This window comes from Numida meleagris, chromosome 23, assembly GCF_002078875.1.
Source record: "Numida meleagris isolate 19003 breed g44 Domestic line chromosome 23, NumMel1.0, whole genome shotgun sequence".
Taxonomy (NCBI): domain Eukaryota; kingdom Metazoa; phylum Chordata; class Aves; order Galliformes; family Numididae; genus Numida; species Numida meleagris.
This window is the reverse complement of record NC_034431.1, coordinates 2,800,802-2,872,370: the sequence shown is the minus strand read 5'-3', so window position 1 is coordinate 2,872,370 and position 71,569 is coordinate 2,800,802. Positions and strand designations below refer to the sequence as shown.

The 71,569-nt window shown below is 44.2% G+C and overlaps 2 protein-coding genes and 3 long non-coding RNA genes across 6 annotated transcripts in view; 4 read left to right on the top strand and 1 right to left on the bottom strand.

Moving 5' to 3' along the window:
- LOC110387792 overlaps positions 1–315 on the top strand; it is a 3,522-nt gene extending 3,207 nt beyond the window's left edge. Inside the window, exon 2 of the mRNA XM_021376371.1 lies at positions 1–315. This exon is cut by the window's left edge and continues 1,904 nt beyond it. The gene's annotated coding sequence lies outside the window, so the exon portion shown is untranslated.
- On the top strand, positions 2,984–5,448 carry LOC110387774 (ubiquitin carboxyl-terminal hydrolase 42-like). The gene is made up of 2 exons (XM_021376334.1): positions 2,984–3,016; positions 3,734–5,448. Exon 2 carries the CDS (start codon positions 3,861–3,863, stop codon positions 4,935–4,937), a length of 1,077 nt encoding a protein of 358 aa, XP_021232009.1. The 5' UTR covers positions 2,984–3,016; positions 3,734–3,860; the 3' UTR covers positions 4,938–5,448.
- LOC110387754 lies at positions 16,436–22,299 on the top strand. Of its 2 annotated transcripts, none has more exons than XR_002432708.1 (4): positions 16,436–16,580; positions 16,779–16,862; positions 17,248–17,332; positions 18,968–22,299. It is a non-coding gene; the product is annotated as an uncharacterized LOC110387754 (long non-coding RNA). The 2 variants fall into 2 exon arrangements; XR_002432707.1 differs by having other exon boundaries at positions 17,512–22,299.
- LOC110387789 lies at positions 25,282–42,573 on the bottom strand. The gene is made up of 3 exons (XR_002432729.1): positions 42,246–42,573; positions 33,529–33,650; positions 25,282–25,521 (listed from the first exon to the last, which is right to left on the bottom strand). It is a non-coding gene; the product is annotated as an uncharacterized LOC110387789 (long non-coding RNA).
- Positions 42,566–49,466, top strand: LOC110387790. The gene is made up of 3 exons (XR_002432730.1): positions 42,566–42,617; positions 42,952–42,993; positions 47,804–49,466. It is a non-coding gene; the product is annotated as an uncharacterized LOC110387790 (long non-coding RNA).

Here is a 71,569-nt window from a genome sequence, read left to right as displayed (position 1 = left end):
CTTTGTATTCCTTGTAATAGTTGAAGTGCTCATGTGATCTGTACTCTGTGCACAACTTGGAAGAAAAAAATGTAGTCTTGATCAGAATACATAAGTCAGTGTATTGCAGTTTAAATCTACTGACTTTTAATGTTCATAACTTTATGATACCAATAAAATCTTTTAAGATCATGGCAAAAACATGCTGAATGTGTTTTAATTGTTGAGCCTTTATTAAAGAAAAACCTCTTCTTAAGTCTTCTCTATGCTCTTCAAGGGTTAAATGGCGACGGTGTTCTTAGACAGTCCTTCTACAAAACCTGGTGACCATCTGAACTAAAGTGCCCAGATACTTCCATGGGAGGGTATAAAATCTGCTCTTGTAGCTTTTTATAACGTGCCTGAGGATCAGGACTTTAAGTGATGCTGAAAGAAAATACATCACACTGATGACTTCTCTTATTATGCTGGCATGTAGCTGAAAGCTGTGAGGTTGGGAGCTAAATATGCTAAATGAGTTGACAGATGATGGATATTACCCAATACTTTGAAGCAAGTACTCTGGGAATAGGGTAGGCTTTCTTAAACACCTGGACTTCCCTCCTTCCAACTGCACTTCAGCTGACAAAGCACCCTATAAGTCAGACTTTCCAAGCACATCCTTCCTTACTTAAGATTCCATGTGCTGCTAAGAAAGAGGCACCTGTAGTGTTTTTCTATTACTTAAAAGGCTGATAAACCATAGTTTTTGCTTAGGTAGGCAATCTCTGTAGCAATGATGAACATGAGGCTTCTCAGACCTAAAAGCAGGAAGCCATTAAAGAAGCACTCTGCAAAGCCTGCTGCAAGCTCAAACTTTTCAAATTCTCAAACTTGCTTGTCTTACTTGATTTGTTCTGCCAAAAGTCGTGCAGTCCTTACTGCTAAAGCTTGTTTCTAAGGGCTGCTCAGTAGGGAGCCGGGTGAGATAACTGCTACTTTTCCCCCCCAGATATGCCCTAGTAACATAAAACTTCACTTCAGGCAGGAGAGAGGCTTGGATAAGTAATCCCAAAAGAAATTAAACTCGACCATGTTTGTGCCTGCCAATGGGCTGATAAGTTAATTCTGTTAAGCAGGGGTGTAAGTTACTGCACTCTATGAGAAGTTTCCTCGCTGTTTGAGGGTTTAAACGTGTGGTTTCTCAGCCTGGAAACAAGGGGAAAGCAGAAATGTTACAAACTTTGGGAACTGATGGGAAAAGCTCGGCAGGAAAGCTCGGCATCGGCATCCAAGCGGCGCCGCAGAGCTCGCTCGCTGAGTGCCCTTCTTGGAAGAGAAAATTTTTCAAACGTAGCTTGTCATTCCCTTGTAATGTCAGCATGAATGATGAATGAGAGATGCCCCTGGGCAGATCATCCAGTGTATCTAGATGCCACAGTTAATGTGCTGAGAGGCCCTGCCGTGTGCATAGCAAGGAAGAGACAGTTCTAGTAGGAAGGAACAGCTTGAACTGCGTGCAATCAGAAAGCCCAACACAAAGATCAGTGTTCTGCAGTGACGGCAGCACGCTCCTTACAAGTGGTGGTGCCATCTGAATGGCTTCGGAACTGTTCTACGGCGTTCAGTCACTCAACCCAATCCTGAGCTGACATCTGAGCCAAGCTCTTCTTCAGGTCTGTGGCTATTGATATTTGTCAGAGAATCAGCTGTGTTTTTGGAGAACCGCCCTTTTAAATGCATTGAAGTAGGAGAGATCAGAAAGGGCTTTTGGAACAAAAGTGAAATCTAGCCAAGAGAGACGTGATTGCTCTGACAGTAAGAGTTTCTTTCCTCCCCCGTGCTACGTTGCCATTTTCCATAGTGTCTCACATGTAAGAAATTTTCCGGATTGCTTCAAAGTGGGACTTTGTTCATTGGGATGTCTCTTTTTCACAATGACATAATGGTGAGGAAAAAGAACTTACACTTTCAGTCCCAGAAAGATTTCAACCACTTACTGAAATGGTGACAACTGAGCATTTTTCCCTTGCATGGAATGTAACACTTGTAGACAGGAGTAATTTTTCTTCTCAGTTAAGTCAAAATATGAACTCAAAAGTTCCACGTTTCAGCAGTGAGACGTGGATGCTGTAACACATGGTCTCAGAATGGGCAGCATGCATCGAGTAACCTCATCCAAAGCTCCTGCTGCATTTCTGTATCAATGGAATCATTGCAACTAGACAAAGTGTAGCAAGCTGAACCCAGATTTGCCATCAAAAGAAGTAGGTTCATTTAAAAAAGTATTAAAATAGCCTGGAATCCAGCTACTTTGACCTTTTTGTTCCTGTCCAGATCCATTGCTGATGGCAGTGTATATTTAGGATCTGCCTTTATGCTCATGTCTCTGGGTTTAGTTTGCTTTTACTGGATATTTGCTTTTGGTTTTTGCCCATGTGATCTATTTAACTTTACAACTCCCAGTAAGTAAACATAACCAGAGTGATACTGTAATGTTAATGCCAACAGAGGGTGATCAGCTGTGGCTGGAAACATTAAAACAATCTGTAGCCACTGTAAAATAGCTCATTGCCTGTCTCAGTCAGTTGAAGACGGCACAAAAGTGGGAAGGGGGATAATTTTTCACTCCTAACTGCCCAGTATAAAATAATACCAAAGACTGCAGGTTCACTTACATCACTTTCAAGTTAAAGCACTGACTGTGTTCAGTATGCCTGTTCTGCTTCTGCAGATTGCAAGTTACAAATAGTGGTCAGTTTTCACTGTCCCCAACTGCACCGTTTTAATCTTTAGTTTTAGTTGTCAATGCCCATTACCAAAGGACAATAATGACATGAATCTCATATCAGCTGTGCTTAGGACGTGCAGCCATATGCTGTTTCCAATGGCTATGAAATGGCTGGGGAAAACAGTAAGGAAAAAGAAGGGGGGGACTTCAGAACCTGCAGGAACTGACATTGAGGGCCTGAGGGGGAAGCAATTGAGCGTGACCACCTCCTCCTATTTAAGACCAGGTTGGTGCCTTTCTGTTGCATGTGTTGGGAGGACTGTGTTGGTAAGGAATTGATTGTGGAGTGGGTGCTATGAGCTCTCCATTTATTTATTTTTAAATGTGGGTTCTTTCTTCTCTTTTATAGACTGAGTCTCTTTGAGTGTGAGTAGTTTTTTTTTGGTTTTACTTTGCGTAAGGGCAGGGCTTACTACTCACTTCTCAAGATTTACTTTGTGCTGGGAGGTGTTGTTTTCTTTCTTGCTTTGCTTTGTGCCTCTTGGAGGTGGCTAATCTTCTCTCAGTATTAAGGAATAAGCCATACTGTGTCTTTCTTTTTTTCTTCCTCTTTCTCCTGTCTGCCTTGCTTCTGCCACTACTAGTAGTTAACTAGTAGTTGCCCTTACTAGTAGTCTAAGCACCTTGACTGGGTGTGCTCAAGATTAACAAAGTCAGCAACTTTGCTACACAAGTCTGCAGTATAATAGAATCCTATTGGCACTACGGCAATCTGCTGAAAGATAACTAACAGCAGTGCCTGTATAGTTGCTTGGCTCCTAGAAGCTTAGGAGGAACTGTTTTTCAGGGTGATCTGGTTTGACTGACAGGCAGCTTGTTTTCTTTCTCCCCACACCGTTATTTCTTGAAAAATCACTTCTGTACAGCAGCTCCACCCATATTTATCTTTGGCTTCTGATAACATTAGCTGGAAGATGTTGTGTGTGAACATGACAACTAATGCCCACAAATGGATCTGAGCTAGTAAATATCTGTGTCTTCCAGGTGCGAAGCTGCTTCTTTAAGAGATACAGTGCTTCCTGCTCATCTGCAGGCTGTGTGCATCCCACAGCTGGGTGCCATCACCTCCAGGAGGCAGGCATTAATTGGGCTGTTCCTTTCAGTTCTGGCAATGGGTGGTCTTCTTGGCAAGAACAAGAGGCTCTGTGTGTTCCCTCTGAAAGTTACTTTTCGTAAGACCAAGGGGAAGAAGGCATCTGAGACTGCAGGTATGTCCTGTGATGCTTCAACGTGGACTGGGGAGAGCCATTTTTATTCAGCACGCATAGGGAGGACCCCCAGAGCCCCTGAACCTTCTCTCGCAGAGTCAGATTCCTTAGACACCTCTGAAGGTGAATTTGCTGCCCAAGCTAAAAAGGACACAGGAGCTGCATCTCTGCAGGTACAACATGCCGAGGCCCCACTACCTGCCTCTACTAGAGATGCAGACAATGGTGAGGTGCCACAGGACCCTGAAACCAAACCTACCACAGAGGAGATGAAGAACCAGGAACTTGCTGAACAGCCAAAACAAGCAGCCCAATCTGCCAGAAGCCATCTAGAAGAGATGAGTAAAGCTCAAGCTGTTGAGCAACCTGCTGCTGGCTGTATACCCCAGGAGCAGCTCAGCTGTGGGGATGATGAAACGAGGCCTCTTACACAGACAGCTGTGAAGGTTGAAGTCCACGTGTGTGCAGAAGCCCAAGGTGAGGTTCGGCCTCCTGGAGTGGAGTCCAGGCCATCAGTTCCTGCAGAAGAAGATGCTACAGTTCTGTGTGATTCAGAGGAAACTTGTGAGGGCAAGGATCACCAGGAAGTGCCTGTGGAGAATGCAGCTGGGTCTCCACCTGCTTTGAGTGCCATGCAGGAGTCAGAGGTGCTTTTGGAGACCATGGAGACAAGAGAGGACATCACAAGTGTGCAGAGATCTGCAGAAAAGCAAGCAGGAGAAGAGAAAGTGCAATCTGCTGCTAAAGCCTCACCTGATCTCCAGTTGGAACATGACAATGAAGGGGTTCCTCTTCATGAGTACGTGGAAGAAAATGCTTTTGAATCAGAGCAAGCTGAAGAACCAACTGAGGTCGGTGATGATGGACAAACATCAAATGAGATCCCATGCTGCCTGGCAGAAACCCAGGCTGCTCTGCAGGATAACGAGGAGATCAAAGCTAGCAATGGGGGAAAACAGCCTGCTGATGAGGAGTGCTGAAAGAACACATGAAGCCTGGTGCAGCAACTGCTGAGCAGGCTGAGAGTTTGTCTGCAGCAAAGCAAAGAATCTGCTGCCTTGATCCTGCAGGGAGCCAAGATGGACAAGTAACCAGTGGGTGCTTGTATCCTTAAGGGCATGTTGTTTATGAAGCCTGCTTTAGAAAGTGGGACTAAACAGCAAGCTGGTGCATAGCCTTCCATAGGTGGCACCAATCCCCTTCTTTCCCTAGCAAGGGGTGGTGAAGGGACACAAGTAAGTGTGCTTCAGTACAATAAGCATATTTATGTATTTGACTTTGTTCTCCACGTGCACAAACACCTGAGATAGTGTTATGGACTTCATAATTCTCTCTGTGTGACTGCACAGGGTTAGGTCTTTGACAAACAAGCCGGATTTATTAATTATACTTGTCTGTGCACCTCACTCTGACCATCGCTGTTTGAAGCTATGTTGAAATGCTGTGTGGTCTGTGCTGCAACTGGAACCAATAAATGGGCATGTTTTAACACTTGTTGATGCCAGTTGTTGTTTGATTAATGGCAAGCTGCTCCATGGTTTGTGCTAGTTGAGTTCAGGTGAAAGAGCCAGGAGAAGAGCCCTGTGAAAGGGGTTGTTTCCAAAGTGTAACCAGTAAGAGAGATTTCTGATGGTCATTTTGCTGCAATAAATATGTCAGGTTACCACATACATGATGCTGGTCTCTAATAATGTAGTTCTTAAATGCAGGGAGTCTGCTTGTAAAACCTGATGAGTTGAGCAACTGTCACTGAGCTTCAAAAGTGATACAGTGCTGAAGGGAATTGGAAAAAGAATACAGCCTAGATCTTTTCCTTTAATTTCAACCAAAAAATAACAGGCCTGCACCAAATGATTCTGCTAGAGCTTATGGGGAATTATAAGTGTACTTAGACAGAAAGCTGGAGAGACAGAATATATAGGAGAGTGAGATTAATCTTCCCTAAGGAAACCATTTCCAGCTATTGTGTCCTTGTGTGCTTCCTATAATAACTGTATTCATAGAGGGGGGGGGGGAATAAAAAAGCAAGCCAGGATGTGAGGGTTTTGAAAGGCATGCATCTATTTAAAGGATGATTGGTTTTACTGTCTTTATATGCTTAATCACATCAAGAATATAGTGTATCTTTACATATTTCTTTTAAATCAAGGGACCAGGCTGGTACATCGTGAGTCTATCAGTTTAAGCCAGCCTTCCTTAAAATATTTTCCCTTATGACCGAAGCTGAATGGAGACGCTGTTCATGGAAATGTCTGTTTACTCTCACTTAACACAGAGCATGTTCCTTCCCCTTGGCTGTTATGTAAAACCTGCATCAGTTCATTACACTGACGAGCTGCCCTGGGTTGGTTGTTTCTAACATACTGCTGCTTAGGTTAGTCTAGAAGAATGGATATGCCCTCTGTACTTAGAATTAAACAACTAGTGTGAGGGTCTGGAGGCTTTTCCTTGCTGATGCTAGGAGGCCTAAGGAAATCACAGAAAAAGAAATGAAGCTGGCAAAGAGCAACAGAAGCTTCTCTGCATTGTTCTGCCAGTGTCTTAGATACTCAGATCAGCAACTATAATTAATTGCCGAGTATTTTCAGAGGTTGGTATTAATCATCTGCTCTCTGTTTTGTGGTTGCTGAGAGAACTAACGGCAATGTGTTTGACAATGCAGTGCGAAGAAATGTAGAAAGCAATGAAATATTCAGGATGAGAATCACAGCTTTATGGAGATAAGGGGGAAAAAAAAACCCATTCCTTTATGATGGGCAAGTGCTAGGAAGGAAGGAAGGAATTAAGGACAGATTGAGATGTGAAGTAGCGGGTGTGCTTACATGTACTCCTGGCAAAGGATTGTGGAAGTCATGGCAATGTAGGATTCCTATGGGCACTTTCTGTCAGTGGGTTTGGGCAAGCATTGCAGAGAACATGAAGCAAAGGCCTCTGGTTCTGGGAAGAAAGTATTTTGCAATCTCACATTAAAGAATCATTCATTTTCAAACTCAGCTTGTCTTCGTATTTTATGGTTGTGATTTAATTAGTGCTTGCATCTCACTACTCAACGAGGAACCACGTAACAGTGATTCATCAATTCATTCCCATTGTGACTGTTGTTGGTACATAGCTGAGACTGAAGGTATCAGTCCAATCTAGAATCACAGCTTAAGGTGTGACTACATGACACTGTTGATGACAGGTTCAAACTAACAGGTGTTGGGGTCAATTTTCCCCCCAGGTGCTATCATACAGAACAACACTGAAGGCTACAGTTTCACAAACACCATTCCTAAATCCAAGCCTACATCGGACTGGCTTACAATATATTCCAGTTATGTATTCCTTGAGCCTTTGTCTTATTCTTTTGGGTTTTCTTTTAAGATGTGCCACAAAGTACCATAAATCTGAGCTTTACTCTTGGATAGTAGCCATTACATTGTCCTGGTTTAGCCTACCCAAAATTACACTTAAGAAACATTTTGCTCTTGCAGTTCTAATGGCTTTAACTGTATGACATGAAGGGACTCTGACATTTCTGATATCTGCACTGCCTCTAATGACAACACTTCATGTTTTTGCCCTTTTCATTTGGCACGTTATTGGGTAAAATGCTGAGTACTGATGCTGCTGGCCTCAGAATGAAAGGTACTTGTCCTCTGGTGAGCTCTTTGCAAAAATCTTTTGAAGCTTATTGGGCTCACTGGCTTTGAGCTGCTGAAAATAAAGACGCTGCTTGAAACTTTCTAATATGATTCCTATGAGAAGAAGGAGACTTAAGTTATAAAAACACTTTGCTGCTTTTAAAATCCTGGTCCTGCCCTTAGAAAAGAAAGGAGAGACCTTCAGCATCAGCAGAACAGCTGTGCTGTGCAGGGGACCCATCTATAAGCCCTCCATACTCTGCTCCATGAGCACTAACTCCTGTTCATTGTCACTGCTGAGTGAATGCAAGTTGTACCTTTTACTGCACTTTGTCTCATCCTTTTAGGCGAGTTCTAACTGCAGGATTTATTCATAAAGTAGCAGCACGAGCACAAGTCAGTTCTGTTCCCAGGCTCTAGGCTGCCCTCTTAAGATGATTAGCGGCAAATTCTTTGACTTGTAAATTGACTGAATCCCTGCAAACGAGCGTGAAAGCAGCATCACCAATTCACATCAGCGTCTTCTGGATGGGGTGGCCAGTAATATCATTTTTTGCTTCCTGAAAATCTTAGCTCCCGATGTTAAGAATCTGTATTTAACTCGTACAAACAAAGCTTTTTGTGATTCAGAAGGAAACCTTGAAAATACAACCTGGTGACACCCAAGAGATCAACAACTCAGGAACGCTTAGGAGCTTCATCTTTGCTATGTGCTTATGCTATCAGGCTGCAGTCCGTGTTTCTCTTCCTTTTGAAGCACTCACAAAAGCCAGCAGCTCGCCAATTGCACTGGGTCTGTTTCTCTTAAGCTGATTAAACTATTGACACAACTTGGTGGAGAGTTCGGAAAACAGCTGGCCAAAATAATAAACACTTCCCTTAACCAAGGCTACAGCTGTTTGCCAATATTTTTTGTCAATACCAAAGGCTTTTGTTTCACTTAAATAGCACATCTCCTCCCGGCCGTCAGCAGCAGAATATTTTGCTTGCTTCTTTGCACTCTTCTCCCTTGGTATGGTGCAAGTCCAGGTTTAAAGCTGCAAGACCTGTCAGCAATCTGACAGCAGGACGGGAAATCGTAACAAGTTCACCAACAAAAGCCAGCTAACACAACCCTCCTGATGGAGAGCACTCCTCCACCAGAGGAAACACCGCTGCAGAATCCCAACCAGCTCTGCCTCCTCTGCTGCAGGTGCAGAACTCAAGCAGCCAGCAACACGTGGGAACTGATGAAAAGCACCTGAGATTTGCTGCTCCTGCACGTCAGGAAGATGTATTGTGCCTATGAACCGAGGTTTAACACCTAAGCTATAAAGCCTGCTGTGTAGCTGTTGCTCAGTCCGTGATACTGGTTATTACTGTCAACTTGCAGGTGGCAATACCTGATCGCATTTCTCTTCTGTTTTGTATAAACACTATGAGAGAAAAAAGAGAAAATGTGCAGAGACTTAGGAACAGAATCAGGGGATGTCCAAACAAACAGGCTTAAGAAATACGGAAGACAGTGTTGATATTTGGGGCTGTGGTGTGGACAATTCCTTTAGTGATCTAAGGTCGGTTGGTTTTTTCCCTTAAATCAAACAAAGCTTTAGAAATCTGTCAGAACAGTGACATAAAGTGGTGAGTAGGAACATTTTGACCTAGTTATAATTCTGTATGCTTGCTTTCTAGCAGCATGAGTGTAATGCCTTAAACACCGCTATTATTTTCTGATTATTTGCCCCAAATGGATTTCTACCTCTGCCTTTCAAGCAGAGGAAGAGGGGGATAAATAACTATCCTCATCCTCAGCAACGGTCTTGTCTTCTGCCTTGCTGTTATCTGAGAATGTATGAAGTGCACCCGAGGGACTTTGGGGACATCATCACCCTTCATTCTCAAGTCATGGAGGATGCACATTAGTCAGGGCTGGAGCTCAGGACAGGGATCACAGGGGACAGGGAGTCAGGGATGCTGATGTCTGTTCTGATGGGTTTTCCTCCTGACCCCTTGTTTCAGCTGGGTCTAACTCCTGCTCTTAGCAACAGAAAAGTGAATGAACATTTGCACTATGAAATGGCCAAATCAGGATCAGGAAAGAGAAACTTTTACTACACATGAAAAATAACCAGTGCCTTTGTACATAGGGGAATGAATATATATTTACGACTTTCTATAAATAATGCCTCTCTTGAGACAACAGCAGTGGAATTTGTCAATCTTCAGATTTTTAAGTGCTTCTGTAGTGATGGCAACATCTAACCAACACAAACACGCCATAGAATAAACTATTATTTTCCTTTCCACACTTAGCATTATGCTGTCCTTCCAAAATCACACGAAACACTTTGCTGCCATAAGCATTTACACAAAATCATTGCTGTTGTTACAGCAATTGCTTTCTCTGAGCAAGCAACCTCGCAAAATATTAACTTATTTCTATGTTGTCCTCTTTCTAGCTTTGGCATCAAATAGGATCTCTTTGTCTTCCAACATTTTCTTTTCTCCCACAGTGAAGGTGGTTGGTGAGTCTTTCCTGCTTTCCCATTCTCACAGCTATGTAGTTTTAAGCTCATGCAGTCTTTTGAGTGCCTAACTAGCATGGAATCACCCATTTCTACAGATTCTATCCATAAAAGCAGCTCAAACCGTGCATCGAAACTGCTCGGGACCCATTAGCTTCACTTTAGAAATTGTCATCACTAAATTATAGATCTGTTTTTCTGCGGCTCCTGTTCTTCTGCACTGCAATGGCTAAACCCTCTGCCGAACCATCAGTAATCATATCGTGTTGCACGGCAGCTCTATTTTACTTTAAATATTTAGCTACAGAAAGTGCCACAGGATTTGTAGTGGAACAGCAGTTTAAGGGAACTAATGATCTGGGACTTGCAGGGAAATGGTTTGCTGTCATCAGCTACCCTACTTAAGAGCAATACCTTATCAACCTGAATAAGAAATAAAGGCCAAGAAATTGTGATGCTGGAAACGGGCGAAAAGAAATGCTTATTTTGTAGTTTCTCTGCCAGAAACAGGGCAGTTTTGTTCTTGTTTAATTATATCATGAGTTTAAATTGTGTTTGCTTCTTTCTAGCAACTGCAGCTAATCTGCATGAGATAAATTTCAAAAGGAATCAATGGACAGAGCTGTATGTGGGTCCTTCTTTCCCTTTTCAACACAATTTCCCTCTACTCCTTCTCTGCAAAATACTTAATCTGTTTTCTAATGATCCTGTGGTTTTACAACAATGCTATAAATGTAACTTGAGGTAAAATTTTCTCTGCATTTGAAATGCACTGTTCCTTATTATTACCTTAGTTTGAAGTGATAACACTACTGCGCTTTCTAAAAACCCAGTAAATGGTTGATAAAATAATGACCCAAGGGCCTGAAATCCACCTGTTTCTGATCTCTCAGTAAAGAGGCACTTTACTTCTCATTCCTCCTCCCTTCCATTTCCTACCAGGACTATATACAGCTACTAAATGTGAATTTCTTTCTACAATTAACAAATGGGCTAGGAAATAAGAGGAGACCTAAATACTATTTACTTTGGTAATACAAACTAATAGCTGTAAAGTGCAGTGCTGGCTGAGAGTCGTGGTGAGTAACTGACTTCCTAAGTGCTGCTATTGATATCAAAAGACCAAAAAAGGCTGCCCCTTCAACTAAAGCAGGCTTTAAAACAGTAAGTCTCGCATCCAGCCCAACCCTAGGGAACTTGCAAAGAGAGTTTAGGTCAAGTTTTACACTCCTTCTTATCTATATGCTGCTCAGAAAACTAGGTCACAGAACCAAACATGCCCTTACACGGAGATAGGGTGTGGGTCCTAATTAATTTCTTGCCACCTTGCAGGTGGGATAATTGCCCCCTGAGTTATATACCACTCAGCTTAGCAATAACAAAGAAGCTTGCCTCTCTGTCTGCTTCTGACTAAAGGCTTTGGCTGTGCTAAAGTTCCTCAGTATCCCAAAGCCTAACAGCTCTCTGGAGAAGGCTGCCAGCAGGGTTATTGCTGAGCATCTTGATCATGGGAAATGAAATCAGCCACCAGAGGCATTGCAGAAGGGCCAGGAAGTCTGAAAGGCAAGTAACTGAGCAAGAAAAGGCAGAAGCTGATCTTTCTACTGCTCAGGAGTCTCTGCTGGGGAACAGTGAGAATTCTCTTCCAGAGGAGAAATCAGAAGATTCTGCTTTAGGGATGCAGAACAAGGAGATGGGAAGTGAAGTAGCCCCATCTTCTCTGCAACACACGCAGAAGTCTGTGCCACAGACAGCAGTGAAAACTGCGGAGCTGCAAGACCTCGGTGAGACCCAGCTTTCTGTGCAAGAGCCAGAAGAGACTGAAACCAAGCCTGCTGCAACAGTGAGCCCTGACATGCTAACGTGGGCTGCAACAGCTCAGCCAGCTGCAGGAGTGACAAAAACTGACCTACCTCTGCAGGCTGCTGGAGAGGTGGGAGCTAGAGAGGCAGAAGATGTGGTGATCAATCAGGCAGCAGTGGGAAAATGCCCGGTGGTGTGCAAGAGACCAAGTGATAAGCTGTGCAGGCCGAGCCCTCTCTGCAGGTGGCTGAAGAAACTCAAGTCCTCTACTGAAAAAAAGGAAGGTCAAGCCTGATGCAATTACTAGCCAAGAGCGAGGCTTCCTGTGAACTACAAAAGGACTATTGAGTGCCAGTATAGTACCCTCCTGCAAAGAAAAGTAAAGACTAAGAACTAAAGTATGATTTGTAATAAGAAGAAAATACTTTGTCACCTTCAAGCTGAATGTCTGCTGTGTAGTTGCTGCTGCTGTACAGGCCTGGGTGCAGTACAGACGGCATCCCATTTGGATGTGACAGAAAGGGAAAACTGAATGCCTCTGTTCCCCCTAGAAAGGAATTCTCCAGCTTGTGAGGCAAGTTCAGCTTGCCTTTTTCTGTTGCTCACTGGAGTTTGTCTTTAATAGCTTTATTTCTGACCTTATGTAAAAGTGCAGTGTACAAATGTCTGTCTTCGTGGTGCTTCCCACCACTGTTTGACTTCCTTTCACTTGCTTTTAATAACTTGCTCTGTCTGATAGACCAAGCTTAGTGCATTAGTATTATCAAACTAAATAAATACCTTATAATAACTTTAAATGTTTACAAATGCATAATGTTAATAGTGGGTGTTGTGTGGGAGGGTTGGTAAACAAGGGGCTCTTGTTTTGCTACTAGAATTGATTGCTTTGTGTATATTTCTCATGTTTGCAAGTCAATAAAAGCTAGTTTTATTGCCTCCAATGAAGCGTTGACTACAAGTGAAAGGGCATTAAGGGAGGGAGGAGAAATGGGCTGCCATGGCCTATCCACAGCTGCAGATGATGACACTGAGAACAGGGAGGGCTCCCTGCTGAATGGGAGAAGCAAGGAAGCCAGCAGCTTATATTCTGGCTACTGTGGGGCTGCCTCCAAAATAAGGTAAGGACGTACAGTCTGCTCAATGCTCTTCAACTTGAGTACTGTAGCAGCGTGCCATCTCTGTGGTTCATGTACGTGTCATGGAACTGATCCATGTGCATCTGCACTACTGAAGAGTTAAGTCACCTAAAAATGCTAAGCCTTATTCTATTAAAAAAAAAAAGCTGGTAACAGTTATCCTGGGAGACTAAGAGAAAACAACCACCAAGTAGCTGACTTGTAGGCAAAGGCAGTGAGTGGGCTGCATGGGCTGTGCTAGAAGCATCCCAACCTATTAGAGCATCCCAGCCTGCCTTCAAAAAGCAGGGAGTGCTAATCTATCTTCCAGGAAAGCTAATGAGCAAACAGGCTGTGCTCCTGAAACTTACTGTCAGCTTCCCACGAATCCCCTAAGGTAGCTATGCTGCTGTTCCCTGAGTGTAACCCTCCAACTGCTGTTTATGAAAAAACACTGCTGTTGAGCATGGATGAGAAGGTTCATCCTGTTCTAGCCGGACACATATGGAATGGAATGAGTAAATTGCTCATTCTAGTCTTTATTATTCATGGCTTTCCTTCACATAAGATACAGTTCAACATTCTGCCCAGCTGTTTCTCACCTTGACAGGTGCACCACCAGCTTACCCAGGGAGAGCAGGGACAGCAGCACGCTTCAACAGCATCAACTGCTGTACTGATGTTGTTGCTAATGCCATGTTTAACAAGCATGGGGTGCACCTTAATGCTTCTCTTGCAACAGAATTCAGACTAAAATAGCTTCAGCATATATATTTCTATACCTTAATCAAAAGCAGATCGCTGTGCAAGCAAAGAAATATGTAAGTAGCAAAGCAGCTGTTTTTCACCATGTGCTCAGAAGCACCATCTGCTGCGCTGCCTCTTCTGATGCGAAATGAGTTCCTTGGTTGTTAATGACCTATAAGGATAACATTTGCTTGCTGTAATCTCCAAGTCCCCAAAGAAAAGGTTGTAGGGAGTTTTTAAAGCAGAGTTTAACAAGGCACACCCCAAAAGAAAAAACAAAAAGCTAACCATGTGGGTACTCTCTTGCATGCATCTGAACGTCTCGCACCCACGTGCACCTTCACCTGGACAACCAAAACATCCCTGTTGTCTTAAAGAATACTTTGTTGTTCTTTGCATCAATATACTCCCAAATTATCTACCTTTTAAAAGCACTTATTTTACTTTCAGCATCAGCACAGTAGATGTTCAACGTGTAACTGCAGAAAATGTCTTAGCCATAAATAACAAGCTGCTAGAGGTTCAAAAGCTGCTTTGTAGAAGGACAAAATCCTGTCAACAAGCAGCACCCCTTAAACCTACCCATTGCACAGACACTGCATTTACAGGGCAATCTGACCATGCTAGCTTGCATGCATTCGTGCTGCCTCACTGCTGAAGCAAGATATTAAACTTTGAAAAATGCATCTACGTAACTGCACGAAAACTTGCAGATAGAAAGAAGACCCAGTGTGATCCCAGGCTGCCAGCTTGCTTTGTGAACAGAATCTCTGAGAAGAGACATCTGGAAAAAATCCAGTTCCTGAAGCTGCCTGGTTAAACCAGAACTGGTTCTTAGAGACGCAGTAAGTCAGCACGACGGTGACTGTGAAAAGCTAATAGTTATGAATACAATCTACCTATTTATCTGAGCTCTGCTGTATTGCAGCTGCAAAGCACTTCACTTTTTTTTTTCCTTTCAGCTAACCAGCATATTCTGGTACGTAACATAACAAATGCCAGGCTTTTTCTGGCTCTCTTGAAGACTTAGCAAGGAACCAGGGATGTTAAGAACTCTAAAGGGCAGGAGGCGGAGACAGAAAGATTCTGCTAAAGGAAATCAGAGCTAATTGCAGAGGGCATGGAACCAAAAATGTGAAAAATGATGGGACAGGAAGCAAGAGGGAAAAGCCCAGACAATTTGGGCAGTGGTCTGCCTGAGCATAGATAGCAAAGTGCCAGAAATGGCATTTGATACCACTCAAATCCACAGTTTTCAGGGAAAACAAAGATACTAAGTCTTCTGAGAGCTAGGCAAAAGATAGGTTTGATATTACCAAAAACAATGAAGTTTATCCCAGAGTACAGCTAATATGGAGTTTTTAAAGCACTAGGCAAAACACATGCTCCCATTCTCCAATGGATTTTCAGAGTTATACCAGCAAACCATGCACGGTAACTTGCTGCACAGGTCTACAAATTGGCAAGGAAAAAACCTGCAGGGAAACACAAAAGACCATTTATTACACCTAGCTTCTCATGCACACAGTCCTTTCCTGGCTCTGCTCAAGGTCCTGATCCATGAGAGATCTTTGGCACAGAGCACTAAGCAGAACACAGGCTTTCTAAACATGTGAATTAGAGTGCAAGAGCGCTGTAAGATTTTACACAGTGTGAGGGTATGTCAGAAATAAAGCACAGAAACTTGAACTCAGCTATTCCGTGCTTGTAGGTACAGATCCTTGGGGAATTCAGGAGAAAAGAATAAGGAAAAGAAAAGTGTCTCATCTCAACAAAATCCTTGTTCTAAATGTCTCTGTGAATCCATCCCATCCCATACCGCACTGTACCACCTCCTGGTGCATAGCTGATGTCAAAATATAACTACAGAATGTGTAAAAAGGGATGTGTGTGATATCTTTGCTAACTACCTGTAGTGGAAATGCTAAGTCACAGCTTGAAGCAGTGATTGAGCACCTGGTGGGCAGGCAGGGTCAGCCCATGGAAGCTCAGGTGCATGCAATGCAGCTGAGCAACCTGAAGGGGTGGAGCCAGGATCCACCCCTTCCCAAACCTCATTTAAGGGCTGGCAGTGGAAGCAAGGGGATCTTGCTGGAGATCCCTGCCTACCTGAGGCCTTCCAAGGATAAGGAGATTTTTCTTCCTTTGTTTCTGTATCTACAGCTGCTGCATCTGGGCTTATCCTCACTTGCTGCAGCCTAGGGCTTTGCTACTCTGCTATCGTTGCTGTGCTTTTTATCACGTTATGGTGTTACAGTACCTTACAACATTCATGAAGCACCAACAAGAGGCAGCAGAAACGCTCATCTGGACAACCAGGGAGTTGTCAATTACAAGTTGCACACAGTTAACAGAACAGTGGCATTCTGACAGGCTTATCTTGTTCTGCCAAAGATCCCAGTGAAACCAGGCTCTGAGGAAGAGGCTAGCATTAGCATTACTTGCTTATAAAGGCTGTTACCTGCCTTGGAGAAGTGGCAGCCAACTGTGTTGCCACGATAGCTAGGATGGTCTTAAGTCAGTTACACTTGCCAAGGAGGGTATTTATTTCCAGTGCTTAGTGAATGTGTGGGGGCTGGCCTGGTGAGTGCTTGCTGCTGTGTCAATAATACCTGTAGTAGTTTAACCCAGATCCCACTGAGGAGCCTTGGCCAACTGCTCCCTTTGTTTGTGTGTACTTAGTGTTCCGCAGGAGCCAGTGCTGCTGTCACCTCTCTTGGCATGAGCAACTCCAGTTCCAGCAGTCTTCCTTGTCTTGTGAGAGCAGACAATGAATTAGGATTACTTCTTCAAGAGAAGAGCCCCGAAGAAGTCTTCTATTTCTATTTGTATCCTCCAAGTAAAGATAGAGAATTTATCAGTTGCATCTGTTACAGCGGATGGGACACTGAAAACGGTGCTAATCCCTTTAAATTTGAGCTTTCACCTCTTGAAAAATGCATGGCCCACATTTCTGCTACCTATATTTTTCCTCTCCCTGCATGATTGCTTCTGTGATGGCATTTAACTCTCCCGGCATCACTCAGCTTCTGCTCGTGTGTGCATCTCTCAGGACCTCAACACTACAGCTTCCCTCAGCTGCGGTAAAATTGGTGACCTTAGCAGTGAAGGTGAGCGGAGATGGTGGGTAATAAACTGAATTTATCTGACTTCTAGTGAAACTTTTTCTGAGAGGTTTGTTGGGATTTTTTTCGCTGATGATTTTTGTTCCAGCACTGGTACTGATTCAGGCTTGTTGCCTGCTCACCATGCCTGTGGTGCATGCCTATTAGAAATACATCACTTGCTGGTATCAAAACAGAAAGGTAAGCAGTAATTAATGCCATGTTCCATAAATTTCACCTCTTTCTCCTTCTCCTCTCTGCTAATCTCTATGGAAGAGATGACTGAAGAGGTGCTTTTATAACACTGAAAGAAAAGAGTATGTCTATCGGTTACCTCAATAAAAAGCATCCTGAAAATGAAATAACACTTGTCTGTCACTTCTCCCCACAGAGAAAAGTTTACTCTTCTCCCCACCTTAATCAAGTGCTCTGCGGTTCTGAATTTGATCTGATCTTACAGATGCTTCTGCAGCTCGGTAAGTGATGAAGGCAAGAAGAAAATCCATCTCGTGCTCTTCCTGCTCCCGCAGCCTCTCTTTGCTCTGGCTTTGTATTAAAAATTAACTTCCACGGTTTTGGAAGAGGAGAAAACCATTACAGAAAAGACAAAACCATTTTTTTTACTAGTATATGTGATTGTTTTCTTCTTCCCCAGAAGGTTAACACTTAAAATAATGGGCAGTGGGAGAGGAAGAGGAGCAGAAAGGCTTTTCCTGCCTGCCCTTCTCTCCGCTCATGCAGCGGGGAGGTATTGCTGCTTCCTGGCACCACTAGCACTTCTGCAGCCTGCACAGCTGTTTGCCCTTGGGTGCTGGACTCAGAATCAGATTCAGCCCCACTGCTGTCCTCCTCTCTCTCCCTAACATCTCCTGATCAACGCTTTTTGCTGTCTCTGCCACCAAGGCTTTCAATTTCCTACCATCGGATTAGGTCTCAGGTCCCTGTACAAACTAGTACCCGTCAATCCACAGCAGTTTCACAACTTTGGAATCTGTGCAGATATTCCTCCTGTTCCTGATTTACCAGTGGGCTCAAAGGAATGAAGTAGACAGAATGAGGGTAAGCTAAAAGACTGGTTTAAAGAGCTATGAAGAACATAATAGTTCACATGCATTTAGGACAGGCAGCATGAAGTGCTGTACTCCTCAGCAATGAGGACTGCCTACTGCTTGTGCTCATAACTTCGTGACAGCAGCAGGAAGGGAACTCAGATCTTGCTCCCAAGACCAGACTCTGAGCAGGCGAATAATACGAAGTCTGTGGCACAAAGCAATAAGATTCCAGCCAGCAGGAGAGAAGCAATGAAAGGCACGAAGCCATGCTCTATCAGAGCCTTAAGGAAATAACGCAGTTCCATTTTGAAAAGCCATTGGATTACCCTGGAATAAATCCATATTGGAAAACATTATTACTCCTTATTAAATCAAAACCTGCTAGCTTGAAGAAAAAATAAGTAGCGCTGTGCACTCTTCTGGGGGCTGAAAATACAAGGCAGCTTGATGCTATGGAAAGAGCTCTTGAACTGCAACAGAACATAATTCTTTGCAGGAGGAAAGAATGTAAATATAGATATATAAGTTCAAGGACCTGTTTAGTTCAAAAAGACATGGCTCAAAGAGCAAAGCAGTCATCACTGTGTCTGGAGTTCCTGGGTTGTTTTTTAGTAAGGATGCTAAATGCAACGCATTTAATTAACAAAAAAAATCTACATGTATGCAGTCATCTATTGGCAGTCCCTGATGGCTATGCCAAAAGCGGTAGTTTTGAAACCAACACAGCCCACAAATGACTAAGCTCTCCCTCTGTAATTAGCCTAGTTGATGACAGCTCAGCAGCCCAGTCTTCTGGATGCTACAAAGTTGAGTTGTGGCTTTTTCACGCGTCCACTTTTCTTTTTCCTCCTCCTTACATCTCATCCTCGAGTTTCAGTTTATAGGTAAAACCATACAACTGCAGCCTTCCAGGCTGAGATGTATGCGAAACCACAGATCTCTCATATTCAAGCTGCAGACTCAGGTTTTCCTGAGGTTGTGTCCATATCCTACCGTAATTTTCCACTGTCCACCCATGGGCTCTCAAAGCTGAATCTTCTCCATCTTTTCCATTTTCAGTGTCCTCTCCATGTCCTGGTGAGATGCACAACTTTATTACAGCCACTCTCCAGAGATGTGTGGACGCATTCCTGAAATGTGAAGACTGTGGCTCTGAGAATTCATCTGCCACGCTGGCTTCTAATTGCAAGGCAAACATCTCTCTAAACCACGGTGTTCAGGTTTCTGCAAATGCCTCTATCAAAAATCTAAATTAGAAGCAACAGCATTTTCTTTTTATGGAGTTCAACTTTGTATTTCTCTCACCCAGGTGACTTTCTATTTTAACGTTCATCTCTTCCTTTTCTCTGCGTACCATCTGTTCACATTCATTCTCCCTTATTCCTATACCGAGTATGATCTAGTGGTCACAGAAGACCGCACTTATAAAACATCTAGGCTCGTTTTTTGTTCATCTGTTGTTGTTCCATACAGTGGATTGCTTTCACATTCCTTAGTTTGGTCTGTTTAAATTGTCACCTCCTGAGGGCAAAGACTGCTCTGTGTGTGTGCATAGCCTGGATCTTGCTTAGGATCTGTGGGCACTACTGTGGGACCAAGGATAAATCCAGAGAGGCTGCCTGGCTGTAAGGCTGTGAAATGGCCCATTAGTGAGTATTGCATGTCACGGTGGAAAAGTGAAAAGAAGGAAAAAATGTACCTCTGTGGATGGCATAGCTGAGCTGCACTTCGTTGTAGTGCACTGGTGTCACACTGAGGGTGATAAACTGTTGAGATTTTAAGAAAAAAAGAAACCCCTGTCACAGGCAGTGTTAGGAAGTACATTGCTAAAGGTGCATTAAACTTTGATGGCTCTATTTATACATTATACATGTGCAAGTCAGCAAAGTTGTACCAGTGGTAATTTTCCAAAGGAATCAGCTAATAATGTTACAGCACATGCTGGAGCAAACTATTGCACAGGTTGCTGCTCTTCTTTTTTTTTCTGTTTTTGCTTATTAGCACACAAAATAGGAAGCGCTCCACGCTGCTTTATGCCCCTGTGTACAATCCAAGGAGCAAAGCAAAGGGGAGCTGTACGGAAATTTGATAGAGAGATGCTTTGCCTCTACAAACAGAATGCTGATGGAAAGGAGAAGATGAAAATTGGAGGTCCCCATACATTTGAACCACTCAGGACTCTCAATCTTAAGGAAAAGCCCACTGCAAAAATTATGCAAACTATGCAACAAGGAACATCAGCGATTTTGGGAAAGGCTGGACTCCTTCAAAGCCTGAGGCCACGGGTGTTTAGAAACCATGCTGACAAACAGCATAAAATATCCTCATAGAGAGAGGCCGACAGCAAAGCAACCAGCTGATACTTCAGTAGTTTTCTCCTTTGAAGCTGAACTCCAGCTGGTTACATGGTTGGAATATGGAGGGGAAAAAAAAAAAAGGATAGTATCAGTTTTGTCCTCAAAATACTATTAATGCTGTGGACAATCACTGCTGCACAGGGTCAGGCAGAAGGCCTGGAGACTTGGGAGAGGGCAATAACAAATCTCAGAGACATTTTGTTTTTATTCCCTTGATAGAAGAGTCTTAGACAAAGCATCAGCAAGTCCTGATCCAACTGGAATTTTCTGCCAGCAGTTCTCCAGTGGTTCATGTAATACCTGAGACAGCGCAGTCCGAAAGGGCAAGCACCTGGAAAACCAAAGTTTCCTAGCAGCAGGTGAGAAGGCATCATCCTTTTCTCTCATCTCCTGAGGAATCCCTAAGACTCAAACAATTTTCCAGGCTCTGAGAAAAATGTAAGGCTCATTTGATTGTTTCTGTGGCAAATGAAGGAATGAATGAATATGATCTCTGCCCAACATACGCAAATCCCAAAGATAACAGAGTTTAAACGGTCCCAAAGTAAATGTCTGTATCCTCAGGGATGACAACAGAAGTGACATAAAAAGGCTTTGAGGCAGCAACTGTGCACTTGTTCACTTTTTGCCCAGCGGCTGCCACAGTCTTTCTTCCATGTTAAAACTTTGTTATATTCTACTCTAACAAGTAGTAAAAGCAACAGCAGAAGTAGTGGGAATCTGCAGTTGAAGGGAAACTTATTCCACAGCAGTATTTAGCAGGTTGTGCTTCCTCCACCCAACGTGAACTGGAACAGAACCACGCTGTAACTCACCTCAGTGGCCTCTGTCAGCTCCAGGAACTCACTTTCAACACTCGTGTGCTAAGAAAGCTGCACCCTGAATTTAAGTGCTGCCAAATGTTTGCCCTTTTCCAAATCTCAGAAGTAATTCTGTGCTCGTTGCAGGATGAATCTCCACTGGAAAAAGATCACTCTCACTTAGGAGACGGTAGAAGAGTGAACGCAGTGATTTCTTCAGAGTACACTGCTCTCAGTTCACCTCTTCCTGCCCCTTTTCTTGTTGCTCCGCTCTCACCTCTGGCTGCAGCTCTCTACGTTGGGTTTATTTCATGCAGCACCTTGCAGAGCAGGGCTGCTCTCACTCCTTCTTGTCGTTACATCCAAGGAAATACAAAGGCAGATGTCTCTCTACCCCGAAGCCCCCAGGTGCTATCTCTGTAGCACATAACTCTCACAAACATGGCTTGCATTTGCAGGATACAAAATTGAAATTCCACCAACAATACCGGGAACGCAAAAAAAAACAAGCACTGGAATTGCTTGTGCTTTATAGACACTTCCTGACAGGAGCTTATCTCTGTCTGTACAACGCGTTGTTCTTCCCGTAAATGCTGCATGTTTCTATATTATGGTTAATGAAATGCAGTCCTAACAGCTCGTAAGATACAGGAGGACTGTCAGAGCTCCTTGCAGTGTCTGGATAATTCAGTGTGCGGTGGTTAACAAGAAGAAAAATGTGGGAAAGAAATGATTATTAGTGCAAGAAAAACAAACTGGGTGGAACTTGATGACCAGAGGGAACTTTTAATGACTTTCTGGCATTCAGGTCTCAATTATGAGAGACACAACTCAGACCATAAACAATATTTCTCTCTGGCAGAGCGAGGCTGCTTTATTACTGGCCTCGGAAGGAGTGAATGTTTTGATAATGGAGTTAAAGGAAAACCAGAACTGCACAATTTGAGAGTAGCCTTTTCTGATCAAGACGCTAGTGCTGTGCTAGGTGAAAAGTAAATCAATAATACAGCCCCTGGGAAGGCTCTATTTATGAAAAATTCTGTAAATTGATGCTTATGTGCTGCTAGCAAAGAATAATATTTTCTTTAAGGGGCCTAGATCTCTGGAGATAAAGAGAGGTTGGAAGGAAGTCAAGGTATATTTATGTACTGACTGTACAAACACATACTGTGGCTGAACGTGTCAAATTTAAAACATGAAGGACAGACAGAGATGCAGGGAGGGCAGCCTTGCCGTAGCCTGTAGGAAAATAGCTGTTTTCTTGGGAGGCAGAACCCAGCCCAGTGTGTGCAAGGCAGCAGTGGGAAACCACTGATGAGGGACCCCCTGCAACCGGTCGTGCAGCTCAAACAAAGGTGCAGTGCAGCAGGGCAGTCCTGCAGCTAAGATTTTCAGATGGAGATCAAATCCAGCAGACGGGGTGGAGAAAAGCTAGGGGTTGGACCACACACCTTAGCAATAAACCCATGCTGCTGTTGTACCCATCACTTCACACTTTAATGCACTTTTAGCCAACGTGAAGAATGTTATTAATGAGTTGTGTTGGAAAAGGATTCCACTTCCATGGTCCTTTAATTCATGGCACGTGAATGATGAAATCCCTCTTGGCTTCCACCCTTTTGAGGCCAAGGAAACAAAGAAGCCCTGGTACATTTTAAAAAGCTCGTTAAAAGATGTAAAGTCCTCCTCCCAAGGTCAGCAGATGGAGCGTGCACGCAGAGCTTTGTTTGTCTGTCCCTAATTCAAGGACTAAAGGAAGGGTTTCGTTTCAAACCCCCCCCCCCCCAACAGGCCAGCAGTCACTCAGAGCTCACTGGTTTGCAGTACAAATAATAGGTGACTGCCCTTGTGCCATTGAAAAGCTTCCCCCAGTATTTTCTCCTTGTGACATGGAAGGGAATTGTAGCCTGTCTATGAAATACGATGTGACTTCAACTAACGGCGTGTGCCTGCCTCCTACCTCATGCGTATTTTCTTCCTGGATGTTTTGTGTTGGCTTCTAACAGTCACCTGCCTTCACTGAGGTGATGAACGAAGTCTGTTCTTTTACAGATGCTGCCTTGCATTTATCACTCCTTCCTTTAAAGCCATTCCCTGTGGTAACCACATTAGCATCCGACTTACTCCAGGCTCCCTCCATAACCAAAGCTGAGATTCCAAATGGCATCAGTTGTGCTCTGCTCATTAATCTCTATTTAAACTGAGCTTCAGAGAAAGCTAAAGGCACCAGATTCCTCATCTACATGCTTCAGTTTATGATAACGTGTGATACATTCGGACAGTAGCACTTTCAGTGGTGTGTATTCAAATCATATGAAAAGCACAAAGATGCGTGCTCAAACTTCCACAAGTCCATTATTACTCACCCAACTTCACTCTTTCCAAACCATTCTTCCCACTGCATATTTGCACTCCAATCTGCAAAGGCTTAGGAACAAGCTTAGCATGAACTATACGCTTTCCCAATAAATGCCTAAATTTTTGTATGATTACAGCCTTAGATTATAAACTTGCATGGGTTATTAGTTTTGTGCAACGCCACGCTCAGAACATAACAGCATTAGAAATCACTGGGGGAAACAGGGCAGTAGCCAAAGTTTGTAGAAGTTTCTCCTACGCTGTTTTCTGACTTGTGCCTTAGTGCATTTCCCCCTTCTCCCTCAGGAAAAGTGTAATTATCTCAATTTGACAAACAAAGCATAAGCTAAAATAAAATGTTACTCATAGGACACTCGGGGAATAAGCGGTAAAGTTGGAAATGAAACCCAGGAGCCTTGCCTGCCGGTTCCCTGCTCTAATTTACATCGAGCAGGAGGAGAACAAGCCTGCCCATCTGGACATCCACACGAGGGGGAAATTTCACTGTAAAAATATCACTAATTGCTATTTCAGAAGGCAGGTTCGGAATTACAGATGGAGTGGAAATTTTCTTGCTTTCGCTGAAATGGACTTCAAAGCTTCTGCTTTCATTTCATAAAAGCTCCAGGAGCAAAAATTTGGGATCAATCGTGAAAACGGTTTCTTGTCAAAAAGTCAAAATTATTGGTCTGAAAGCACCACTTCCCTGAGTCTCATCAGCACGCCCTGTCATAGAAAGGATTGTGCCAGCTTCAAAAAAGGAGTGCCATAATCAGATTAGAAATGCTTAAGTGCTGAAAACTTGGAATTATGGTTGAAGTTTCTGCTCGGGTGCTAGCAAAACATTGGCTCGTTCCAGGAACCAGTGGCAAATTTCCCACTTCACTTGTGTCAAACAGAACTTGGAGAACAGAAGAAACGCCTCAACCCTTGCCTTCCAGAGGACAGTAAAAATAAATTATATATATAATATATAATTCATATATGAATATATGAAAAACCTCAAGCATTGAGCAAGGCATTTTCAAAAATGTCGTGTGAATCGCAACCATATGTAGAAACATATTGGGGAATAGAAATTCAGGATGTGTTTCTGTGGACAGCATTGGAAGTTAACACCCTGAACTATCAGCTTCGTGTGCTAGGTCTCTCCTACAAGCTCTGATAAAAACCTTTTGCTTTTCATGCCTGGCTGCTTCTGAAACAATATTTTTTTTTTCCCCAGGATTTTGTATGCACAGAATTAGAACATCAAAGCTTGGACTGACAGCCCTCTAAAAATGTGACTATGACTATTCCAGTCTAGATTTGGAAAACAACTGATTACACCAGGTTCTTCAACAGGTTTTTGAATGCTGCAGGGTACACTGAACAGAATGTTCCCTTTTAACGATGAACAAAAAGAGAAGGGTTGCTTAAAAAGGCACTGTGAAGGTTTCAGGGGGCACTGCTTCATACCCAGTTATTTTAATAACTGAGGGAAACAAAGCATGGTTATTGAAATTCTGTCAAGTAGCCACAGATTCCAGTTTTAAGAAGGGGAACGTGTGTACCTGTGAACATGCTTTTGAGAGCCCATGAACTAGGACAAGTATTTTTACATCCTTACTAATCCTCCTATCCTAATTGATACAGAGTCAAAGTGGAACACTTCATCTTTTTCAGAAGTCGCATGAAATTAGAGTTTCAGAAAGGGTAATAAAACCAGTAAGTGGGCTGTTCTGCCTCAGCTTTACTGCAAATACAGATGGGAAACAAGGCTAAAAAATCTGTGTATCTTCGAGTTTCCAAATAGATTTGAGCCATTTTGGTCAAATATGATGGAGGGACAGGAGACAGATAACGAAACACCACAGTTCTTGTAAGCAGGTAAATATAAGGCATGCTGAGAGAAGGAAGACTGGAGCATTTTGTTAGAAAGGAAGACATAAAAACCCCACACCCAGAAAGGCTTTATCAGATCTATAATTTCTTGGGTGCTGAAGTAGGTTTACCATGATGAATCCATCCGTGGAAAGCTGAGATTTAACACTTTGGGGATTCAAAGGCCCTCTGCCTTAAAGGTGTAGGGCATGGCCATGACGTCTGCTTAGGAAACCTGAGTGAGAGAGGGGGGAAAAAAAGGGGCAAACTAAAAGCAAAGTTGCATTAGACCATATTTCATAACCACACAATTACTCTGTAATTAACCAACAATTACAGTACACTTGCACAAGGCATTTGTTTGAGCCTTTTGGAAATTGCCACTAATTTGTCTAACTGGAAATGCACCAAGCAAGCAGCAATAATTACAACATAAATATGATGTAGTTAGATATCTGGAGTTTAATAGCACTTCATTAAGAGTAATATCCAAGGCTGTTATGTTGTCATGAAGTTAACCTCCCAGTCACAGGAACTGGCATTATTTACACATTTGGAAACAAAACTGGAACGTAATTACACTGTCATAACTCAAGAAACCTTTGTTACAGCAGTCACTGGCTGAAAGAAAGTGTCCATGAAGTCACTGTAAAGATCATGAAGACCCTGTTTTAATCACTCACCCTGTCAAAGATGCAGAAACTTTTATGTACTATGAAACCACGCAGAGAAGAGCCTACATGACACGGTGCTGTCCCTCTCACTTCAGGAGAATGAAACAATGGAAAAGCTGCCAACAAGTCCCTGTTTTCATCTAAAGTTTAAGCAAAGACCTCGACCACTGTTTGGGAAGCGGTGCCTCCTCCTCGAGTTCTGTTTGGTTAACAGCACGTTCCATAGGCAAACACCTTGCACTCTGCATCAAACACAGCTGTCGTGATACACTCCAGGAGTAACCACTGCACTTGAGGTAAAATACCACGTCTAACAAATTCCAGTGGCAAAACTCTCAGGTCTCCATAGAGATTAATTTATCTCTCTTATTTCAGCGCAGCAAAATGTCTCTGGTGGTGCAGCTGGGACAACATCTCTGCAATCTGCGCATCTACACAAACTCGCACCACTTCAGATCTGCTTGTCAGTGTGACAGTTGTCAGAAGTTACAATATTGTTTCTGTTCGAGATGCAGACTCCTCCTCTGCAATTGTCACATTAAGACAGTCAGCATTACACGTACGTAGCGCACCCAGCATTTATTTGCATCTTTGAAGAACGCTGGCGCTTTGCAATTTCTCTCTCTCTCTCAAGTTTCATTATGATTAAGACCAAAAAAAAAAAAAACTTAAATCTGCTAGCTCTCACCAAGGGCTGGTGGATGAGTCCAGCTCCACAGTATTAAGACGTTGTGTGTTGCCACCTGCTCTTCTGAAGATGCTGAAATCCTGTCTGACTCTTTGAAAGCAAACCATGCTGCCAGCCTTCAGAGAATAACCAGAGGGATGCTGCCTCTTCCAGACTGGCATCAAGTGCAGGCAACCTTCCACTCAATGCACACCAAGGAAGCCAGTCAGCAGAGCTCTCACTCAGGCCTCAGATCTCCCTGCCCACCCCTCCTGCTCTTGTTTGAGCGCAGCTATTCAGTAATTATCACCTGCAACCACAGAAACAAGTGAAGGCAGAGCGTGCTGGGCAGCTAACAGGACAACTGCACCCCGTGCTACCGGAGATAAGAGACAGCAGAAAAGCCTCAGAAAGTTGAGCTCAGAGGAAAGAAATAGCAGAGGCAGGACCCTGTAATCACAACTTTCCTTTCCGACTCAGTACAAAGGTTGTAATTCAATTTCAGAGTTCTGCTCCAGTGCATCTCTTATGATGTTAGCAGAGCATCTCTCAACGGAATTAAAGAATTGTATCAATCAGGAGACAGACACTTTACACAGAGAGAAAGCAAGAGAAAGACAGTTTATATATGTGTGTCTGCACTGTGTTCCAATCTAATTACTTATAATTATAAGGTAGTGAGATGTGAAATGCTAATTGAATATTTTGGGTGCTTACGTCTCAGTCTGAGAAGAATTTGTGTGCCCATCTGCTTAATAGGAAAGGGATTTTATTTTCTAGATCATTGATTTATCATCATTAAGGGCCCAGATACACAGTTCTGTAAGTCAGCTTCAGGAATATGTTTTTTTCCATTACGTTTATAGTCTGCCTAAAATTGCCTCTAGCGCTGTGAATGTTAAAACTGACTGGATTCAATTTAGTGAGATCGCCTTCTTGCTCTGTCAGGGGTTATTTATCTCACTTAGCTTTTGTAGTGGAAGTTTCTGTTGTGGTTTTTTTTCGCTCTGTTTTGTCTAAATAGAGGTCCACATAATTATTCCTTTTTTATTATTGCTAAAAACCAAGTGCCAAACGGTATTGACGCGGAATGGTAACACAATATCTGGATGGCAGCTTTTGTACAAACACACCGATCCTTGCCAAGTAGGATCTCAGTAATCACAAGCGAGGCGGTTGTTTTATCACAGCCTATACGAGAATAAATCCCCTTCAGCATCCTGAAATTCCATCCCCATCCACTGCCAAGGTCCATAGGGTACTACAGAATGTTACATGAATTAAGAGCTACATCTATCACGTCTTACATCAAGTTCACTTAGCATGCAGGCTCGTGAGAATTTATAGAAGAGCGATTGCTTACAGAAGAGGAGAGATAATGCTCTAGAGGAGCCAACCTTGACTTCCAGAAAGCCTTGCAGAAGTATTATTACCGGTTTTGGAAATTCCTTGTTATTTCCTCTCAGGAGAAAACATGTTACGTGGGAAAAGAGGGAACACAGGACTCTGAGTGGACAGAAGATGGCCAGAATAACTTACAGCTTGCCAAAGAAATAGATGAATAATGCAACAATGGCTAGTAGTACTAATAGAAGATCACATAAAGGATGTGGTCTTGTACATAAGCATAAGGACAGGTGGGTAAAAGTTTGCATTTTGCAGGTAATGGTATAAAAAGATTCATTGTGCTTAATCTTCCTGGGTCTCCATCCCACACCCGTCACACTCTGTATAGCTCTTATCACACATCAGCTTCTCAAGGCTATCACAATATCAGTGCTGACAACGTGGGTGGAAGTATAAACACAACTCCATAAACACAACTCCATCCAACAAGAGTACAGGGAAAACACCTAGTGCTCACACACTCCACAGGCAAATACATCAGAACCAAGCCAAACTTCTCAGACTGAGATATACTAAAGGCCACAGTAGTTCTGAGAAAACCTTCTTCGTACTCCTAATGATTTATTTATTCAGTAACTCCAAGAGGAACAGCAATCTATTCACCCTGCTGCCCTCCCCAGGCACTAACGTACTTTTTCATTTCTTCATCGAATACATTTTACCCAATAAGCAGGCTTTGATTAAACTTTTGAAGGACTGCAGTTGCCGAACAAAGAGTACAGAAGGCATCCAGTCACAAAAATACAGTGTCCAAGGGCCAACTCTCCTCCGCCATAAGCATGCATCTTTTTCTGCTCCAATATACCTCTTCTTCCTCTCCTTTTACACACAATCATTCTGAGGAAATACTTAATCATTCTGTTGGGCCAGTGGGCATCTGCCCCCTGAAAAATTCATCTTACACGAGAAGAAAGAGGCTTAGGCTAATGTAGTGAACACCTTGCGATAAGTATGCTTCCCTCAGGTTTCGTGTGAGAACTTCCATTTAACTAGCATTCCAAAATCAGCTTGCAGCATTTGCAAAATGATTCATAATTGAACACATGCCTCTGGCCGCGCTCAGGTTCTGTTCTAAGTGAAGTCCCTGAATCTGTTAAAGGGCATCAAAGGATTTTGTTCCAGATAAAAATAAATGGCTTGCTTTGCTGAGAATCCACAAAGCTGGGGGGGGGGGGGGATATATGCTCTGTCTGCAGCAGGGGGATTGGACATACATTCTGCTTTTCCAGAACACACCCTGGAAGCAACCTGGCTGCCACTGCTGAGATAAGACTTGGCTGCCTATCCTCCTGCACATCCTGCTTTCCTTTGGCAGCGAGCTCCAACAAACGTGCAAGGAGAAAAGGAATACGAGGCACGCTGCACACAGCCGTTGTGCAGTCCAGATGTGGAGACCCGGACTTCCTTGCACGCTGTCAACCTCAGCACTGAAAGCTGAAGCTCACGTATTTTTCACTGAAAGTCTACTTTCCCCCACAATCAAGTCAATACAAGTAAGTACGTGCATGAAACTATTTTGACAAAAGCTTTCCCTTCGGGTACCAATACATTTTCTCTGTTTGGGGGAATGCTAGAACAATGACTTGAGGAATGCAACTTCCTCAAACGTTCTTGGGCTGTCTTCCCATTGCCTTCCCTTTTGTCACTGGTAGACAGAAGGCCCCACTCTCCATCCAGCAGAGATGACCTGGTTTAGGTGAGGTGACTGCAGCACTTTCCACAAGCTATTCAAAGTGCAATGAGGCTGACAGCAACTTCTTCCTCCCCTACCGAGCCATTCTCCCACATCTCTCATTTCCCTCACCTCCCACGAACACAACCAGTTACATCCTTACCTGCCCTTTTGCTACCGCAACCCTTGCATGAATTTGCTATTTGATTTTTTTTCCAGCAGGAGCCCTGTGAAAGCTAAGATTGGCTCCCTGCAGAGGAGAGAAAACCAGTCTATAAACACTAGGCTGGTGGAAATCAAATTTGCTATTATGGTTCTTGAAATAAAGACCTTTTTTCTTTATCGTTAGTTCCTGTACAGGCCTTTCTTCCCAGCTGGGCTTACAGCACTGAGAATACTGATCGCTAAACGCCTCTCAATGAGCACATACTAGAATTCAGACACTTACAGCCATCCAAACCAATCGAGGGAAATCCAGCAAAGAAATGCTCTCACACTTGCAGCACAGCTATTAAACTTCTCCCCTTGCTGTCTGCAGGTAGCCAGCCCCAGACAAGTGTTCATGCACTGACAGAGTCACAAGAGAGGCCACAAGCTCAGGAATGATGCTAAGATGTATTTCTTTCTCCCTTCTCATGTATCAGGTGGGGTTTGCTCTCCTTGGCCTGTCTCTTCTGACCAATGTACCTACACAATCCCTTCTCTCTATTTTTCACATCCTTCACCAAGTTTAGTTCTGTGCACACCCTGGCTTTCCTGATCACATCCCTGCACATCTGGATGGCATCCCTGTATTCTTCCCAGGTAACACATCCCTGTTTCTACTGCCTGTACTTTTTCTCCTTTTCCCTCTGTTTCTCTCAAATGTCAGCCTTTAAATCTGAGCATGTGATAAAGCATTGAGCTTCAATTTGCAAGAGCTCCACTCTGTTCCTAGTTCTGCCAGTGACTTCAGGCAAGCCACTTCATTTTTCTCTGCCTTAGTTCTCTATCTTAAATGAAGGAGTAACAGCTGCTTTTAGCAGAAGGAATTCTGAGGGGGGGAAAGGAAGCTAAATCAGTTGGTACTGATGGAGAACTGATGGAACTGATGGCAACTAACTGACAACTAACTCCTTACCTAAATGCCTTACAAAAACCTCCATGCGTCTCCCTCATTCAAAACAGGAAAACCTCACTATGAGTATTTGTCTGCTTGCAGGAAATCATTCCTTTGATTTCACTTCTTTTTTATGGGGACCACGTTCAGATAGCACAGAAAGAGAAGATGGGAAAAGGACAAATTCTCCCATGAGGATTTGAACATTCAACTCTAAAAAAAAAAAATTATCTCTCATAAGCATCATCCCAAACATTACAATTCCTGCAGCCCGAAGCTAATGGTGAGAGGCAGAATAAACTGGATGTGGATACAGCTCATGGTAAAAGGTGTCACAGCAAATACAGCAAGCATAGCAGAGAAACTGAAAATGCCACGGCGTAATCTAATTAAGAGTGACTACAGGTACAGACAGCCTCGTTTCCTAGAGGAAGTTCATTCCAATACAATCCAACTCTAATGAGCTGAGGACACAAAGCACCAGCATCATATGGCAGCACTAAACAATTGCTGCCCACTTTTCTGCAATTAGCCTCAGAACCAATTGTTAAATGCCACTTTTGTTCACGTAACTACAGGCAACGCAGCGCTGTGTTAGCATTCTGCTTCTGTTATATGTATCTATTCCTTTAATGTGCATCCACAACTGCACATATATGTCAGCAAATTCTTGATGTAAAATATGTTGAGTATGTCAGTCAGCAAACACGTATACCAGCATCTCTGGTGCATATTCATTCGAACGCAGGGCACGTGTTTAAATTTCTACTTTTGCAAGCCTCTCCCCTGTGAAAACATGTCCTGATAAGAACACACACACACACAGATGTGCAATTCTGGGCACATAGGTGACAGGCACACACATCCCCCAGGTATCTTGATGGAGATGTGTACACGTGGAAGTGTTAAAGCTCTTTTCCGAGGACTGACCAGCGATGCTACCAGGCTGCTGCTGTAAGCTGCCCCATGATGTCAAGTAATAAAGCAATCAGCCTTCATACCAAGGAAGAGCTAGGAGTTTTTAGAATGATTGCACCTCTATCTAACAAATTCCCTCTGATACAGCATTTCCTTCTACTACAAAATTAGCATGGGCCTAGAGAGCTTATTAGCATGGGCTCTTAACTTCATCGGTAACGCGCTCACATCTCAATACTGCAACAGGAAGCTGGGAAAAGACATGAAAGGTGAAAATCTATATGCAGGGAAGCTTCAAGCATTAATGAGCAAGGCTTGATTAAAAAACAAACAACCTTCCCCACCCACCAGCCCCTTGGGAAATGTTTGTCTGCTGGGTACAGATGATTTTGTGATCCATTTGGTAACAGTGATATCTCTTACCTACAAAATACTACAAACATATATTAAATATCAAGATTTAAGCTAAGAGATGCAAAATCCACACAAAAGTGCAGTGAGAAAAGAACATGATACAATACAGTAAGATGGAAGAATGTATTCCCACTTCACAGTGGGAAATAGCAAACTGATGCAGTGCTTTGCTCCCAAAGCAGGGTACACACATTGTCCATAGGGGTGGGTAAGACAGTCTGTACTCCTTCACAGCTCTGTAGCAGTTCTTCCAGGTTTGGAAGAACACTTGTGTTTCCAGAGGGGCTTTTATGAGATGCCTGAGAAAAACTGGTTCCTGACTTGAACCAGGTAACGGGTGGGTAATACACAAACCCATTTACTAAATGCCACTTGAAAAATCACAGGCAGCATAATTGACTTTTACAGCTTGAATAATGTAGGTCACTGCATTAGTGCAACAAGAAAATGAATGTATGTTGGAGTGAAAGACAGAAGGGAAGTAATTACAAAAATATAGATTAAAAAACCATCAGATAACAAGCATAATAACAGCAACCAGGGTGAAGATAGAGGAGAAACAATTTGTTAAATGGATTGCAGCAGGGTTCTAAGAAATGGTTGGTCTCAGATGCTAGGCGCTTTTTTTTTTTGATCCTTCAATGAAAATTTGAAAGAGTAAGATATTCCTCCCCTTTTTCAAGCTGATATCCTACTTCTCGTGGTATCAGCTTGCAGCTTGCACAGCCTAGAGGGTTATTACGTTAGAACCTGATTATATTAACACACAGTTCTTAACTCTTGCAGAAACAGGAAGCCACAAAGCTCCAACAAATAAGAGGGATCACAGCCCAATCCCACAAAGCCCTGAATTCTGGCAAAGTCTTACTGAAGGCCTGGGATTATCAGTGCTCCTGCAGTTTAGCCCGCAGAAGTTAAAGAACAACATGAAAAAACACACTCCTCCTCCCCCTCAAACAAATTGCAAACCACCCCAAGTACCTCAAAACAATGGAAATATGTGACACGGGAGAGTAAATACAGATAGACATTGTTTTCGTTCGTGTTAGACCGTTTCAGTCCAACCTGACTTCATAATGCTCTGAACTTAGCAGTGACAGAGAGCTGTTCAGTGACATGTAAGTGTAACACTGAGAGCACTGCTCGTCCTCCAGCAGTTCGGTGCTCTCACATCATGAAGTCATCACCAGAACTACCACTCCTCTCATGAGGAAACATGGCAAAGGAACGCATTGACCTCAACTTCTATTTGTTAGAAAAGAGTGCGTGCAAACCTACAGTGAGCGACAGCCGAGATAATCAAGGGGAAAGAGAACAAACCAGAAGGGGTATAACACAGCTGGTGCTCGTCCTCAACCAGGACCTTGTATCAGTGGTGAAGTGACACTGACCTGCACTCCAGAAGAAAGCCTTTCATTTTTCTCAACTCCTGCAAATTCACGTCTGCTAGTGGATGTGCAGCTGGCACCCAGTGACTCACTGGTAGTTGCTCTAATGAGGACAGGAGCAGAAGCTGAGGGAAAAAAAAAAAAATAAGAGTCACCAAGAACTTAATGGAAGTGAAAGATGTGTAATCTACATACTGAGGAGCAATAAAATGCACCAGCTTCCACCACCACCTCTGAAGTTGGGTAACTTTATGAGACCAAAGGAATTTGCACAATAGCACAAGTAACTCAAATAACTCAACGTGGGAACAGAGAATGAGCCTCACAGGCACGTGTACATCCCCTGGAAAGGGACAGAACATCATTATACGTACTAACATAGAAGGCTGCCAGCCAGCTACTTGTCCCACAAAGGAAGAAGAGGACACAAAACAGGTCCTACAGACGCATGCTTGAAGAAGAGTCCTTTGGTTCCTGTGAATGCAGGAGAAAATCCCACTGCTCAGCTCATTACTTCATTGCACCAGGTGGCTGTACTCTACAAGAACAGCTGAGTTTTGTTCTTTTTCCTCCCTTCAGGAAGCAGGAATTTAACACAGGCTCAGCATGCACATTTGATCACGCACTTGTACAGCTAATGCACAAACACAGCATGGGGAAGGTCTGAGGAACAAGACTCACTCCTGCCCATTCACAGCCCAAGAGAAGGAATTGGACAAGTTCATGTCACAAGATGCAGCTTTTGTTTTCTAATGCAATGAGGGGCAGCATTGCCTCACGCAGTGATTTGCAGCACGGGCCCTAATATACGTTCTCTGGAGGCAATACTTCTGTTGTATGCAGCTCGTAGCTGTGTTGGATCATCCTTGTCCTCTGCTGCTCTGTTCATTAATCAATGGCTCTGAATGCGAATGAGTTCAGAAGGAGCTAGGTGAAAGGCATGGCAATTTGCTCACAGCTTGATAATTATGCATTTTTTCAAAATAAATTAAAGCCAGAGCTAACAGCAGCACACTGTTTTCAGAAGTCCTGCTTATACAAAGAAATTAATTGGAAAGTACATTGATTGGAGGGGCTGCTGAATTCCAGCGTGGAATTTATTTCCCCGTTGTTCTAAAGCAGCTCCTGTACAGCTTACCAGACAGAACCTCTCACCTCTGCTCAAACTGGGAGGGAGATGAAAGACCTTTACTCACTGGAAACTGACTGGAGAATCCTCATTGCCTCTCGTAATGAAGCAGTATTTGGGAGGAAAAAGGATCACAGCCTCCAGTGAATCTTTGTTGTTTTTGAGCTACCGAAAAAGTTCCAAGATGAATTGAAACACGAATGCAAACAGCAATGAAGTTCTACAAGAAAAAATGCTTCAAAATTGCCTCCTTCTTCCCGAGAGACACACATCGGGGAACGGGGAAAGGAGCAGAGGATAAATGTGATGTGAACTAATCATCATTGCAAAAACAACTGAAAGAGAAACCCACCCACCCCAGGACTGCGGGCTCCTTAGCTCCAGCCCAAGCACCCAGGCCACTCAACCTGAGCTGAAGAGGTAACTCGACCGATTCCCAGGACACAAGACCCCACAGAACACACTCTGCAAGGACCCTAAGCATGCTAACCCACAGCAAGGTTAGGGCTGTCTTCCAAGTGGTTGTTCTCTTACAGAACACACTGGGGGCTGCTTTCCCCCCCCATAGCCCTGTTTACCTTACCAGCTGGCACATGCTTAAAGGGCAGCTCTGCATAATAAATTGAGTTTGTGTAATCAAATATTTTAGGAGATGACATTAGTTTTCATTTGTTGTTCTCAATTCCTCCCCCACTCTTCATATAACCCAGAACAGCTCGATTTTCTTAACCGGTGCTTTCCAGATCTAAAGCCAGCACGCTGAGGCAATAAATGCATGCAGGTAAAAGATGGAATCCACAGAGAATTACACCTACTTACATCCATATCATAGCATTTGTTTGACTACACAAAGAATAAGGTGGCAAGGAGGTAACAGCTGCTTTCTTCCTAAGAGTGGGGCACAGGAGCACTCAGAAAAGACCAAGATGTTCCCATTGCAACATGCTTTGGTATATGACATCTTCAAAAGCTGCCAAGGCCTGGATTATAAACCTTGAGATCCAGTCGCACTGCGTCATGTGAAACAAAAGATTCAAACCTGATTTTGTTCTTACAGTTGCCCAAATTTGTGTGTCCGCAACTCTGGTTGATGACGGCAAGCCCAGTTTCCATGGAGCCTGCAAATCACTATAAGCAGGTTTTTGGTTTCCACTTTTCATATCCATGTTGAGATTTAATCTTTCCACACGTCATTGTAGCGTTTGCGAAAAATACAAATCCAAGCGATAGCAGGTCTCCTTCCCTTTCTTCAATGCCAAGGCAAAATGGATTCTATTCTGTTCCAGCTATTCTTCTGTTGGCCAAACTAGGATACACTTGTGTTAATTAGTCTTGAGATCCTTGCGATCCACATTCAGGGAAGAAAGGATGAACTGGCACGATGAGAGCAGCTGGAGCCCACTTCTGATTTCCTAAGCAAGGATATCTTCGTAATAAAATGAAAATGAAACAAACCCCAGTATCAGCCAAAAGTAGAAGCCACATAGTGAAGTACCATCTGTATTAACTCTTCCTAGACAGTTACCTTATGAATAAAAAATGGGCTGTTTTTACACAGAAAGTCACTAGGGCAGTTGGCTAGGATACAGAATGCAGTAGCATCAGGCCAAAGGGGTTTTCTGCTTGGTTGTGCACCTTTCCTCTGCTAGGCACGATATATTCCTGTGTGCTGCATAGAAAAGAGCTACAGAGCAATACTACAAAGACAGCAGGAAGTCAGCCCCAGAGAGGTTCTGTAGCCCCCCAAATTCAGGCAAAGCATGGCATTAACCATGCAGCTCACATACATTAACTAGGAGGGCAAAACCCTACTGAACTCAATGACAGTTGGACAGTCAATGCCACAGAAACTGTTGACAGCTCTGAACTTGCACACTGCTGCCCATACAGTGCCCTCAATTACTGACAACATCGTTTCTCTTCTACAGCAGAGCATATAAATCCCTTACGGACTCTTGCACCTTTAATCAGTTCCTTGACACAACGCACTTAATTGCTTATCAATCCACTCGTCAATGCTGCTCATCACTTCTTGTAGGGATCAGGAAGCCTCTCCTCGGGGGTCACTGTGAGCCCAGCAAAATGACCAATCTAATGGATCACAGATACCTGGGCTACCATGAAACTTACACATTTCAGAACTACCTACCTTCAAGGGAAAAAACAAACAACAACAACGAGATGCTCAAGGAAATAGTGAGGGGAAAAACCAAGCACAGAGCAGGTTGTGTATTAATGCTGAAAAAACTTAAAAGCTGCTTAAAGTCAGTTGAGCCTCACAGGCAATGAAGGTCCAGGCTGTTCAAATAGAAGTGTGCCAATATTTTTAAAGCTTCTATTTCAAACAAAGTAAAGGGGTTTAGTTCTGGGTTGTTTCTTTTTCTGTTGTTGTTTGTTATTTTTATTATTATTATTATTATTATTTTTAAATTTGTGCTGCCTCCATTCTTTCAAGGGGTCAGTTGAGGACACATGAAAAACCTCTTTTCCTTCTCCTTCCTTCCTCTGCACCAGACAGACCGCAGCAATTTGTATGCAGGGTACGATCCAGCCTGTAGGACTTTCTATTCATTCCCCAATTAACTTGTTTCAGTTGTGCCAACTTGGATTTCGCGGCTGAAGACATGTAGAAAACCAAGGGGCTGGCGTGTTTGCAAAAAAAGAAAAAAAAAAAAATGGCCTCAGATCTTCTGGAAATACAAAGGAACACCTAGACAGCGTTCACCTGTAACTGCAAGTATTCTGCTTCGACACAAAAGCTCCTTGCACACAGAGAAATGGGCAATCTCCATCGCCGTTCCTAACTTGTAACGCTGAATACGTCTCTTCCGGTCCGTGTGTTGTTGTGCACGTGCTGTTTTTCCTAAAGGACACGCTCTCCAAGCTTGGTTCTCGTTTTGTGCTGGTCCACCACCAAGGCAGGACAAAGCCAACCTGATTTCAAATGCTCCCGGCCTCTTCATACCTTCATGTATCCCAATAAGCCCGCTGCGTTCCCATGGAGAACGCGAAGCTCCCCAGAAACGGAACAAGCCTGGAAGCATTATCTCCCTCAGTGCACCAGTGTGTAATCAGCTCAGCTTTGAGAAATGCACCCAGCCCTCTCAGTTGTGGGTGGGTTGTTGTTTTTTTTCCTTGTTGTTTCTTCGTTTTTTTCTTCTTCTTTTTTTCTTTTTTTTAAAGTATTTACAGCCTTTCAGAATCATTTCGTAATTTGGCTGCTGCTTTCACTGCTGTGCCAAGAAGGCAGGGAAGTAACATACTAGCTTTTATTTATGGCTCTGAAGCAGAAGTCATATACCTAAAATATACCTCCATTTTGGAAGCAGTTGCATCCTTTTCAAGGAAATTTGTAAGATTTACGCTTGCTATATTTAATACAGCTATTAAACACATGACAAAGTGGAGTTGGTGATTGGCAAAAGTAGGGTTTTTCATTCCTCACCTCTTCGTGATTCCCTTCAGCGAACAGAACTTATTTTCAGCAGCCTTTCACTCACGTCAGTTTGGAGCAGCACTGCTGGCACTTTCAGAGTTCTGCAGAAGTCCAGCCATGGAGGGGAGCAACTGCCACGGACCCAGTGCAAGATGAGAACAGCAGAAGAGCTGCTCCTTTTGTCTCACTGTTGCTACTGAAAATCGTTGTGGTTTCATTTTCTGAAGAGTTTCTACCTTCCAATGGGCATTTCTACCACCAGCCTTCCTGCAAAATAGTATTGTTGTGGAAAGGCTCCTGAATCACAGAGTGGTTTGGGTTGGAAGGGAACTTTAAGATCACCTGGTTCCAAATCCCTTGCTATAGGCAAATCCTGCACTCCAGACACTCAACAGGAAACCTAGGTCCTGCTCCTGGAAGCAATGCATATTTGAGGCAGCCCTTATCCTCAGTTGCTCCACATAATTACAGTTCAGCATTGTTGTTTTTTTTTTTTTATGTAATCTTTACGTTATTAATATTTGCACCTATTCAAGAAACCAGCCTCCTCGTGATACCCATTCCTACATTCCTAGAAATACAGCCACCTTCGGATGAAGGCACTTGTCACCTCTTCAGAAGCAGAGGAAGAAAGCAACTGCTGCATACAAAGGGAAGAGGGAAGGTGCTGTACAACACAAGAAACACCTCTATACTAGCAGACCTCACGCTGCGGTCAGACATCCAATTCAACAGACAGACAGCCGCCGGCTTCAGCGAGGGCTGCACTACAATTTCGAGCACACCAGCCCTTCAGCACAACCGCCCGTGTGAACGTGAACGGACACAGCTGCAGGGCACAGCGAGAGCAAAAGGGTCAGCGTGTCTGAGCCACAGCCCAGCAAACCCCGTGAAAGGGCCCTCAGTGTCCCCCAGCCACTGGCAGGCTGCCCGGTGCCACGGCAGGGGAGCACCCCTGAGGCTTGCAGCGTGCTGGCAGACCTCTGGGTCTTGCTTCATTAGCTCCTCGGGGCTGCTGCGCTGCAGAGATAGGCAGAGCATCAGTGACTTTGCCGCGTGGTTTTTATTTTTAATTCATTTCAACAGCAGAGCTGGGTGGGACCGGGGAGGCAGCAGCCAATTAAGGAGCCATCAAACTTCTCTTAAAAGCCTCCCTCAACAATGCTCCCCCCTCCTGCCTCCAGCCAACATGGTAATTGTGTCTAATTTCTAAATTTTCATGCAGTTGCTGCATTTGCCTCCTCCTAATGAGATGTAAATGTGTTGCCAGTTTGTGGATTTGTTTAATTGCAGGGTAGCTAAACTGTGATTGGCCAGAAGGTTCATTTTTAAATTTATTTATTTAGCACACATGCAAAGCATTTTAAAGATTCTTTTCTCCAGCTAAGAGAAGGAGGGGAACATCTCCACATTCCCGTTATGTTCAGGATTCTGTTGCAAGGAAACCATCTGGTTTTCCGAGTGTTTGCTTGTGAACTTAGAAGTCTCCTGCCACATTCCAAGTGTTTGAAGCGAGCCTGAATACCTCCTGTTTGATTCAGGTTCAAAGCAGGACTCTAACACCCAAGTATCTTTGGAACTCAAGGGGCACAAGGAACACACTCAAAGCATTGTAAGTGGCTTCACTACACAACAATCCCAATTCTTCGGTCTTCTACTCACCCACCTCCCACAAAGGCATTTAAAAGAAAGACTGAAGTCCTAAACTGTGAAGGAACAGGGTCATCATTGTCTAGTCTAACTCCAAATGAGCTCCACCAAAGCTTCAAGGAAAAACAAACTGATTTTGGTACCTTTAAGTTACTGCCACTTTAGACTTCACTGAGATATAGGAGAGCAGTTAGTTACTAAACATCAACTCGATCTTTTCAAATAGCTCAGACCAGTTCACAGCAGTAAATGCAAAAGCAGTTTAGCTGCATAGCTGTGTAGATAAAAACCCTTATTTGTCCTGCACAACCTTTATTGCTGAGGATGATGACATATAAGAGGTCCAGTTTGACTTGCAGATCTCACAGCACCTGGAAATGAGGAATTCACCCCCTACAGACTGAGACCATCCAGTATCACTCATATAATCACAACAACAGGAACCATGTCTGCAGGAGCAGATTTCAAAACAGACCCACACAGTCAAAGCAGAAAGTTTTGGCTTTGCTGCTTTGCAATTCAGAGAACAATTCTCCCACTCTGCTGCTACTTCACAACAATTAGTCTGATGAGAAAGTCTTTAAAGCACAGCTTTTTCAACGCTAGCTTCTTCAATACTAAAAACTGCATAAATAATACATTTATTTTCAGAAATCCTTTAACATTCTGAATTTGCTGAATTTTATAGCATCGATTGCCTTTAGCACTTCATGAAATGACTCACCAACATAATTGAGACATAAACACAAACTTGCCCTCAACCTTTCAGGTAAGATTCTAAAGCAAGGTTTACCTTGACATTAGATGTCAAGGAAGACATTAGTAGAGCACTAGAAAAAATTTATTCCAAACTCCATCATCTAGAAGCCTCAAAAAGCAACGTAAGGAGTCTGAAAAAGCAAGCCTCAGGGTCCCTTCCCCATTCTGTTGTATTACAGGAATGCCTGAGGATACATCTTGTCATTAGAGTACAACTCCTGTAGGACCTATACAGACCTACATTTAAATCTTAATTATTCTTCATTGGGTAGAAGGCCCAAACAATTGGACCAAAACCAGTACACTTCCTTTTGCAGCAAATCTGTCTAAGAGATAACACAAGCATCTGATCACTAGTGAAAAATATTGCCGTGCAACTGGTGATATCCCGTTGTGCAAGTCATTTCTATGTACCCTAGAGAAATGAAGATGATTTTGGCTCTATTTGCCTGCCATTTCCCCATAAACAGATACCTACAAAGGTAATCAGCACGTCCCAGGGCCAAGGGCATCACTTCTCTCAACCGCTGTCAGAAACAGCCAATAACACCCACTGATACAGTAAAGGGAAGTGACAGCAGGGAAATAATTTAGCCTTTAAATGACACGTTATCCAGTTAAAAGCCATTTACCTTCTGCTGCTCGGTGTGTCATTGCTCATTTTAGTTTTGAAGTGACATCTCCCCAAGTGCCATTAACATGCCAGCAGTGAAAGGGAATTTATAGAGTATGCACCCTGCTGAATTATAGCCTGGGTGGTTGTGGCAAAGGAAAGTACTTTGTGGACTCTTTATTTATTCTGATAGCTCCCATCGCATCCGATTCAGAGCATCCAGAAGGAGAAGCATCAGGCAACTCCACTGCCATCACCTTCTTCCTATGGCACGGTATGAACCAATAACGTTATTTCAGCAGCAATTTTCTGGAAAGATCTCCCAGCATTTCATGAAGTACAGTCCTGATTTTAAGTTCCTCTTGCTGGAGGAAGAACGGGTATACTCTACCACGCTGGCCATAGGACCATAGCAACAACTTACCAGCAAATGCAGCTGTCCCAGGTAAAGCACAAAGGATTACAGTGTAAAACTGAGACAAGTTTTGTGCAAGAGCATGACCCAAAATGGAGATTCTTTTTCCAGGACAAGACTCTCACAGTTGCAAAAATATTACGTGAAACTTGATGTTCACAAAGCAGACGAATGACAGAGCTCAGCCCATAGCTGCTTCTTTCTTTTGACTAATCAAATACGAGAAAATACCCAGGAGTACTATCCTCTCTTCTAATCATCCAAGCTAACCATAAATAGCAATGGATTTCAAGCTATTGGACAAACTGTCACTTCACACAGCGATAGCATCAGGGTAAGGACAAAAGCCACCATTTATCATGTGCCAGAGAATTGCAGTAAAAGCCCAAGTTACCTTCAAAACCAGAATTACTGATGCTATCTGTATCGATATCTAAAAGTTCAAATTTAACGCAGCAAACAGACACACATCTGCTGCCAACGTGGTGCGGACAGGCAGGACCCAAACTGCACCATCGGGTAACTCCTACATACTCCCTGGTTGGAGAGGGGCAAATAAGCACTAATTGAATTTGCAGTTGCCCTTTCCTCAGATAGGCTCAGACGACAGATGAATTTTCATTAGTTTAATGCGAATCACCACAGATAATGGAAAACAATACTTATGCTAATGAGAGAACAAAGTGAAAGCTTTGCAAATGAGATGCTGCTTGCTCACCAGCCAGGGTGCTGCTGATTAGAAACCACAGCATGATCGATAGCTGCATCCACCTCTGCTTCGGGGAGCTGCTTCTGTGGGGCATCCACACACCCCGAGGGGCACAGCCCCAGAAGGGAGAGGCAGCTCCACTTCAGCACACAAAGGCCTGAAGCAAGCCAAGGAGCCAGAAGACACACAGCTGAGGGTAACTCCCAGCGCTCAGCAGCATGCCTACACCTTCCCATGCAAGCAGGAGCTCTCCTTCAACCGCTGACACCTGCTTTTCTCACTCAACTCTATAACTACTACACCCCGCCCTTCGCGCCGCCATTTTAAACTTCAAACATGGCGGGCGAGCAGCGCGCGTGAGTGCGCATGTGCGAAGTGCAGGTGGGCGGGGCCCGCGGAGCACGTGGAGGGGCTCGTGGAGGGGCTCGTGGGGCGGCACGTGGAGCGGCACGTGGAGCGGCACGTGGAGCGGCACGTGGAGCGGCACGTGGAGGAGGCTGTTTCAGTGGCTTTCAGTGCAAAGCATTGTTTGTGGGGCTGTGCCGTTGTCTGTGCGCCCCGAAGGGCAGCAGGTCCTTAGCAGCCTGGAGAAAAAAGCCTCTGGAGAAAAAAACGTTAACATCTCCGTGAGTTTTCGGGTGTGTTTTTTTTTTTCTTTTTCCCCAAGTGGAGATGTGTTGCAGAGCAACTTCCCTCTGTCTTTGTTTTCTTTCAGGAACGATCACCTCCGAGGATAGGGGGATAGCACAGAGATGTGGTAAGACAAGCAGGTGGAGGACGCTGCTAAGAGCGCTGAGCTTTGGGGATCAGGTTCTGTTGATGGACGTGGCCTGCAGTGTGCACAGCCTGAGGAGCTATGGAGGTCGCTTTCAGGAAACAATGTGGTTTGTTGTGTTACTGGTGGCAGAGCTTGTCAGACTGTGCTGGGGGATGGATGCGTCCTCAGACCAGACACAAGTATTCTGCTCCTTCCGCTGTGTGCAGCAGTGGGAGTGAGTGAGGTGTGCTGTTTCTCACTTTCTAAGCAGCGTCACCATCTCGGAGCCTTTGGCTTTGCGAAATACTTACATAGAGGAGCTTGTCTGCATCGGTACCAGAAAACAGCTTTTGTGCGAGGTGAAAAGGTGTTAAGCACCGGAATAGGCCCCCCAGGGAGGTGGTTGAGTCACCATCCCTGAATGCGTTTAAACGCCTTTGGATGTGGTGCTCGGGGACATGATTTAGCGGTGGGCTGTTAGCGTTAGGGCAGTACGGTTAGGTTGCGGTTGGACTTGATGATCTTGAAGGTCTTTTCCAACCGGAGCAATTCTGTGATTTTATGCTGTGAAGACTGGCCCGCTGAGCGATGGTTTTACGTGGTTTTAAAGGCTGCGTGACAGAAGGAAAACATGGTGAATGTGTGCAAATGCACAGCACAGGAAAAGACTGGCAAACCTCGAAAATGCTGCTCCTGGTTGCCTGAATGTTTTGGTGCTTTGGGGCTAGAATAAGGCTGGCACCCCAGAAGCAGGAAACTCACGAGGAGAGGGACTTAACAGCAAGGTAACGGGGGATAGAGTAGCCACCAAGAGCCAGATGATATCCTGGAGTGAAGGTGTGAGCAGAGCTCTGAAAGGGCTTCAGAGTTGGCAGGGCAATTGCAGGCACAAGTTCTCATACGTGGGCAAAGCTTTGTGGAGTGACCACGCTGTGGCAGGATATGATTCAGAGGCACTGGCACAGCTGTACGGGATTTGTACCCTGTCATCCTGCTGAACTGCAGCTGTGTTCAATTGTATGATAGGAGTTCACTCTGCTCCTGCCTGTGCTAGCTCCAGAAACTTGTTAGTTCCTCCAATTTCACCCCTGCTAAGAAAGATTTAAAATACTTAGGTTTTTAGGAGGGGAACAAGAGAGTGGGTGTGTAATGGCATTGCTTGCTTGATTTACTATACTCAACGCTATATTTTCATCATTTTTTGCACAGTTATTACCTTTGGGTTTTAATATTCTCTCATATAAATATTCATCAAATAGAGAAGTGTACTGGTCCCAAATGATGGAAGCCAGCATCTCCTGAAGGGGGACTGTGGTCTTGGAATTTCGCTGAATATTTGCATGTAATTCCTGAGACTTCTAAAGCAGTGGAAAACTCCAGAAGCAGGGTGGTGCAGGAGCAGAACCTGTTATTTTGGCTAATTTTCCTTCCAGCAGGGTAAAGAAATAAATAAATGAGTGCTTGAGAGAGGTCTGAACTAAAGGGTCTTTCCCCACTGAGAAATCTTGGTCTGGTTCTGTTAAGTAATGTGACTTTGTGCTTCCGAGGCCAGAGGGGGCAACTGCTCAGCAGGGGAGCAAGCTGCTGCTGGCAAGGTTTCTCTTGTTTTGATCTTCTCTATCTCCTTTCCTTTCAGTAGTGTCTCCTTCACTGATCCATCACGCAGGGTTAGGCAAATCACAATCCTTAATGCAAGCAAATGGAACAGCTTTTCTGGTTTCTGCTGCTCTCTGTGACCTTTAGTCTCACAGCATGAGCCCACTTGACAGCGTGACCATGCATGGGGCAATTAGCACATTTTCTGTTGATGGTTTTGGATAAATTGCTCTCTTAGCAGTGTTTCAGCAGAGACAGTAGCTTTGGAGGAATGCAGTGATGTTTGTGAAAGTTACTCGTTGGTTCAGACCAAATGATAAAGACATGCAGCCCCTTCCCGAAGCTCTGCAGCATGCTTGTACCCGCTGCTGAAGTTCCTGCTGCAGCTTGGAGACTCTGAGCAGCTGTGAGGGTGTACAGCATTCACGAGCTGTTGCATTTGTTCTATCCCACGTCTACTCCAAACATCTGCAGCAGGATCTGTGTCAGAGAGGCTAAACGCTGCTTCAGGTCAGGGACCACTGAGTGAACCACTGCCCTGGCCATCTAGTAGTGCATCTGCAATTTAAGTTGCTGCATCGAAATTCTGAACAGAAACCTCCCCGTGTCTCAGTTCCACGCACTTTCCTAGCAGACCCTCTCTGCAGCTGGGCAGAGCTTTTCTCTCCAACTCCTTTACCCTTTCATATTCCAAGGAAAAGTTGTGCTCTGCGTTAATCTGAACGCACCGTGCCTAGGACTCTCGTGGGACCTCGCTCTCTGCTGGGCCCATTTTCATTCATCCATCAGAAAGTACTAATTTTCCTTTTCGCATCGCTCTCCGCACAGATTTTTTTTTTTATCATTTTATTTTTCATTATCTTTTAAAGCACTGAGGAACCCTATCCCCTTCTGCTTGAGCCACGGGATGACGATAAAATTGTTTTTCCCTCCAGCTCTTTTCAATGCATCATTTAGCAGACCTCCTCTAACATGTTCTGAAAAGCCTCTCTTATCCCAGGTGGAGGGCGGGGAGGAGAGGCTGCGGGCTGCTGGGACTATGGAGTTGAAATCCATCTAGGTTTAAATAGCTCAAGGTCAGCTCAGGATGGAAAGGACAACAGCAGACTTCTGGAGACTTCATTCAATGAACTGTTGATTGGAAAAGCTCTTTTGGATCCCTGCGGAGCGGAATCTGGAAGAAATGTGTTTTTTCAAAAGGAGGACAGCGGGTTAGTTGTTAATGATTTCAATAAAGCAAGAGAAGGCACATTAGGAGGTTGGCCATAAGGGTAAAAAAGGAGGCTGGTGTATTGCTCATTAGCGGTTTGCTAAAATTAACTCCATCACCGTGTTTGCTTTCATTGCAAACCTTCCATTTAATTGCAATTACCGCTGAACTGCAAAGAAGGGGCCTTGCTCTGTGCTACAGGTTGTAGGGTAAGGGGAGAACCCAGAGCTGTGAACAGGATTGTCTCGGTGGCACAGCTGAGCCTGCTCAGCCTGGCTGTGCTGTACTGTTACCTTGGGAGACCAGGGGGATTTACTGTTGTACCTCTCCTAATGTATCCTGTGTGTTATTTCACCGGGATGAGCAGGGAGTTTAAATTAAAAGAAAAAATAGAGGACCACAGGGTGGGGAAATCAGGGATAGTTGTGCTGTAGTTTAGTGCCACCTTGGATTAAGCCCCAAGCCCTACAAAATTAATTTCTATAAGAAAACAATGTTGTTTTTTTCTTCATTTGTTTGGTTTTTTTTACCTCTTTTTCTCTCTGGATTCTTGCGTTGCCTTTTGTGTTCTCTTTTCTCCCTTTCACACGCCATTGAGTCTTGTCTGTTATTTTCTGCCGGTCCTCTCTTTCTGCCAGCAATCCTGTACTGAAATGCCTTTCTGTTTTCTGCATTCACAACCTTTAAATAAAGAAAAGGCTTTGTCACTCTCAGTGCAGTGGGCTGCAAGTTGCTGGTTAGCGCCTTAGCTGATAAGGCGGAAGAAAAAGGAATTGTTGGAAAGCTCTTCCAGCATCGGAGGAGAATTGTGCTTTCTTCATACACATATCCGTACAGTTCAGAAAATGAAGGCGGGGATCATTTCGGCTAAAGACAGGAGGGTGAGCTGAGCTGGTTTGGGAAGGGAAGGTGGCAAATGGCAAAGTGAATGGAAGGAAAAGGAGGTGATAAGTTCTTTGATGGAAGTAGGTCAGGCTTTAATGCTATGGCCTGTCTCTGGGCTCCTTAGGAGCAGTTAAAGCTGCAGTTTGAGATGGAGATGGTGCTACGAGCTGCAAGCAGATGTTCTGTGAACGCAGTTAGCGACCGGCGATAAAATCCTAAGTGTTTGGAAAACGCAGTCATTCAGGCATGGGATTTTTATTTCTGTGCTTTGGCCATTGACCCCACCACGGCGCTGACAAATGGGAGCAAGATTGTATTTAGAAGGAAAATGGGAGACGGCTGTCAACAAACAAATAAATAAAATGAAGCCGCTAAGCCCATTTTAATTAAAACTCAGGGTGAAATAGCTATCTCCTTCTTGTAGATGGTCCCACAGCTCTGGTTCCTGCTTTATGTCTGTGTGTTGTGCCTGTGGATCTGATGCAGATAAAATTCAATCATAGAGTGATACAAATCTGATGAAATCTAGTGGAGAAAACACACTTGTGGGGTAAGGAAGTGTTTGTTACTTTCCCTAGGTGAGGAAGAAGGGGACATGAGGTGGGACGAGGAGGAGGGAAATGCGTATTTCAGACAGAAGGAAACGTTAATATTGGTGGAAGAGGGAGAAGTCATCCATTCCATTACAATCTATTACACCTCCCCTTATCTATTAGGAATGTTTTCTCGAAGGGGCAGTGATTATTTCAAGCCAGCAGAAGTTACTTAGTTCACTGGTGCATGCAAAGTGAAGGAACTCTTCAGAGCACCGACAGAGACGCGGCCAAAATCAAAAGAAATGAACAGTGTGTGTCCCTGGGAGACCTCACAGCTGCACTGCTGCTCGTGCTGAGCAGGGCTCCATGGCATTGTCCTGCAGGCCCACATACTGCTCATTTTTTTGGTGCCTTCTGGACGCTACTCTTGAAGGACAAGGAGCTGTTGGGGAGGCAGATTGAGGTTGGATTTGGGGACCTTTACTGATATTTTTTTTCCTTTTTTATCCTCTGGCCATCTCCCCCCACCCCCCTCCTTTATTTATTTATTTGTTCGTTTTCATTGTTTCTGTGTTTCTTGCAGGCACTCCATGGGTGGGCAGATCTCCACTGAATTCCTTCCCAGCTGGTGAAGGGTAAAGCAAGGAGCCCACGCGCATCGGGAGCGTGAGATTGGCTGGGAGACACTGCTGGTGTGCCCGGCCACTTGGAACTGATTTCAGCAGCTCTGACATCCAGGGGGAGAGCAGGAAGTAAAGTACGCCCTGGGATTAAGTGGGGGATTCCACGCAGCAAATAAAGTCCAAGGGACCTGGATCAGAAGTGAATAAATGAGCTGTTAAGCCCTGCAGCCAGTAAGTTGGGGAGCAGACAGAATCAAGTGCGCTGCATTCAGTTGCATCTCTGTGTGTTTGCGTATTCATATGGATGGGATGGAGGAGCTGGGCTGCGAAGGCAGACTGCAGGCAGGATGGATGCGAATAGAGGAATACGGTGGAGCAATGTGTGTATTCATGATTGGGTCTGGCAGTGCTCTGCATGAGGTCCAGCAGAGAGACAGAACATCTGCAAAGTCCAATTATTGGCAAAAACCAGTGGAGGAAGAATAAGGAGCTCTCAGCTGTTGACCTTAGTGGTAGATAATGCTGACTGTTCGTTGGTCACAGCTTCTGGAGTTGGAAGAGATCCCTGCATGCCAGGGTACGCTGGCATTTTATGGCCTCTTAAATGTGCGGGGAGCCAAGGCTGTCTTGTGATGCTCTGGGTGGAGAAAGACAAATGAGCCAGTTAGGAGAGAGTAACAAGGACTTATGGCCCAGCTTGTAATTTGGAGCCTTCTGTAAGTTTGCAGCTACCTTATCTAAGAAAAGGGCAGAGGGTGAGTGAAGCAGATGGTTTAAAAGCAAAACCATAGGAAGGTGCCACCTTTAATAGCTGTAGATGAAAAGGGCAGTAAAAGTGACCAGCTGCTTCTTAGCTGTTCTTAACCTCCAAGCAGCTTCTCTCCAGCTGAGCCTGACCAACAAACTGCTCGTGCATCTTGCTGTTAGTTTCCTAGTAGCTTCAGCTCTCTGAGTGTTACTACAAATAAACGTCTGCAGTCCACAGCCAATATGAGAAGAAACAAAAACCCCAATGACAAAGGTAGAATAATGGAAAGGAGGAAATGGGTCCTGGCAGAGCATTAACGGTCCTCCAAGCAGGTCTGCAGTGAGCTGAGACCTTGCTTTGTGAGGCACTGGAAGGGAAGTGGAATGGCAAGGAAATAGAGTGGAGCCTATGAGGAGCAAAACTGGATGTGGGGAAGGATGACTATGTGGAGGTGAATGTAAGGCAAACGCAGCTAGGGGGAGTTGTACAGAGTCAGCATGCAGTGGATGAAGCCATATTCAGAGAAAGAATGATGTGGAAAGCAAATATACAGCTATGCTTTGCAAGAAAGGCCTTGTTAAAATCTCTCCCCAAAACCTAACTATCTGACCGTGGGGCTGAACCTGCATTCTGTCACTTTCAGATTGCAGCCAAGCTCAGCATTAAGTGAATTTGGTGCTATCCTATGCCCCAGAGAGAAATGAGTCAGGAGCTGGCGCTCACATCCCCCAAAACATTATTTCTACCAGACGTGGTGGCTTTTAGCTTTGGGGTTAAATAAGCCTGATGCACTCTATGTCACTATGGAGATGACTGCAGGAGAGCAGGCTTGGTTCAGCAAGGTCCTAGCTGAGAAGAGGCTCTAACACTCAAATTTGGCACTTCACATCTTTGTGGTGGTTTAAATAAATACAGCTGGTGTGGGTAACCAGTCAAGCAGCTGGGAGAGTGGTTAGAAGAAATCGATGTGCTGCGCTGGAGGATGCTCACCTAAGCATCAGCAGAGGAGCTAAAGCAGCCCCTCTGGTCCCAGCCAGCTTTGATGTGGATCTGAAATCAGCTCTTGCTGGGGCTCTGAAGCAAGACATTGCAGCAGTGCAAAGTGCTGCTCCCTGCAGAAAATTAATAAGGAGACTTTGGTTTCCGCCCCGCGTCTGACCTAACCAGCTAAATAGGTTACACTAAGTTTTAAGAAATGCCCCAGTTTTCCTTTTAATAGGCAATTTTTCTGCTTAATTTGCAGAACAAGCAAAAAGCTATTATGTAAAATTTATCAGCAGCAATTGGCTCTCATTAGAGATTGGGAATAGGAGGTTTCATCATGAGGGGGAACGATGATCCGAATTTTCATTTCAGCCTTAGTTTCCCAGTGCTCATGCTGACCCTTGTCCTGAACAAACTTGGACATGGAACCATCCCTGTTTTTTCCTGTCCTCACCTCCCTCGAGTCTGGTTCTGAAGGTCCTGAAGCAGTAAGTAACATCTGCTAGAAGCTGAATGAAGTGCCCGTAAATTGCCGAGCTATTATTAGAGTGTGAGCACTGAGTTTTGCCATGCTGAGCAAACTCAGCTCTGGTAGAAATGCGATGTTTAGGAGACACAGAGCTCCTTGCTGGGCCCACGAGTCAGGCCGAAGGGATCTGTGCCTGTAGGACTTAGGCTGTTTCAGGATTTGCGCTGCAGTTACATCCCTTGTTTTATGAGGTGGGATCAGTGCAGGCAGAGGATGACCCATGATTCTCTTATCTTTGGATGAGATGTATGCCGACTTTCTCTTCCTATCAAAAGTAGGAATACCGTGCCTCAGTACTGTCAAAATGGATAGAGGGACTCGAGAAGCCCCTGGCTTAGTGGTGGTTCTGCCTGTCCCTGCACGATCTGCAATTGCTCATGTTTTCTTCATGCTGCAGCTGGAGGCAGCTGTGACTGGTGTTATGGGGGGGGGGACAGGTGAGCTGTAATGTAACTTCCTGGGAGAGACGTTAGGGAAGTGGAAATTATTACTGACACTGAAACACTCAGATGGGGATTTTCCTTTTCTATTCCCCCTACAGTAAATGTTAATTATACATGAAGTTTCACTACAGCAGAAGGGATTATAATTAATTTATATTTGAACTATAATAGATTTCACTACAAACTGCATTTCATTGCAACAAAGTGCATTATGACTGTTGTTTGCTGCCAGTAATTTACATAAACCGACCACAAAGCATTGCATCCATTAATCCTGCATTAAGGACAACAGCAGGCGGATGAAAGCATAAAAAGTAAAAATAAATTAAAGCAAGTCTGCTTAACTTGTGAACAGAGAGTTTGTGCTGGCTGCAGAACCTCCATAACCTAACTTGGGAAATGCAAAAAGGAGGGCATTGGAACACAGTGAGTTTGGATGGTGATGGTTGATAAGGGATTTTGCTGCGTGCCATTGCTGTGCCAATGTAGAGCAGTATATGTACACAGTTGGCCCCTGTGTTGCGTGAGAGGGGCAGCACCATCTGGGCTGCACTGGTAGCTGGGTGTAGGAACCAGTATGGGGCTCAGGAAACCCAAGTCACCCTCACCTAGAGGAGCTCAGATGATGGAGCAAGTTGCATGTCAGCACTTCCTTCTTCCACGGAGGGCTATTAAAAGCTGTGCTGATATTGCAGCTGGGGTCTAAGTATGCAGCACATCTGGGTGCACTCGAGCTATCTTTATGCTCGAGAGCTAGGGCAACAGAAAATCAAAACTGCAGCTTCAGGCATCGGTGCAGTCAGCACGAAGCTGCTGGGGCAATCCTCGCCCGCTTTGCACTTTCTTTGCTTCCTGGATGGTTCGTGGCTGCGCTGAAGGCACTCGTGGGCACTTCAGAAAGGTCTGGTTTGCTTCCAAGAGATTTCTTATGCAATTCATACTTCTACTCGGGCTGTAAAATTAACAGACTGTTTTATTACAGAGGCTTTATTATTCAGGAGGACCCATGCGAAGGCTAGGAGTGATTTTAATCCCAGCAGAATGATACCTCGGCAGCAAGATCGTTTTGCCACCAAGGATTTCTTGGAGGCATCTGCTGAGAAAGGGGGAGAAGCCCTGAACAAGCTATTCCAGCTCCTCCTGACATGAGAAGATGCAGGATGGGGCGTCCTAATTTTGGAGCAGCACGGAGCAATAGTGTGGCTCGTCCCTTCACAGGAGGTGATGTGGGGAAGAAAGAAGCTCCGGGGGCAGCATCGCTGTGCTTACCGCAGTCACTGCAGGGACTATGGTGACACTGCAGCTTTTAAAGACCCGGTGCTGTTTCCTTCCCACGCACCCCACAGTGTGAATCACAGGGTAGTGAAGAACACCCGCAGGAACCGCTTTTCCTGTGGCACCTGAAAGCACGCGTTGTCCTAAAATGAGAACCGGTGTAGACTGAGGTGGGGGAGTCAGAAATGGCTCCCAGAAATTCCTCCTGCCCTGCAGTGGGATAGCTGTGGCTGTCCCCCAGCACAAGGCTCAGGCATTTGCCCCTTACTTGCCACTGACTTGGCCTGAGATAAAAGACCATTTCCAGAAAGCTCTCGTGGTGGAAATATTTCTGTTTTCTGCTTCTTTGCCAGTCTCACAAATTTCTACTCTGCTGTCACCAGCAGTGGCCCCATTAACGTTATTTATAGTGTTTGTGCCTTGGGCTTTGGTTGTGCTCAAGGCCCGCTGCTGGTTTGCAAAGAAGGGAAGAACAAATCTAACCCTTTCAGTGACATATCTCAGCCTGGATTGTATTCCAGATTCTCTCTGTCACACCTGGGCTGCCTGGATCTCTGCCGGACTTCTGTCCATACCTTGGTTTGCTTTGACAAACTGAACCTTCTCAGGCTGTATTTTAGTTATTTAGAACTTAGTTTAAAAAACACAGTGCGTTGTGAAACCCAGCACATCCGATCGAGATGCTGCAGGGAAAGGCAGTCTGCAAAGCCAGATGCAAATGCAGCCAACCAGAAACTAAAAATGTATTAATACTGAGAGAGCAGGCAATTATTCTTCTCTCAGAGTCACAAGATTTTTCAGTGCGTGTGACCTCAGTGCTACTTCAGGACAGCTGGGCATTGGGTTTGGGCTGAAAGCGGGCAGGGCCATGGTTGGTTCAGAGCCCACATCTTTCCCTGCATGATACCCGTGAGCTGCAATTAATTGATGCACTTAGGAAGCACATGTCGGTCTGCGTGGGAAGAACCTTTGCAGGTGACTGGAACTGCTAACCTGGAGCATTAAAAAATCATGAGTCAGGCTCTATCTGATGCCTCTTATCCTAAAATTAAAGGTCTGCAAAGTATTCTGCCTGAAAGCTGAACTTTCTAGCTGATCAAATGACTCTGGAAGCTGAGGCTTTTTAGATAAAGCACCAGATATTACCAGAGACAGTACATCTGGAAACTGCAGTCAAAAAGCTGTCCCAGAGGAGCTATTTCAGCGCTTCGGTTGATCTCTGGTATGAAGTGCACGCTTGTGTCTGTGTGCAGGATTGAGACTCGGTCGGATAACATGTGCCTCCTGAACAGCCCTTGTATCTTTAAGACATCCCATAAACCACATGGCCTGGAATCAGTCCCTGAGTGACAAATTTTTTGTAGTGAACTTGTGCCCTGCTCCTTATGCATTTCACATTTTTCTGCAATATTTCAGCCTCCAAGAAGCCACTCAACGCGTTAATGATCAGGAAATAATAACGTTCTCAACCCAGGGCCAAGCATCCTCCATCTCCCTGCCATCTGTAATAACAGCGTGCTTAATGGGTGTGTGCAGGACGGGCTCTCAGGAGCCCTCAGGGAAGCACATTGCTGCGTGGAGGCAGATTCACTCAGCTGATCCCGGAGCATTCAAAACTCTTTCCAATCTTTTAGTGCCAGTTTGGTGACTTTCCCAGTGGTGTCAGTCTCTGTTACCTGCAGCTGGTTCTGTTTAGCTTCCTTTCTGAACTGGGAACCGATTGCTTTGTTGGCACCAACGTGCCTCGTGCACGTCCTGCGAGGCTCCTGCAGCAGAGATGGATGGTAAGCAGTGAGAACCAAATGGCTGCAAAGTCTCCCAGCAATCGCCGTGCGTGATGGAGGAGGCTGTCAATCAGCAGTCAGCAGCATCGGTGTTATTTTAAATCAAATATACCGGAGTGACTGACTATACTTGTAAATGGCCACTGGGTATCAATTGCATTTTGCCAGATCACTCTCTAACAGCCTTGCTCTCTGCTGCTGTTATTGTGCTGTCTGCGCTGCGTGCCTGTTGTGGATATAAAGGCAATGTATGATGCTGCCTCCCAACCCAAGAGAAATCCCATTTTGAGGGATGCTTTTCAGAGTGATTGGTCACAACCATTAGACCTAACACACGGCTTGTTCTGCCATCTAATTCATCCTTAGCTCTTCAAGAGACCTGCACTAAGGAAAGCACAATTACTGGGTTTGATCTAGGAATCACAGACTAAAAGCTGATGGCCTTTGTTAAGCGGTATGAACATAGAGGCCTCCACTGAGTATTAATCACTATGAGACTTTGAACACGGGAACTTGAGCTATTTTTCAGAATCCTGTCAATTGTGAGCAATGTGTCCTTGGGCAAGCCTTGTCTTTTCTCTGGGACTGCTCCCACTCCGCCCTGCACAAAGTATGAAACAATACCGAAGTGCCTACAAAGACTGGTCCATTGATAAATGAGTTCTTACTGCATTTGTTTGAGATCTTTGGATGCCAACTGCTATTTCAGTGCTGAGTAGTATTGATTATCATCATGCATATGTAATACAGTAAGTTGTTATTCATTTCCTTATTGCTTCTCTTCTCTGACATGATCTTTATTAGATACCTCAGGGGGCAGGTTAATAAAACTGTCTGCTTACATTACAGAAGTGTTATCCTTACTACAGTCCCACTCGCTGTCCTAACAAAAAACCTGTCCGCTTGGCACAGGGCTGCAAGGCACTGGTCCAGCACGTCTCCTGAGCATCGGGCTGCAGTTCTGCAGTGATAGGTGCTTCCTTTCTTTTCCTTCTGCTGCATTTTGTAACAGCTAGTCTGACCTGGCATTGCTACCCATCATAAAGAGAGGTTGCTTCTTTCCCGAGTAGTCTCACAGTGCTTATTTTTATAGGCATACTGAAGACAATGATCCTGCTTCTGAATGGGAGATAAGAGAAAGACAAAGACAGAGCTGCTGGCTTTTAACTTGCGTGACAAGCTTCAGTGATGAGGGCAGTGGAGGAAGACAGAGCAGTGCCATGACATGTAGGAGAGTGAGCAATTTAGCAACTGTGCTATGAATAGTGACCTTCTCAGCGTTGAGCATACTGTGTGACGCTGCTGGGATGAGGTTTAAGACCTGAACTCACCAAGGTGACAAAGTGATGCTGAACTCAGCAGCACCGAAGTATCTAAATACCTCTGTAGAGATGAACATAAATGCCTTACTGAATATGAATTAACATGACTGGAAAAGTGAAGCGTTCGCGCAGTAGAACATACTCTGTCTGAGGTGGTGTCTCCGCTTTTCACTGTAACTGCCATTTTGCATTATGAGTAGCACTTGTTGCCAGCCTTGCCCCAGGCAAGGTTAACCAATTGCATTTCCTCTGGTCTGCCCAGCTGCAGAGAGCTGCACCATATCTTGCTGCAGGAGCATCACCGGGAAAATATTGCACATCAACCTGGAGCCGCTGGCGCCAATTGTCTCTCAGTGACTGGCCAACAGCCTCCATCAACAGATTTGCAACACAAGGGTGCCAGTGTTGCGGGTGACCCAGTCGAACACATGGCAAAAGGCTGAATAGAACAGGGGAGCCAAAAATTGCCAGCTGGAAGCAGGGCAGTGAGGGAGAGATGGCAGCGGGAGGCTGCCAAGCCTTAATGCCCATAAAGCTGAGGGTCACAGGGGGAGGCTGTAAATACACATCGTTTCTTTCCTCTTTCCTTTGCTTTCCAGTATTTTCTAGTTCCCATCCTCTGTAAGAACAAAGGCAGCTGAGCTGTCAGGCCTCCTCATCACACCGCTGGTCAGATTTTGTATGAAACCTGGAGGGAAGAAGCAAATGCCGCAGTTTTACCAGCATTTTACCTCGTTTATGCCAACTGTGGTGTGCAAATGACTTGTTTTATGACTCTGCCATCCTTTCCCGTAGAGAGAGGGAGAAGCATTCTCATTTAATATTAATCTCCCCTCTGCGGATTCAGGCGGCTTCCGACACTGTATCAATTATTAAAACTGGTTGAAGAAATTTCCAGGATTAAAGAGATTAGTTTCTTGTTGATTTTGGTAATTCCTCCTGCTTTTGCATTGTGGAGGCTATGAGTGCAACACAGCTTCTGCATTCCTGTTTGCTCGGAGTTCACCCTAGTCAGGGGCAAAATGGAAATGCTGTTTCCATCTTTAATTGCCAAGTTCTTGCCTGAGCTGTAAGCAGCTGCAGCAGATGGGATGCTGCTAAAGCAATGGAAAGCCTTTTAGGGGATGTTGCTAGGTGAGCGAACACTTGCACCATGGCAATGTTAATTGTACGTTTTGGGGTGCAGTTAGATTCTTTCTGCAGAATGTTAGGAAATTAAAAGGGAGATCAGCGGTTGCTGTTTTCCTTTGTGATGGCTTGTGCTTCTGGTTTGTATGGAGTAACTGGGCCTTTTCGGCAGAGAGTGGAGTCACCTCCACAGCCAGATCAAAGAACCTCATGTGCTGCTGTCCCAAGTTTAAATAATGTCTAAAGATGATCAGTTGTCCTCAGTGCAGCAAATCTTCACTAGGTGCAGGGGACAGCTCGCCTGCTCCAGCCTGCAAGTCAAAACCAGGACTGCAAGTGGCACTAAAGAAAATCTAGAAAAAGGGATTTTAAAGGAAAATCAAAGAGCTTTAAGGATCAAAAAGCAAACAGGCCTATGAAATATACATGAAAACACACAAAACCCCTCAATCCCAGCATTATCTGTCTCCCATTGAATCATTAATTCATGGGTTTTTGCTATCAGGGAAAGCGAGCTCCCTAAATGGGTTCTTTCACTGGGTCTTCCCTTTGGTAAGCAGAACTGCCAGGGCAGTCCCACTCATCACTCCTGCTGAATGGAATGATTGTGGCCTCTTATGGCATCCCATAAGCATTCCTTTGCCTTCATTAGCTGGTCAGGCAATCTTTCTTAACAAAGGGAAGACCCAGTGATGTTCATATCTAAAACCAAGTTTCTATAATTACAAATTAATCAAGAAAAGGCCCTCAGTAATCTTTTCTTGCTATGTATTCGCTGTTAGAAAGAATCAGATGGCCCATTATTTTTCTTTCCGAGTGTTTCATGCTGCATGATAGACTTTATCCATCAGCTCCAGAAACCAATCTCCTCCCAGCCTCCAGCACAGCCATCATCAATCAAACGTGTAAGCAATGGTGCCAGAGCCCCAGCGCTGCCTTTCCTTTGCTAGCAAACCTCACAGCTTGGAGAGAGAGGTGGAGATGTGCTTTTCCAACATCGATCATTCTCTCCTGCAGAGGAAGGATGATGGGAGGAGAGAAGAGAGAGGGGGATCACGTGTTCAAATGTTTTATTTTTGTTGTCAGTGTCTCTGACTAGAGACTAAGAAGCTGCACAGGGAGAGCTTGGCGTGTACGGCGTGTGGGAGGCAGGTCAGGGAGGGAGGAAAACAAAATGTCTGGGTTTTACTACCATTATTTGTATTATAGAGGTACTACAACCCCTTAGTTTGCACATTCTGTCCTCCTACTGTAAAAAAAAAGAAATACCCAACAGCTTTATGAATGTCAGGATCCTTATCCTTGTTTTCTAAATGGAGAAACTGAGCAAGGTTGAAGTTGCACAAAGCAAACAGAGCACAGACAGGGGAGGAAGGAGCTCGAGTTTCTCGAGAGGTAGAATAGCAGCATCTCCCCCACTGCCTTCCCTCTCTAGGAGAGGGTGAGTCTGAGATCAGGATCTCTCTACACAGGTTATGGTATGATCGATACAGGGAGAAAACAGCCATCCCAATGGTGCCAGCATTCTTCCTATTTCCTGAGTGCTCTCTGTCAGAGTCGGTGGTCTGTTATCGTAGGGTTTCCATCTCAGAGTTTCATTCTGTGCTTCATGCACCCATCGCTGCGGTGTGAAGCAGTGTGCACCCCAGAGAAGCTTCTTCCAATGTCATTCCATTTGTATGGCTGAGGAAAGAAGAAGGAAAAAACAAACACCAGCCTCCCAATTTATTTCTTACATTTGTTTCATACTTCATTGAGTTCATGTGAGTTGTTCTAATTTACACAAATGAAGAGAAAGATGTAGTCTCCTGGGTCTAGTTTTCCAGCCGTTTTTACAGACTTTGTCAGCAAATCATGCCTGTAAGGTCTGCGAGGGAGACAGACAACTGAGTGTGTCCCTCTGCCTTATGGCCTATAACACTGTTGGTTCCCCTTCCAGGCACTGGGGGAGTTTATTCACTTGAGGTTTCTTTAAGCCATTCTCAGATGCTGAGATTGCAATCTCTGGGTGTTCCTACTTGACTGCATTAACTCCTTGAAGAAACCAGGCTAAGGCTGTGTCACTGATTGAAACGTGGCTCCTTGGTTTAAGGAGAAGTGTAATGCACACATTTACTATCCTCAGCATTACCATGCTGTGAGCTGGCTGCTCCTGGCCAGGCTGATGCAACCTCCTTGCATGGAGCTGTGCTGGGTGTTGTGCTCGGATCTGAGTTTTGCTTCAGGAATTTTCTGGAAAATGAATGAAGCCTGCAGCTAACCAGCTGCCTGTATTTGCAAAGCGTAAATGATAGACAGCTCAGAACTGGAGTACGGGCAGAGGATGATGATAAAGAGCGGTATGCTTCTGTCTGACCCTGTGAATCACAGATGCTAAATTAGGCCAAAGTAAATGGTTTGCATACATATCTATATTGAAGTTACATATACTATCTTGAGCTGGAAGTACAGCAAGAAGCAGATTTTTCAGTCTTTTCAAAACTTGTGCTGTGAGCAGTCCTTTGTGCAATGTGGAAGCAAGGTACCTCATCAGGCTGGCTTTTTGTGTTGGGCAAATACTTGGCACCTCTTACCCAACTGTTTCCCACCTTTGCTGGCCTGGGTTCCCGCTGATCTCAATTCTACAAATCAGAGCAAAGGTCATCCTTTCCCTCAGCAGGCTTCTGGAGTACAGTGTGTATTTGGTCCCACATCAGCTGGGGAGTGAGTGGCTGAGGTGCTCAGGATTCCTTGTTCCTGCTTCCCCAGGTTCTGATGCGCCATGCTCTGAATCACATCCCATTCCTGCCTCATCCACAGGACAAGCTTTCATTGGGACCGGTGGGAAGCAACATGAAGAATAAAGAGAGCGGGACAGGGATGAGTGGAGTCACAATGGTAATTAAGCTGGCAAAGAATGTTACGTGGAATCAAATCACCTTGTGCTTCCGTGCCTTTCTGTCCTTAAAAAAATACTCTGGATGCTGGTTTATCCTAACTGGCTCTTCATTCTGGCCTGCCAAAGAGAGCAGCTTCTTTTTCACTGCCTTTGTGTCCCTGCTTCTCATCCTAACTTAGTTTAGTCTTCTGTGAAATTGTTTTCTCTGCAGAGACAGAGTTGCCTCATCTCTTGTAATTTCACTGGAATAATCCTTGGCTCCGTGCTAGAAAAGTGCTGAGCGGAGTCAGTGAGGGGAGCACAGGGGAAGCACAGGCATCTGCACATGTGCACCTCAGTGCTGGGGGAGTTCGGGCAGCTTGGAAAACACTGGAGATCTACAACACATTTCTTTCCTTTAACGCTTGCTCTATGATAAAGCAGAAAAGGCAGCGTGTGCCAAGTGAGCGAAAATCACGGGGCACCAGAGGCTACTGCAGGGGGAACAGCTGCTTTGTACTGAGCCTCACTACGGGGAGCTCAGGGTGGTCTGCAGGTGATGTGCCCAGAGAGGCGATGGATGCCTCATCCCTGCAGACACTCAGGGTCAGGCTGGACAGGGCGCTGAGCACCTGATGGAGCTGTGGGTGTCCCTGTTCATTGCAGGGAGTGGGATCAGATGGACTTTAAGGGTCCCTTCCAACTCAAACCATTCTATGATTCTATGGAACAGAATTAGTCCTAGTTATTTAGCTAAATAATCTTCATCAACATCCTGTAACTGAGATAAGCATTGCCCTCATTTTTTTTTATGTGGATGTATAGAAATAAAACAGGATTGCATTAACAGGCCGTACCATTTCCAGCATAGCATCTGAAGCCTTAACCAGGAGGTGCCAAACCCAATGGAGACATAGCTATTAAATGTATGTGATTTAAAGCCAGAAGGGAGCAGCCTCCTTCATACAACCAAGTGATTCTTTTCCCTTGCTAGATAAATGATGACTATAATACCGAGCTTTACAATTCCCAGTTACGCTAAAGAGCATCTCTTTTCTGAGAGTTAGCCAATAGCGATTTTCAGATATTATCGACATAGCCTACAGTCCCAGCCGTATCACACCAGTCCTGGCAGAAGGTTCATTGCTCCTCGTGGAGAGAATAGGACTTCTTTCACAGTTTATTGTCCCTGTATCAGTATTGTGCCTCAGGTTATCAGCCAGCATCCAAATGGCAGTGCTCAGGAAGCTGCTTATCCTGTGGTCGCATTGTTCCGTAATTACTTGTTATTGTTATCTTCCATTTGCTTCTGAATCCTGGCCTTTGTCAGCAAGGAGATTTGAGGTAGGTAGGCATGATCCAGTTAGTATGGCAGCGCCCACATTCATAATCTGGTTGTAACCTGTGATGCACTGAACTTTAATGAAGTCAAATCGGAAGTTGAAAACTTTCTGTGGTTGGAACAGCTAGAGTAGATCAAAATCAGAAATAAAAATGCTATGGCTCAAGACAGGAGGATGTAGAGCAGGAACCCACACGGAGGGAGGCAGCACCTGCTATGCAATTACGGGGCCTGTCACTTAACGTTTTTAATGTGATGGGTGTCCTAAAATATGAGAGGTTGTCATTTAGTCTGTGGACATGCTTATTTGTTGTGCTGACAGACAACAGAGTCCTGACTCAGACAGTCATTGTAACTAATTAAACAGTCAAACCAATCAACAAACATGGCAGAAGAGGAATTTTAATGTGAAGAATTACACATATTAGTTAGAGTGAGCTGCCAGCAGTTCTCAGTTTAGTTTTGTTGACTATCAGCAGCTTGATCCAATGGGTGGTGACCAACTCATGGCAGGGCATGGAACTCATTTCCAACCCAAACGTTCTATGATATTATTAAGGTAACCCACAGTTCACCAGTTCATAGTTTTTCTGTTTTAATTAAAGCATCAAAGATTAACTTTTTTTTCTTGCCCATCTATCTATTTGGACTCTGTCTTGTTCATTGGAAGTGTACTGTACTAGGATTAAAGTTATATGAGGAAATCTATTGTACAACCCTCCATTTTTATTTTTATTTAATTATTCATTTCCAAGCAGCATAAGTATGGTCTCTCTCCCATTCAGCTTTGCTGCTTTAAATGCAGGGAACTGGGCAGTGCATTTCCTGTCTCCCTCATTCTTAAAGCCATCTGGGTACATCAGCTGTGATGGATCATTTCAATACTTTGTCTTCTATCCTGGAAATGGAGCTTTCCCTCCTCTTTTATATAAAAACTGCTAATATTTGAGTTCCAGTTCTAGTCAACCAGACCATCAGACATAAGCCTTCCTGACAGCATATTTGGGCTGTGAACATGTGACACTGCTCCTTGCTTCGCTAGGCCAGACAATAAATATTGTGGAGGCAAAGCAAGAAATGAGAAGGGGATTTACAGTGCATAGCATCATATGGCTTGTAGGCGAGGTTCATCCCTGGGTTAGTGCTGTTCAATTCAGAGGAATTATCCCAAGCAGTGAATCTGCTCCAATGGCAGACATGCAAGACCAGAATTTCAGCTGTTTTTTTTTTTTTTTTTTAACTCACTCTTGTCAAAAATCTATAGAAGAATGCCTGGCACAAAGCTCTGGGGATTTACACACCACTTGGCTGCAGAGAGTAGAGGGAATTTTGAGACTGGGATTTGACTTCCACTCACTTGGCAATGAGTTTCTAAACCTCTCTGACTTTCAAATGGATTTGAGTAAGAGCCAGGATAAGTACAATGCTGATTTACAAAGGCAAAGGCTGAGGGAAACTGAGGGAAGGTCCCCAGCAAAGCTCTGTGAGCATACAGGCTCATTTCTTTGTTGAAAAATTCAAGGTAAGTTGTTTTCTTGTAGAAAACCAAACCTCTCTGAATCTTCATTGAACTTTAAAAACTCCATTTGTTATCGGAGAGCTCAGCAAAGTGCTTGTTCCCTCCCAGCAGTGAGACAGGCAGTGCTTGTACAGGGTGTAAGGAGCAGGAATAGACAACAGTGCTGGTGATGCTCTGAGTCACTACATCACTCACCACGAGATTTCCTTTGGTTAAAGAAGTAAAGAAACTCTGACAGGTCAAATGTTCAACATTTCTAACCAACCCGAGGTTCAGAGCAAACCATTTGAGGTATGATCTGTTCTCCTTTTTTTAGGCAACTTTTTGCTTCTTTATGGTCATTCTTATCATCTTCCTGCAAGTGTAAAAAGCAGTAAAACCACTTCAGGGCTGTGAGTGTGTTTCATACAGGATGAGGGATGCTCATGCATACAGCAGCTGCGCAGTGGGCTTCCAGTGGAGCCCCGGAGTAGGTGGAATTTAGCCATTAGATTAAATTTTGAAGTGTGTTGGTTTATGTGGAAATCACTGAAATTTATCAGATTATCAGTCTTGCTTCTTTAGATGAAATTTAAACCTTATGGTATTTGTAATTCCTGATAATTTGGACATGCAATCTTGTAGGAACAAATAAAAAACCCTCTCCTCCTTCCCCCTATAATCTGAAACCATTTACACTTAGAATTGGAGTTTCCTGAAACCAAAATGCAGAGGCAGCCCTGGCCAGAGCAGGTGTACGGAACGGGCAGCGAAAAGGAAATGGCAGCTATCATATCTGCCTGAATACCTCCGTGGCCTGTTGCCATAGCATCTGAGCTCTTCCAAATCACTAACCAATTTGGACTGCAGAGCCCTCCTGTCCAGGATAGAAGCATTTCCACTACTTTAAATTCCTTCTTCCTACAGAGAGTTAAGTAGATAGGATGGGAGGGAGAAAGGTATGGAGAGGCCAAATAAATCAGTATCACTCACAAAAAGGTTGAAAATTGAAAGAAAGGGAGGGGAAAGAAGCAAGTGCTAACAGTAAAACGAAAAAGGAAGAGCCATGATAAAAATGATACAGCGTCCAGGCAGCCCAGTGCCCAACCTTGAAAACCCCATGTGTAAAACATTGCTCAGTGAAGATGAATCCTTTCACCTATCCTTGCTCACAGCTACATCTTTGCAGGTTAGAAAATTATTACTTACTTTCCAGCTCTCCGATGAGTTCCTGCATATCTCTGCATATGGATGGGTAGATTGGATTGGCTTAGACTGAACTGAATAGGCAGAGATTCCCTGTATCTAGGAGTGTTGTGCGGTATCATTTGTTTTCAGTAAGAATGTAACGAGGGAAAATTCCTCCCTGAAACAAACAAAGGGACCTCAATATGTTGCCATCAGGCAATCTGTTAGACATTGGCCAGGCTGAAATAGCTGCACTGCAGCAGGAATGCCTGGAAAAAATAGGAGAGCTTCAGCAAAACTGCACAAGCTGTAGGAGCAAGTAGCTTGTGTGTTCCTGCTCCTTTCGCAGCTAAAAGGATCCGTGTACCTTCCTTCTTTGTAGCTTATCCCTGATGTGCTTCAGGCTCCACAATGCATCCACTCTGTGTAGGAACACTTGTCTTCTCCTTGTTCAGTTCTACTTGGAAGCTGAGGTCTTTGGACTGAGGCTGGGCACTAGGATTGACCGTGAGGAAAGGCCCTTGATGGGAGTTTTTAGATCCTGGATAACATGAGGTGGACTGGCCAGACCTTGCAGGTCACAGTTCCCTACATTTCACCCAACTTTAAAAGGGGACCAGTTGTTAAGACCTCAGAAAACCAGGTGGTTCCTTGCCACAGGCAAAACGAGCAAACAAAAGAATGGATGCCACCAATGTCCAAGGTGCTAGGGGTAAGATTGGCAAGAAAAGTCTGAGTAAAGGCAGCAAGAAGCGCTGGGAATTCTCCCTGATCTTTTAGGATGAGATGCTTTAGCTGGAGAACACATTAGTAGATTGCAGGACTGCCTCAGATCACTGGGAAAGTTAGCCAGAAAAGCAGAAGCATGTGGCAATGAAAAAAAACAGCCTCAAGAAATGGAAAGTAGACCTTTTCTGGTTTTAATAATATGTCAGCTTTTGTATAAACTGGCCCTGAGCCCAAAGATACGGACTGTTGCTTCCATTTACAACAAGACCATGCCTGGCTTTTTGATGGCTGTATAAGTAAATGCTCCATTATCTCTTACAGATATATTTTCAATGTGTTATCTGACCCTAGGTTTATTCATTCACAGATTTGGTCATCTCTTTAGCAGGAGCTAGTCTCTTGCTTTCATCGAGGAATTTCAAAGTGTTCCCCACGTATCCGTGATTTCAGCTTGTTAAATGTCACTGAAATGGAAGCTGAGGCATGGAGAAATGAAATAAATGTATCCAAATTCACGCTGTGAGTCAGAAACAGAGCCAGAAATAGGCTGGCAATGAACATACTAGAGATGATGAAAGGTCAGGACAAAACCCAGCATCACTAGCAGGATGAAGCTGCCTCTTTCAAGGTAAGACATTATCTGGGATTCACAATGTGCACAAAGAAAAGCTGATAAAATGAGTGCTCTTGCATTTCTTATGCAGCTTTTGTCTATGCTTTCTTCTCATTTCCCCATCTGTGTTTCTGTTTTCTCATCAGAAGGAGGTATACAGCCCTCGGTAGCACATCTTTCACTGATAGCTTTCCAACACCTTTACTTTTAACGTTCCAAGATCCCTCATTCACTTGAAGGATGGAGATGCCTCGGGTGCCTGTTTCACTTTGTTTTTCCTGCAGAGGTTTCTATCATGGCTAAGCACATTACATAAGAGTCACTGCTTGATGCAATTTGTGTTAGTTCATTAAGCACAAGATATGATTAACACGAACACTTCTTTAATCAACCAAAGATGCTGTTACAGACACTTAAAAGTCTCGTGCTCTTCTAGCTGTTCATTCCTCCATATTGCTTCTCTGTCTAGATTTACAAGAGAGCAGACAGTCCGCAATCTCTGTGTGGCAGTGTGAAGCAGTTCGGAGCCATGGGAGAATTTTCAACACTGGATCAGAGAAAGTGGAAGAGCATCATCTTCCCCTAAATTAATTCTGTAGCTTTTGCTCTCGTGCATACCTGTTCAGGCTAACCCAAAAAGAAAGAATGCAACATTTATTGTCGTCTTCTTTCTTGGCTCTCTCAATCCTGAAGCCACTTTGAGACAATAGTTATGGTTTCCATCATTAGCTCCATGAAGATATGACCAGACACATTCTTTTCTTGCATTTCACCTTGTGGTTGCTCATCTCTATTTCAATACCCTTTGTTACCAGTCCTGTTATTTGAATAAAGAATGACAGTCTCCTCACAATTTGATTCTTACAACTGCTTCATCTCTGGCTGCAGTGGTGCAATCGCGTGGTTCTGTGCTGTGATGGAAGTTACTTGGCATCTCTGTGCCCAGCCTGCTATCATCAGACCACAGAGCAAACTAAACAAAGAGACACAGACACTGCTTGCAATTCACTTTGGCTCCTCACTGCAGTCTGGTGATTCTCCATTACATCTCGGCTCATTATGAATACAGATAACAGACTATCATGAGCTGAGTAGCCTTATGCTTAAGAGATAAAACTTATCTGTGTGCTTAGATCAGCAGCCTTCTTCTTGCCTAATCTCACCTTGGAAAGCACAGTAATTGCAGAAACATAGAAAGGAAGAGAAGAGTAGGGGGGTGAGAACGCCGATGAACGCTTCTCTCTAATTCTGCCCTCTGAGCTCGTGAGCTTTCACTGCTTCCTAGCCACATCCTTTCTAAGTATTGAGCATTTACAATGAGCATTGTAAGGAAACAATCCTTTACAAGTATTCTTTTGTTCAAATAAAAGCAGAAATAAACCTTATGCCTAGCTGCAAGAATAATCACACGGGGTAAAAGAACCTCTTGTACGCAAAGCTTCGCTGGTACAATAGGCACCATGTACACACCACTTTCCTTTTGGAGTAGATTTCCTGTATTTTCCCTGTCTTGACTCTCTTTAGTGTTTTCGTAGAACAAAAACAACACCCGTATCCTCTGGCAGCCTCAGTGTCAGATGACTGTCTTTTGACCCTATTCTGCTGCAAACAGTGAAAGCAGTAAAAACAGGGTGGTTCAAATTGGGGTTCAAGCTCTAAACCAATTGGGTTCAAGCATGTGCAGAGTCCTGCTAACAGAACGTGTCGCTTGTAAGGGAACTCTTGCCCCAAATTCTGCATTGAGTGACAACAGACAGATCCAGATGCATGTTTCTTGGATGGGTTTCCATTCTCAGTGTGGTCTAAACCAGACCTTTTAATTTTACTTTGAGCTTGTTTTTTGGAGAGAAATCCAGTGTGACCTGTAATCCATATCCAAATATCCTCCTTGGCTGACTTTGCAGCAGATATCCCAAATCCCCCACCACATGGCTATCCCAAACTCATTGCCACAGTCTCCTCGCCCTTGGTGAAAATGTATACTCAAGTTTTTGGACGGTTTTCCCCATTTAACTCATGCCATTTCACTCTCCAAATCTGAGCTAGACTGTAGAGTTATAAAGGAAAAAAGAAAAAAAAAAAGGCCATCCCGTTTCTAAAATCTATGGTTTAATATTGATTTTGGACATTTCATGAATTGAAAGAAACCTCCTGCGCAGAAATCCTCCACAGATACCGTGCTCACCTCTCCTCTCAACATATTGTATCGATCTGCATGTTTATGCCACATGAATGATGGATTATCGCATATCAAACCTTGCAGTATTCATTTAATGCCTTTGAATAAAACATTTCTCGCAGATTAACTGAGCAGTTTTAAGCGAACGACCATTTTCATCTGTTTTAAATTTTCATGGGTACTTTTCTGGAGAACAAGTACATGGTTAATAATTGAAGGGATTGAGACCTTGCTAATCTCTTTGTATTTTAATAAAGTCCTCTTGCACCCTGGTCATTTATTTTTAAAATCTCAGCATTTATAAAAATTCATTAAGTTTTATTTCCCTCTCTTTGAAATGAATAGTCCTGAGATTACGTGAAGAGAAGTGATTGTTTATGTGCCAGAGAACTGGGATTTGGTTGTGTGCAGAGAGCTACAAGTGTGGCTTGTGACAGATTCAGTGGATGAGAGGAGAGAGAGCCATTTTTCAGGAGAAGCAGAGGGAGGAGGAAGCAAGAGATGAGAAAAAAATAGGGAAGCAGTTTTGTCACAGAGTCAGATGGGCATATGGAAACAAGACAAAGTGCTGGTTGGTAAATCAGAGAAATACGTGTACGCGGGTGAGTGCATTCATCGCTAGAATACGTTTTTCTCACTCTGTCCTTTCATCACTCCATCTACAATGCAATTCCTATGACCTGTGCAACTCTTTCTCCAGCTCACCTTTTGGCTTCTGTCTCTCACTATCAATCCTTGTCTGATTCTCAGACTCCAATTTTGAATCTTCCCTGCCTCTGCTGAGAGCTTCTCAACGCTTGAGTCTACGCGGTCCCATTTCTCTTTTTCAAATAAAATTACTTCTTTACACACAGCCCCAGGATTACATTTCAAAGGAGAAAACCCAATACGTACGTGATTTCTTTTATCATTTTCAAGACAATGTCAACCCTCAGAATGCTGGTCTCAAAACTATTGCATTCCAGGAAATTTCATTAAATTCAGTAGTAGGATAGAGCATGTTTGGTGCTGGAGTCTGATAACAAGATTCCTGAAGGCTCCCAGAGATAATGTGTATTAGTGTTACATGCTCAGAACAAGAAGTGACCGAAGAGGCTTTGGCAGAAGTAGTGAAAAAAAGCAAAATAATTCCACTAGATGCCCTTGTATGAAGATGTTTGTGCACAGAGAGAGGGGTCAGCTCTCTAACTCCGTGTTCACGAAGATCTTGGTGGCCAACAGATCTCTGCTGATTCCAGTCACTCTCGAGTTATTCTGCTGCCAGCTGTAATTGCCCTTTGGTTTGAAGGGATCGTGGTGAGAGGGCAGTGATCAAACTCTCATGTCATGAACTGAGATCTCTGCCCCCTCCTAGAATCTCTTTGAAACGTTGCCTGTTTGAAATGTGACCATCCTCAGTGTAATCTGTGCCAGGCTATCACAATGACTGAAAAGATGCTGAAATGCCAAGATAAGCTGATGTGTTGGTGGGAACAGAAATTGGACTGGGCAGCACAGCTTGGGTTTGGATTGACAGGTTTCTATGCGAGTGATTTCAAGCAGCAAGTTGTGAAAACCTGCTGTGGGAAGGAGCTTAAAATTGCTCTGCATTAAATCTTCCTCTAGAGGAGAAAATCTTTTTTTTTTTTTCACATTTATAATCAAGTTTCTGCTTAGCTGTTTACTGATGAGCTCATGGTGGAGGATGGAAAAAGGCAGAATCTGTGCGTGAAACAGATTCCTAAATGGTGCTGCTGTTATCGAGCTAAGCAGGCTGGGTTTGATCTCCTAAAAGTTTCTGTATTTCTAGAAAGGGTTTTCAACATGAACATCAGCGAATTAAGTACTGCTAATGAAGTCTTTGACAAGGAGTATGGTCACAGAAGGTGACAGCAGCCACTGCCATTGAACGAGATATAAAACTGAATGTCTGAGTACTAGTGATCTGCGTTGCCTTCCCATTTGCAGACTAATATTCTTCCTATCTGTATTCCCCCTGGATGTGCACAACTTAGAGCTCCTTTCACTTCCTATTTCAGACTGTGTAGCATCATCCTTAAATACCTGTCATACTCCACTCAAGGTGGGATTTGCTGCATTTAAACACTGGATACTGGGGTATAGGATATAACATGGAAACTGAACTAAACTGTGGGCCATGCTCTAGCAACTTACACTACGTCAGTGGCAGTTTCTGTAGGAAACTGGATTGTCCATGTGCAGATGGATTCCCAGAATCACACACAGCTGACACAGAATCACAGAATAACTAAGACTGGAAAAGACCTCTAAGATCATCCAGTCCAACCATCGATCTATCACCACCATACCCATCAAACCATGTCCCTCAGAGTGGCATCTACCCTTTTCTTGAACACCTCCAGGGAAATAGCTAGTTGTATTTCACCAGCAGCACTGAATGCCACCAAATTTGCATTCATTACCCCCACTGTGTCTTCTGTTACGTCCTTCCCTCTTGCACCAAGAGGCGGTGCAGAAGAAGGTTCTCTCCTAGGGCAGCACACAGCTGGCTCATCCTCTCCTTGGAAGTGAAATAGAGGCAGTTTACATCTTTCCATTACGCATTTGTTTAGAGCAGCTGCCTTTCTACCAGGTCAACAGTCTGTCCCTATATTCTTCCTTGTCTCTAACAGATACAAACTGCCACTTTCCTGCAATCCAGGCCCAGTTGACTGTGACTGATGGCTTTGCTAAGACCTTGGGAACTTCAGGCCAGTGGTACATCTCAGAGGAAATAAGGATTTAGCCTTTTTAGAAAACAAATGACTTGTCTGGAAGTTCACTCTCTCTCTTGGGTATAATGCAATCAGTGCTCACACAAGTGCTGCATGCACTCCCCGTGACCACAGGCTGGAGAGTAAAGCAAGCCAGGGCTCAGCTGCAAGCTCTTTGTGCTTCTGTGACATGGGCTTATTTGGGCTTGAAGTGCAGTGATGTCAGTGCTCTTGTCACCTGGAGCTCCATCCTCCTGATGATCCTATTTTTGCAACTGCCTTGTCCCAGACTGACCTCCTCTAGCTGCTACTTAACAAATGCACAGTCACGTGCACACAATGAGATATGGGCATGCAGTCGCACAATCCCAAAGTCGCATGTGTTCGTCCCTTCTCTCTCTGCCCCTACTCTCCTCCAGTGCACTTGCATGCACTTTTCCAGTCTGCCATACAGAATCCTGCAGGTGAAATCTTCCCAATGCACACTGTCACTGGCAGGTGCTTTCCTGCTTGTATGTGCAGCCAGACACGCAATCCAAACTTCATAAGCAGCATTACTCAAAAATATTTGTATTTTCTTTCTAATGGGTACGTGGAGCCTCCTCTGCATCACACATCCACTGCCAGTGCAGAGCACACATAAATACAATTTTATTTTGACTTTACCTAAGGTGGATCAAATTAATGAACTGAGCTTCACTTTAGGGTCAGTAAAACAGCTGTGGGAATGTTTTGAAACCATGTTACATTCAAGGTCTGTTATTTTTTAATATCCCGTTTCCCCAGGTGTATTTTCAAATATGATCTGTGGGTGAATACCGAGCCAGCTGTAACCCTGACAACACTGACCCAGATGGTAATCAGCAAAATGGACTAATTGAATAATGTTGAGTTAGAACCAGTGCTTTGCAGAACTCCGTTAGACCCTGCAGAAGCTCCATGTAATTTGAAGATGTTGAGTGAATTTCACATTCTCCTCTCTGATTCCACACCTGGAGACATATCCCTCAGTGGTCAGAGCAGCATAAATGCCTTTTTGGGACTTCCCATTTGTTTATGGGGCTTATCCGTGCCCTGAAAAGGGAGGAACATCCAACACCTTTGTGCATGCCTTGTGCTCTGCTGGGACACTAACCAGGTTGTGAAATGAAACCTCATTCCATACATAAGTGCTGCAGCTGAGAGGCTAGGGGTGTCCCATCACTGCACACTGGGACAGGGACAGCAGTACAGTGGGTTTCCTGTGGCACAAAGCATGTGTTGCTGGAGCTTTGGATCAGCCCAGCTGCAGCAATGGAAAGCAATGACTGCAAGCAGAAAATAACCTGTCCGTGACTGGGAAGGGGCGTTGACTTTCTGTCATTAACCTTTGAGACTCTCTTTGGCAAGGGGAAAAGTAATGAGCAGAAGCCAGTGATGTCACTGTGCAGGGAGCATTCCAGCCCACTGATTTATGGGGCAACTAAATAATTCAGCCTGCCTCTGCAGCACTGTATTAATTCTTTCTCTGTCACCAGGGCTGAGGTTTGCCTGGGGAACACGGGCTTAAAACAGTTCTTTGATAAGCACATCTTCCTCACCGTGTCTGGGATACTCGAGCCAGAATCACGTGGGAGAGCACAGGAGAAGGGGGCAACTGCCAGCAGCAGAAGAAAGGTGCTGCTGGTGGGAGTGTTGGAAACTGCTGGTAGAAATGGAAAGGGTCACCAGCCTCATCCGCTCTTGCTCAGCATCCTGTCCCTAAGAGCTCAGCTCTTCCTATGCCTTGTGCTCATTGTGGCTGTGAGCAGGTTTGTGTCAGGGCAGCTATGCTTGCCTGACTTGTTATCATATTTAAGTGATAAAACTGTGTTTGGAGAGCACACTGACATTGTGATGTTGATAAGAATGGAGTTTTTGGGTGGGATTTGCCACCTTCCAGTTAGCACAGATAACGCTGCCCGCAGACATCTTTTTCTAAAACCTTCCTTTTTCCTGTCTGTGTTCTGCCTCCAGCAAAGGCAGTCAGTGCTCAGTTTGTTTGGTGCTTGAGACTATTACACATTTCATTACCTTATGCTCCATCTTTCCCTTTGATTGATTGACTGATTGATTGATTGTTATTGAGATCCTTTTGCTTATATTTTTCTTCTGGCAAAGGAAGAACCAAAGAATGCTTTAAATCAGGACCATCTGCTGTTGCTATGAGTCAAAAGTCACACTCATCTTCTATCTAAAGACAGTAATTGATATATTTTTAATTTCAAAGCACAGGATTCTGCTGCCCTATGCATTCTGTCCCAAAGTCAAATCTCTTGAAGACTCTTTGAAGACTTTCTTGAAGAACAACTCCCGCTGATGAGGGTCATTTGAGAGAACTAAGTCTAAGCAACTTTTTAGACAACAAAATTCTT

Coding starts and splice junctions, on each gene's coding strand:
- LOC110387774 (XM_021376334.1), top strand. CDS start 3,861: ATGGGTGGTCTTCTTGGCAAGAACAAGAGGCTCTGTGTGTTCCCTCTG.